Raw genomic sequence first — 72,089 nt, 5'->3', positions numbered from 1 at the left:
CCGGTGACTTTGCCTAATCAGGTTAGACAAATATATCTGTGATGCCTGGGCCTTGGAAGCAGCCTCTGGGTTGAAAATCCACAATATTTGGTATCATGAGGCTGGCGGTCGTCTGGAGGTGAATGGTCATTAGTGCAGCTGGATTAAAAGACACAGAAACTTCTTTGAGACATGGATATGGAAGAGTACACTTCCTGGGTACCCAAGGGGAAGGGAATTAGGGAAAGTTGTATTGGAAATTTAAGAGGAAATAATCCCTACACTCAGAAGGCTGAAAGAGTAGAGCCATGTCTTTGAGGCCAACGTGTACTACATAGCAAGTTCACATAGCCTGGGCTACATAGGAAGACAATCGCGAGGAAAAGTGCATTCAATAATGGGCAGACGAGATGAATTTCTGAATGAAAAGAGGGGGGTTGCTAAGTTCCTGTCAACTTGATTCACACTATTGTGTCCTCGGCATGCCAATTTCAGAGCAGCTGTATTCCACATACTCCCCCCATGAAGTTTGTCTTCCTGAAGAGTGAATATACAATACAACAATAACAGACACCAGCAGTTCCTGGGAGCTTCCATAGCACATGGAATCTCAGTTTAAAGACCACAAACCTTTGAAGCTGAAGTGGATCATAGGTGTCCTATTGTCCTATTGGAATAACTATTACTATCTCATTCCCATCACCAATACTGCCTGCATCCGTGGAAGTCCCTTTCCACCACCAGCACTGACTCCATCCATAGAAGTTAATCTCCAACCCTGACATACAGGGAAGAAACTCTCCATCTTTTCCTGTGTGTATCTCTTTCATTTTATTGTCTTACTGTTTTAGCTAAGACTTCAAGCACCACAATGAACAGAAGTGGAGAGAGTCGATAAACCTTTGTCTTATTCCTGGTCTTAGGAAAAACGTCTTGAGGTTCTCTCCATTTAAAGTTGGCTATCTGAGATGAAAAGAACTGTGTATAGAATCAATATAACTAAAAGTTGTCTCTTTGAAATAAAAGCAAATAAGAGGTTTGGCAAACCTCTACTAAAAAATAAAAAAAAAAAAAGGAGAGAGAAAAATACCCAACTGATGCACATGAACAGAAGTATCCAGAAAAAAATGCAGGGGCTGGAGAGATGGCTCAGAGGTTAAGAGCACTGACTGCTCTTCCAGAGGTCCTGAGTTCAATTCCCAGCAACCACATGGTGGCTCACAGCCATCTATAATGAGATCTGGTGCCCTCTTCTGGCATGCAAGCATACACGAAAGGAATGTTGTATACATAATAAATAAATAAATCTTAAAAAAAAGAGACAGAAAAAAATGCAGATGGTAGTATTTACAAATTATCCCATATGAGATCTTTTTGAAGATTTATTTTTTTTTACTTGTGTGTGTGTGTGTGTGTGGGAGTGTGTGTGTGTGTGTGTGTATGTGTGTGTGTGTGAGTGTGTGTGTGTGTGTGTGTGTGTGTGTGTGTCTAAAGAATCTAGAACAGGACACTGGATCCTTTGGAGCAGAAGTACAAGCAGGTGTGAGTTGCTCAACATGGACGCTGGGAACCAAACTTCTGCCCTTGGAAAGAGCAGCAAACGCTCTCAACCACTGAGCCATCTCTCCAGCTACTCCTTATGAAAACACCAGGTTTATCATACAGTAAATCTGAATATTTTATGAAGTTGTTTATGTTCTGCCACTGATCTGTTTGCTTATTTATTTGCTGGTAAAATATTCATTTTTGAGAAAATATTTTCTAGAGGATTCCAACCTACTGGCTGGTGAATCTTCCTATGAAACACAAAGGATAAATTATAGAATATCGATATCATGAAACACCCTTCAGTTTTTGGAAACCAGATGGTCTTCTCCACCAGAGAAATCCCGTGTAGATGCCTATGAGAAAGCAGATTCCTTCACTGCTTAGCATGCCCACCACCTGCCTGGTTTTTGAAACTGTTATTAAATGCAAGGAGCAGTTGATCTTAACAGAAAGCTCCATTCTTCCGTGTTCACTGACCTAGTTTGGAGCCCAGAGAGTTGTTGCTCAGCTTAAAAAAAAAAAAAAAAAAAAAAAAAACAACCTGGCGACTCTGGAGGGTTTTAAATACTGGTGCCAGGTGCTGCATCCCAGCAAAGGCACAGCTCAGCATTTCCGAGGCTATTCCAGCCCTTCTCCAGGCTGAAGCCAGCAGTTCTGTCAGTCTGTCCCTAAGGTAGCTAGAAATCCCACCAGGAAAAGAAAGAGTCTTGCTAATTTAATTTCAATTTGCTTTAGAGTGCATATACACACATTTCAGTAAGCGCCTGTGAGAACTCGGCTGTTAACCTAGTAACTCTTTTACTGTGCAAATATATCTGGACATCATCTTTTCCTGTTTCCAAGGAGGTAGCGGTGTACCCCATAGATAAAATGCATGTATACAAGAAAGTCTCCCATTTATAAACACAATTAGAACTATTTCTGTTTTAATCAGGGATTCCACGTTTCTTCCAAAGGGGGACAGGTGCAATTTGGTGTTCAGAAAATTTAAAAAGTTTAAAACTGGACCAAGTTCGAGATTTGTCTTTTGTTTGTTTGTGCAGGAAATCAAACCCGGTCCTTGAGCACAGTAGGCAAGCTCTCTACTCCTGAGCCACACACCCACCCCAGAGCAATCTAAAAGCAGAGAACAGTGCACCTCTTTCACGGTTGACACTGGGAAATATATCACTAGTTCATTCTACCTTTCTTCTCCTTTCATGTCCCCTTCACACACCCTTGGGGATATATTCTGAAGGAATGGTTGGATTATCCACCAGCAATTTTTAGTGTGTGGCGGGGAAGGTAAGGGATCGCCAATGTACTTTTGGCCAAATTCCAGTTATACAAAGTATGATTGGATAGGATTGTGTTTTTCTGTCTCAGGAGATCAGGGAGCTTAGGCTTTTGAGAAGGGCTAGAAACCAATGCTTGCTTTAAATCACTGTTACACACAGTGGTCTTGGCACCAGTTCTTCAGAATCTCAGCTGATTTCTGAGAAAAATAATTTGACAAAGTAAAATGACTGAATGCATTCAGCCTGGATTTTTATATCTGATTAGGGGAGGGAAAATTCCATTACACGTTACAGGCAGATAAAGACTTCATCCACCAAGATATTGGTGCGAACGTGACAGTGAAGATTTCAGTTTGTATGTTTTCAGGACTGACCATTTGATACTGGGTGAGCAACTGGCATGGTCCTCCCTGGGGGAGACATTCCTCCCACTTTCAGCATTCCTTGCTTGTCTATGACTCTCTGTCTAGAGTTGAGGCCTCCTGAGCTATCCTCTGTCCATATTGACATGTCTGTTGGCACTGTCCTTGTTCACACACAACAACAACAATAACAATGAAAGAAAAAGAGATCATGAATTTGAAAGAGCAAAAGAATAAAGAAGGGAGAGATAATGTAGTTATTATACGTATTGGGTGAAAACCAGAAGAGGTTTGCAGTCTCATGGGACATATAGATGGACTTCTATAAAGATAACTCTTTGAGTGCAGATATGTTAAGTCAAAATGAAATCACAAAATTAAAATAATGGAAACCTTGCAATGTGGTAGCCCAAATATAAAAACCGGACTCTGGAGCCTGAGTTTTCTATGTGTAACCATGAGCAAGATATTTAAGTCCTCCAGTCCTCCAACAATATGGAACCTGCCTTGAAAAACTGCCGTGACAATTCACAGGAGGTACATTAATGGGATGCTTGGTTTTTAATTGTCATTAAAGAAGCAGAAGTCATTGGTAGCACGTATTGCTAATAGAATACACTAATGCACTTTTAAACAAAAAGAAAGATTAACATTAGGCATAGAGAGACCATTGACTCAAGAGTAGGCGCTAAAAAAATTTACTTACATGAATAAAAAACAGAATGAGATGAATTTCTTGATCACCAACTTTATGATTTATTCATAGTAAATAATTAATTAACCATAGAAAGTCGGTGGAGGAGTGAGCCATCTTAGACGACATGTAGTCTTTCTGGAAAAAAAAAGTCAAAATTTATCAAAAGCTTTCAAAATGTTGATGGGGACTTTGTCCCGGTAATTATATTTCAAGTTTTAAGAAGCTCATTAAGTTAGAGTTCTCAGTAAAGAATAAAAAAATTATAAATAATGAAGATGTTGAAAAAATAGTCTTGTGCTGTATCAGTAGTTTGACTTATCATAAAGTTATAAAGAATGTTCATTAATAATTCTTTAAATGCTTTGACTTTGATCAAACCATTAAGGAAGAAACAGGAAACGAACATATGTATGATTGACAGAATCTCTACTACATGAAAATACATATGCATCCGGAAATTAGTTTTGTATAACAAAGAGTTGCTCAAAACTTATTAACTTAAAGTAACCATTTATTAATCTCATAATTTTACAGGCAAAACTAGGCTGGGCTTAATCGGGCTTGCAAGGGACTTTGGTTAGCTGGGGTGGTTGGGTATGACTTTGGCTGTTGTAACTTATCTGTTCTCCAGTTGTTCTTTTATTCTTGGGGTTGCCCTTTTTAATGATTTATTAGAAGAGAGAGACAGGTGGCTAAAAGGCTCGAAACCCCATCCTGTCACTTACACTATTCGGTTTTCCAAATTGATTCATGAGACCAACTTACACTACGTAGAAGGAAAATAAAAACTCATTTCTTATGACAGAGAACCCACAATACTATTATAAATGAAAATTAGAGTAATGTTTGTGATCAATCGACCATAGTGTACATGAAAAATAAAATTCGGAAAGCACCAAAATGTTTATATTGTATTGGTAGAATTATTGGTGATTTCTAGCATGTTATAATTTTCCATTTTCTAGCTCACCTTCAAAAGGCAAGCTTCCCGTTTATTAGCAGGTAAAAGTAAATATTTTAGAATGTTTATCTCCTGTGCATACATATAATGATATAGACACACCAAAGTAAACTGGGACTGCAGAGGAAGGGACTGTGGTTTTGCCTGGGTGAGAAGACAAGAGACTAAACAGGGTGATATTTGATGTGGGTGATGAAAGAGACACAGGGAGAACATGACTGATCTAGGGAAGATAAGGGCATCCCAGGAAGAACAAGGATGTACGAGACAATATGCTTTTTAGTAAAATCAGAGGACGGAAATAATAGTCAAGAACACAACCCAGAGCAGGACTGCCTGAGACTGCAGAATGGGTTGAGCAGAGACACCCCATGCAATTTTAGGAAGAATTCCAAAAGTAGGCAGAGAATGGTGTCCCAGATGGAACCTTTGTTTGACTGACTGAAAGTGAGCACAAAAATTTGAACCCAAAGCTAGGGAACTGCTCAGCCCCTAAAGTACTTTCTATGCAAGCCTGCCTACCCGAGGTCAAACCCCAGACTCACTTCACAAGTCTTGTGCCGTGGTCTGTGCTTGTCATTCCATCCCTGGGGAGGCAGAGATAGGTCGACCCCTGGGGCTCACTGGCCAACCAGCCTAGTATAATCCACTGTCCCTGAGTTCCATTGACAGACCTTGTCTCGGATGGCTTCTGAGAAATAATGTCTAAGGTTGATTTCTGACTTGCACAGATACCACACACTCAAGTGCGCTCCCTCACATCTCAAATGTCAACACACACACACACACACACACACACACACTACACACACAATCTGTTACTAACCCAGAGCTGGATAATCTCGAAGGTTCTAACAGTACTGTTAGGATCATGTGGACACTGGTGCCAGAGGGGAGCTCGCTTTTAGCTGAGGCAAAAACTCCCAGAAAACTAAGGCACAATAATAAAAGGCTGGCAGTCTGGCATCTCTGCTACCCCAGTGTTCTCCTCCCTGTGTCAAAGCCTAGAGAAGCTGGGCAAGTGTTGTGCTATAGGAATCTCTCAGAGTGGGATTGCTCAGCTCTTGATGATTAAATTTGGGGTTATAAAATAGCAATATAGCTGTCACAGTTGCAGTGACTCTTGCCCGCGTTATGTGTTTTCCAATGAGGTGCTTAATTAAAATGAATGTCTCGATGTGTAATTCCCTGGATTCAATCAATCAGCTGGTTGTTTCTGACTTATCAAAGGTCCTCTTTGCCCCAAGACTATTCTGGTGTAGAATATAGTTTGTGGATCCTAACAAAAGGAAGAATACCAATCCAGCTTTATCTGTAAAGACTGTGTCAAAAAGATAAAGAAACACAAAGTCACAGCCGTCTGCCCTGCAGATGGAGAAGAGAAGGAAAAAGATCAAGGGTGGGAATCCAGCCACCAGCTTAGGGGTGGGGTTGCCCTGTATCCTACCAGCTTCCCGGTGTTCTTCCTTAAGAAGCTCTTGCCCCTTCATACTTATGTACAGGGGAAAGCGGTTGGCACTCGGGAAGAGCTGTGTGAGCCTGCACGTCTTCCTTCCCCAACTGTCTGTGGCTTTATATAATTATGAGCAGAGAAAACTGAAACAGTATGAAAGATGTGTGTGTCATCCGCAAATCAAATTCCACTGGATGTCTGTGTTTTGTCTGGTAAGCATCATTTTAAGCCTTATCAAGGATTATAGAGTCTTTTTCTTTTTCTTTCGTTTTATTTTTATTTTGTTGCTGTTTGAGACAAAGCCTCATGAAGCTGGCCTCAAACTTGTATGTAGCCTAGGTTGGTTGGCTTTGAACTTCTGATCTTCCTGCCTCCACTTCTGGGGTGTAGGGGTGGCAGGTGCGTGCCACATGGCCAGCGTATGAAGCCCATCTTTAGAGACAACATGGGATGCTTAGTTACTAGGCAGAGGAGAAGCTGAAGGGATTTGCCTGCAGCCGACAGTTATGTCAGAAAAAAAGACAGAAGCCGAGCTCCCCCGAGCCCCAGCTGGAGTCTCTTTCCTCACAAGCCCCAGCATGCTTCGGGTTGGAAAGTCACTAGATGAATGTCATTATCTTCTCAGTGGTTCCATGGAGTTGTATGTGGTATACCCAGAGAGGGATAAGATGACTTAATTTGCTAATTAACACACTTGGGCTGTCAGCAGCTACCCAGTCCAAATGTGTCAGAGTTTCTTTAAAAAAAAATAGAAAGTATAAAAAATGATTTACAAAAATTAAGGTTTACTGTCAAGGACATGACTAAGAAAGGACTTCCAATATATCTACTAAAGAGACTTAAAATACGATTTGGAAACTTACGCTCAATACCTTCTCATTGAGGAGTTGTTAAACTTGGAGTGGTCAAGACAGCAAAGTCTGTCTTGTAGGGGCAGACAGCTCTCTCCTCTTCTGTCTAGGTGTCTAATCTGAGGCACCTGCTCACACGTCACTTGTCACACAGACTCTTGCTCATCTAGTGCCCTCTCAGAATGATGATTCTCTGGACTGGCCCAGGGTGTCCCTGTTACTACATGAAGCTCTTCCTTAGTACCCATCAGAAATGGTTCACCGTGTGTTAGCTTTCCTCCCTGAGTGTGTTCCAAGAGTACCCCTCAGGACATCGCTTTCTTCCAGTTCATTCCGCCAAATGTGTGCTAATTACTTCCCACCCTAGGAAGAGCCTCTCTGTTTGTCTGTGTGATGCCACAACTCTGCCTGGCTGGATTGCTTCCATGCTCAGGCGATAGCAGGGCGTTTAGCCATTCTCTCAGGGGGATGTGCTTATTGGAATTGGATTGGAAAATAAATTCCTCACGCAGCATGGAAACACTGACTCCCTCTCTCCATTTTTCTTTCCTCCACAAATCATTTCCAAGCTCCTATTATGTGCCAGACACCAGATCGGGCTCCAGGAATAAAAGGCTGAACCAAAGATTTGGCTCCTGTGGAAATTACGTATTCATGCAGCAGTTGTGATAGTGTAGGATATGGGAGGTGGAGAAAATGGCTTGTGATGATGTCAGAGGTGATCAGCATAGATTAGCATAGAGACAGCTTCTGGAGCAATTATCTTTAAGCGGCAGAGTGGTGAGCAAGATGAAAAGGAAAGTGGGTGTGGGAGTATGTGTATATACATGTTTGTGTATTGTGTGGTGTGTTTATGTATGTGCGAATATATGTGTGTATGTTTGTATATATGTTTGTGATGTATAAATGTGCGAATAGTTTATTATGTAAACATATGTGTATATACATTTGGTATGTGTGTATATGTATAATATATGAATGTGTGCACATATTTGTGTGTATTTGTATGTGATGTGTATATGTGTGTATGTATGTGCTTATGTATAGTGTGTGTGTTTATGTATGTAAATGTGCATATATACCTGTATATGTATGTAGTGTTCTGAATAGGAATGGCTCCCATAGACTCGTGTGTTTGAATGTTTGGTACAAAGGGAGCAGCGCCATTAGGAGGTGTGGCCTTGTTGGAGTAGTTGTGACTTGTTGTAGGAAGTGTGTCACTGTGGAGGTGGGTTTTGAGGTCTTATATGCTCAAACTATGCCCAGTGTGATACACGGTCTTGTTCTGTTGCCTGTGGATCACTGTGAGCTCTGTCTCCAGCACCATGTCTGCCTGTATACTACCATGTTCCACCATAACAATAATGGACTAAGCCTCTGAAGCTGTAAGTCAGCCCCAATAAAATGTTTTCCTTTATAAGAGTTGCTGTGGTCATGGTGTCTCTTCATAGCAAAAACAAAACAAAAACAAAAACAAACAAAAAACCCTTAAGACAATGTTTGTGTTTTTATGTACATGTATATATATGTATATGCATATGAACACATATGTGTGTGGTGTATGTGTAGTGTGTATGCATTTGTGCAAATATGTGCTTATGTGTGTGGCGTGTGTATGTTATGTTTATATATATGTGGGGGTAATATGTGTATGTGGTATATATGTTTATGTGCAGGTGTGTATATGTGTTTATATGTCCACATGTGCTCATGTATATGTATATATATATATGTGCGTGTAGTATGTATGTGTATATATGTATATGTGTATCTGTGTACAGCTGAAACAACATATACAAAATTTGTGGAAATCTCCATAGAATAAAGGAGCCTTTGGTTGATTCGCAAATACACTAGGGTGCCTGCTTTATGCCAGGACTTCTCTAGAGTCTGGGGACAAAGCTTGGAATATGACAAACACGGGGGGAGCTTAATTCTAGTGGAGAAAGATGACAGGAAACAGAAGCACTGAAATAAGGTGGGTCAAAAAGTGTGTTGAAACAATGCAGGAATGGGACAGAGACTGAGTGTGGAGTCTGAGCAGGGTTCCCCAGCCCATCTGGTCATGGAGCTTGTTTCCGAGGTAACATTTGTGCTGAGGTCTACAGGCTGAGGAGCAACAGTCATGTGAAGGTTTGGGGGAGCAAGGATATAATACAAAGATGTGACCAAGAGCTTTGAAAGGAGTTCCGGCCGCAGCTGCAGTGGAGACTTGAGATAGGCGTGTCACGGCTTGTTTGGTTGTACAAGTTGGTTGTCTCTGTCTTGCTACAAGACAGAGTGTGCTGGGTGGGCCTAAGCGACAGGAAAGAGACTGGTCCAGAAGCACTTGGAAAGCAGAGCTGACAAGCTTGTTGGTTGAAATATTCAAGGATGTGGAAGAGAGGAGACAGACTAAATGGCGAGTGGTATCATTGTCAAACCAGAGAGCGTTTCCTTGGATATGTCAGGTTAGAGGTATCAACAGTTCCATAAACAAATGGTGCTTCTAGAAAAAAAGCCACAGACAGAAGTCTGAATCTTAGGAGAGAGGTCTGATTTGGGCATTAGGGCTGGGGAGCTCTCCACATCGGTAACTAACACCCAGGGCAAGTGTGAACCATATAAACAGGGCCTTGGATTCAGCCTGAGGAATGGCGGGCAGTGGTTACTTGGGTGATGATGGTTTCTCATGTCCAATTGTGCCCCTTTGAAACTCTCTAAGCTGTCCTGACACAGTGCATGATGGCTTTCATCCTGCAAAAGTGATTGACTACCTCATGAGCATGCTTTCTGCTAGCAGAGTAAAATGCATACACATAATCTTTGATGTGTTCTGTGTAAGGTGTGAAGAATGTCAGAGAAGCCAGAGATAGGGGGTGTTTTCCTCACACAGCAGTTCAGAAAGAGTGTCGTTGTAGGAGGTGTTGGTCAGTCATTGCAGGGCAAACTGGGAATGCGTTTTCTTTCCTGAGTCTGAGAAGCTCATATTACCATTGCCAAGTGTCCCCCAGTGCACCCACAAAATCAATTCTATTTTCCCTTCCCAGGGAGATCCATGTGTCCTCGCCTCTTTGAAACCCCCTTGCTCCTCAGCCTCTCTGGGTCAGTGAGTTGTCATGTGATTTTCCTTTACTAAACAGCTAGTATCCACTGATGAGTGATACCATGTTGGTCTTTCTGGGTCTGGGTTACCTCACTAGGGATGATGATATTTTCTAATTCCAGCCATTCGTCTGCAGATTTCATGATGTCTTTACCTTTTACCACTGCGTGACACTCAATTGTGTAAATGTACCACATTTTCTTTACTCAGTTTTCGGTTGGTGGACATCTAGGTTGTTTCCAGTTTCTGGTTATTATGACTAGAGCAGCAATGAACATGGTAGAGCAAGTATCCTTGTGTAGGATGGAGCATCCGTTGAGTGTACGTCCAAGAGTGGAATAACTGGGTCTTGAGATGGATTGAGTCCTAATTTTCTGAAGAGCCACCATATTAATTTGCTTTCAGTTATGATTATGCATTTGTACTATTCTGTTAACTTTTAAATTTGAAAATAAAATGTCACTTTTTTCTGGTACTTTCCCTTATTATTTCTACAAGGTATACTCATAATTCTTTGTTCCATCTTGTGCTTTGTGACTTTGGTTCTGCTGCTCTTTTTTCTTATGACAAGATATAATACTATGAATTTAAAAGTCATGTCATTGTATAGAATAATACAACTTTCCAGTTCTTAAGAAACCATCATTGAGAACTAATTAAATTCCTTATTAAAGATGAATTTTACTCTCAAAGTAGTACAATTTACCTGCAAATCTATTATTTATGCCTGTCAATGTTTGGGCCACAAACCTGCCCTCCTCAGATATTCCACTGCAGGGAGCGTAATTGACCAAAGGACCTTCTCACTCTCTTGAATTTGCTACCACATTTTTACTGAAGCTGCTCTTCTTACACATTGCTTTCTTGCTGTGTCTGAACCGGATGAGAATGCTCATATAGGCAATATAGTGTACACGGTGTACAGGACCCCTTTCATTGTGACCATTAGTCATGGGATTCTTCACTGTCTTGGATAAACTCTCCCAGACTTTGTTTTGGTCTAAGTCTTCCTGCTTTCTCCTTGTGATTTGCCTCTCCTTTGGGAGTATTAAATCTGTATTATTCTAAATCTTTCTCTTCCACTGTTTTGCTTTTTGTTTGTTTGTTTTTTCAGAAACCCTTTTCTTTGTGTGGTCCTGGCTGTCCTGGAACTTGCTCTGTAGAACAGGCTGGCCTCGAACTCACAGATCTACCTGCCTCAGCCTCCCAAGTGCTGAGATCAAAGGTGTGCATCACCACCACTCGGCACACTGTTATGTCTTTAGAAAATGTCTCCTACACCTTTGATATTGTCATGTCACTCTTTCCTCGGAGTGCTGTACAACCCCATATCTTTCTCTTAAAACACACACACACACACACACACACACACACACACACATATATATATATGTTTGTCGTGCACATATATGTGCATATATATATATATATATATGCTTTGTAACATGTGTGGTTCTGCACTTAACTAAAGACAAGACCTACTGAAAAATTCCACTCTTTCCATAATGAGTACTAATCTATCTCATCCGCCCCCAAGAAAGAGAAGTTCTTGGATGATGATGGTGTCAGTAAAACACTGATACATGGACAGATATTTAAGGAGATTAGGGAACCTTAAGACGGCATTAGACTTTTTGTCCCTTAACAGATTCTTGGGCAAAATAATTTAAGAGGAAGAAAGATCTATTCTGGCTCCAGTTTCAGTCCATCGATCAGTGGCCGGCTTGCTGTTTCTATGGGGAGGCATTAGGTACACATTCTGCAGGACACTCGGGTTGAAAGGACTAACCCCTGCCATGACAGCACCCACTGAATGGCTCTGTAGCTATTGCCCAGCAAAGCCTAGAGCCACTGCTTTCTTCTACAAAGCCCGGAGCACTCTGTCCTTTCTAGGGAGGATGTTTGGAGGAGGGAAGTATCTGTCCTCAGTGCCCAGGTCATTTGGTAAGAGATCCAAACTGAGCGATGGAAATCACTTCAGTTCCCTACGAATACTATATTAATTCTTTCAGGACCCTGGGCTGAAGCACAAGAACATGCCCAACTGGTGGCATACACTTCTTGTTTTACGTAATCATCTGGTGGCGTATACTTTCTGTTTACATAATCGTCTGTTGGCATATACTTCCTGTTTACATAACTGGCTGGTGGCATACACTTCCTGTTTACATAATTGTTAAGCTACAGCTCAACTGCACATTTCATGGACTACAAAAATGATTCTGTACGAAATGGGGGAGGGAGTGGGTTCTTCCGGCTCCTCTACGGCTAAACACATTGTATAAATGCTGCAGCCATATTCACTAGGGGCAGGATTTTCTCCTAGACCAGGCCCTTTGAAAGCTGGCAGGATCCCTCCCTGTACAAATCCCTGTTACAAAATAAATGCCAGAAACGAACTTCAAAAATCTGGAGCAAGCTGGTGCAGTCTAGTACATATTTTAAAAAAATTCAAGTTTATTACCATAAAAATGAGCCTCTCCTCTTTCACGGCCTGCAATTCTCCCTGACACTCAGCTGATGGATCAGCGGACCTGTGCTGTGTAGCAGAAGAACGTTTGCATTCCTCTTTGATCTGATTTCCCCTATTTAATAGACAATTATAGGCTCTTTAAATCCCAAGGGCTCAAAGACAGCAAATAATTACTAGTAGCAATTTTAGGATAAAAGCCAATTTAAATGAGTTCAGTTAAATTATGCAACACCAAATAGTAGCACTTTTTTATATTATTTTAAATAAGGACAACTAACCAAAACCCCAAACAACGGTTAAGCTGCCTCCAATCCCTCCTGACAGCCGCCTGTTAAACTTCTGACCTGTTTGTGAAAATCCCCACAACCATCTACCAAAGGGGATGCTCGCATGATTGAAAACTTCTGTTCTAAGAACACTAAATAAATAATTTCTTTAAGATCATATGGCAGATCTATAATTAATTAAACTCAACATGATATTATCACAAAATAATTTAGCTTTTTCTAAAAAAGGTAAATGTAATTTGCCGATCTGGTATTTGGAAGAATGCGTTGCCCAAAATCAATTCCTTTAGCTTCCAGAGAATAGAAACTAGAGGCAATCTCATTTTAATTATATCTCTTTATTGCTAACAAAGGAATGATTTATGCAATTAAATTAACTGGCTAGAAAATTATTCTCAGCTGGGCTGTCCTAATTCTTTGCTTTCTGAATTGCAGGCTCTTACACTTTCCTGTGTAGATTAATTTTTCTGATATGCAAACAATGCCTCTTGTGTTCATCTTTTCCATTTTTCTATTCAAGTCTCCTTTTCTTTTCGCCAGCGACATGAGTAATATTTGTTGAACCGCTGGGCTTTCTGACTAGCTGGTGCTTTTTTTCTCTCTCTCTCTCTCCTCTTAACATTAAAAAGATGGAAAAGATCTTTTCTTCCCCAATTTCATTATTCCAGAACAGAGCAAGATTTGAGGGTTTTTTTATCTATGGTTCTGGGACAGCAGCAGGAACATGGAAAAACTGCAAAAATGTCAGAGAGCAAAACTGAAAAGCCATTTCAGCAGCCGCAGAAGTTATAAATTAGCCAGGGCTTGCAGGGCCGTTTTATTACTTCCCCCTCTCCCTTTGCCCACGCCACTCCTAGTCTCTCTCTGTCTACCCCAATTATTTCCTACAAAGTACAACCAGGTAAATAACACACTGTGTTATCTGAAACCCTAAGTAAAACTTACTGAGTGACATCACTGAGTAAGAAAGGAGGGGGGAGGGGCCGCAAAAGAACTCAGAGACAGTTCAAGCACTTGGAGATCCAGGAGGAGCTATTTTGGGTAGAAGGTCTTACAAAAATAGATTCGTTTCTGTGGATTAAAGACAGAATGACGATAGTGTTTAGGATCTGATGGCAGTATGTGTACCCTAAATTAATCCAAGTTGTTTTTAATTGTCCTGTATATTTTGTAATTTATTCTCTTAAGATAGAATTAGGCAAAGGGTTACAAAATGAATGGTCGATCTTAAGAAAATGGCAGAAGAGAAATTGGATGAATTTTTTCTAAGTAATGTATATGTGCACACAAAGTGCTTCCCACTAGCGTTTCTTATCTCCTAGGCATGAATCCTAGGCTCCCTTGGTAAAGGGCGGAGCAGTAAATACTTCTCATTTTGTGGGCCAGAAAGTTCTGGCACAGGCGCTCAGCTATGCTGCTGTGGCACATTGACTGCCACGGATGAAAACAGAGGCAAATGAGCGTGGCGGTGTTCAAGTAAAACTCTACCTGTAACGTCAATACCAGACTGTGTGGCCATGGGATGTAGTTTGTCATCTTCTGTACTCGCTTCTACCAGATTTGATGTTGCCTGAAGAAGAGAGACTCACAAGTGGAAGGTCAAAGTAAAGAGAGGAGTTCAAGGGCCCAGGAAGTGCAATGCATCACAGGAGGCCCTCGGTCCCTAACAGCAAATAGTTTGCCTGATGGAGCTCATAATCCAGTGGATTATGCTTTCAGCGATGCATGGCCCTGTGTGTTTGTCTGTGTCTCTGTGTGTGTTCGTGTATGTGTGTGTGTGTGTGTGTGTGTGTGCATGCACACGAGCACACACACATACGTTTGGGAACATATGGGTCATGTTGTGTGTGTGTAGGACAGCTTTCAAGGGTTGGTTCTCCCTTCCACCATCGACTGAGCTCAAGTCGTTAGGCTTTATTGCCTAACTGGCCTCACCTGTATCCTCTGAGCTGTCTTGTTGCCCACACGGTTTCTTTCTTGAGTAATAAGATGTGAATAAGTCACTATTATCCACAATGTAGTAGTCTTGAATATTTCTGAAATATAATTCTATCTGTGAAGGAAAATAGAAAAATCTTTTAATTCAATCAATATGTGAAGATTTTGATCACTACGCCAACCTGATTTAATAAACATCAAACTAAAGAGTCTGTTTGGCATTCTATTTTCTTGCAGGAGCACGACTCAACTAGCCAATCCCAAGCTACATATATTACAGTTTTTATTGCACTCAAACTAGTGCTGGTGGCAGTGGGGTGCTAGAACAGCAATTCAAATGCCGCTTTTAGTTAGACTACAGGCGTTTCTAGACAAGGCTGCTGTGCACCATGTTCAGTTCTCTAAAGCTCACCTTTAACCAGAAAAAAAAAACATATATATAATAAAATGGTATTCTCTGGAAAAATAGAAAGCAAGGAATTATAGCTAAGGGAGTTTGGAAAAAGCTCACAGTAAATACATAGACACCTGGGCTGTGATATCCAGTCCTCTTCCATTACAGCCACAATTCCACAAGGTTCAACCTCTTGGGACAATTACCTGTTACAAAGGCTCCTCCGAGTGTGGATGGAAGCAGGACTCTCTTGGCGGGCCAACTTCTTTATGACTGCAGTCACCCTTGGGAGAAAAGTCAACTGTTGTGAATATGGTCCACAGATATTAAATCATTGGCACTACCGTGTATTAGTCTCAAATCCTTGAAGAAAAATTGCAGACAGCCCAGATATATTTGGCAAGGAGATTGGTAGTAGTTCCCAGAAAGCCACAACAGAAGCGAAGGTGGGGAAGACCCACATTTGTTCTCACGCAGGAGCCAAAGCTCAGCAGTCAAACTGGACTTTCCGAAATTTTCAGATTGGTATCTCTGTGGCTGTGATGGGCTCACTGTTCAAGCAAGGAGCTCCTAAATTCTGAAAATGCGGTTAGCAAATGTCTGTTCGCTTCGTACTAAAAAATCAAGAGAGAGATCTTGTTTGGAAGCAACCCACAGGATCCTAAGAAATACTTGAACCAATGCTAAAACCATCTCATCCAAGATCAGGTCCGGGTTTCCGAGAACTTGAGCGCCAGCTAAGAAGTTGAGAGCGGAACTAACAAGGGCACTGGCAGTTGTCTTAGCTTTTCAGGCAAGTAAATCAACCGGTTACCACTAAGAGCTTCTTGGAGCCAAGGTTTCCCATCTGTTCCACGTGAGATAATGAGCCTTCTTCTGTGTTCTGCTGTGGCTGCGGCTCACAGGTAGAACATTCCGATGGAGGCGGAGGCAGTTTGCACCGGACACCTGGTGTCTTGAGATGAGCAGGCTACACAGGGCCTTGAGGTGTTCGTCAGTTTAAGAGCCAGTCAAACCCCCTGAATCACCGTGGCCAAATTGTGCTGATCTGAGCCTCGAATACAGGGATTGGGATGACGGTAGCCAACCCCACAGGCAGCTCCTGAAGGATCTAACCTCTCAATAATTGCTATGGTTGAGAAATGGCTTGATTGTGTCCCTAAGGAGTCATACTGGAAGTGTGGTCCTCAGCATAGCAATGTTGACAGGTGAAAGGTGATTAGGTTATTTGGGGTACCGTCTTTTGGAAGGGACCAGTGAGCTGGGGGATCCTAGGGGTTGTAGTTAGTTTCTGTGTTGTTATAAAACAACAAACTGTTCAGCTGGTCTCGCTCCACTCTCAGGTTTCCTAACTGACCATGAAGTCTCTTATGCATGGGCTTCTGCCACTGTGATAGCATCTAGTATAAGGCCCTCACTGAAAGCCAAGCAAATGCCAGTGCTACCCTGTTAGAACTCCCAGGACTGTATGCAAAATTAAACCTGTTTTCTTTATAATTGACCTACCCTCAAATATTTTGTTACAGCAACAACAAAAGTAGACCAGTAAAGAAACCCATGTCTTTGCATGGCTCCCTTCTGCATAGAACTAGGGATGAGTATGTGATCAGCAAGAACCTCTGGAAGCAATGGCGGATCACTTCTGAGATCAGGTGACAGAAGAGGCAGCTGCAGTTTGCCTTGCCCACCACTCTCTCTCCTGCTCTCTCGCTCACTGTTTTGTATCTCTCTATTTTATATATAGCCAGTCATTGCCCTAGGAGCAGACAGCCGCCACATCTAGCTCCGCTAGGAAGCCTGGGTCGTAAGTAACCAAGGCTTTCCAGCAGCGCCCACAGGAACGGAGACCTTTGCCAAAGCCACTTGATTGAGTCATCTCAGAAGCAGAGCCCCCAGCTCTCATCAAGCTGTCGGGGACCTGAAGTCCTGGCAGGCAGACTGGCTACCACCTCATGAAAGCTCCTACCCCAGCACGTACCTCACTAAACTGCTCCTGGCTTCTTTTTTCCTCAAGAATTCTGCGTAATAAAAAATATATTTTTATTTTAAGCAGCTAAAAGTTAGAATGGTTTGTTATACAAGAGTGGATCACTAATACAGGGATTTGGGCAGAAATGAAGACCAGAGGTATTTGGATTCATGGAGTCTTTGAAGTGTTGACAGGGCAGTGAAGAAAAAAAAAAGAACCCATTTAAGAAAAACAGAGAAAAGTAGCTGGGCGGTGGTGGCGCATGCCTTTAATCCCAGTACTCGAGAGGCAGAATCAGGTGGGTCTCTGAGTTCAAGGCCAGCCTGGTTTACAGAGGGAGTTCCAGGACAACCAAGGCTACACAGAAAAACCCTGCTTTGTGGTGGGGGATCACCAAGAAAAACAGAGAAAAGAATAGGAGAACCCAGGAAGGGACACCTAATATATCTTTGAATATGGAAGTTTCCTTCCTTTATTATTTCACTTGAGTTTTGTTTCTATTACACACTAAGTCCCACCACCTTGAGAGCAGTGATAGAAAGTCACCTTGATCTTGATGACAGAAGGAGGAATTTGACCACCTGAGAAAATTCAACTGTTCTCTGAGAGCTTTGGTGAAGACAATGCCTCTGTAGCTTTTCCTAGAGCAGTAGCCTTGTCTCGGGTCTTTCATCCTTCACCTGGTGACACCCCAGACAGCAGCAAATGAGTATTAGAGGTCCTACAGGTAGCTCACGGTCGTGTATGCTCTATGATTCTCTTTCTGACACAGAAGCTCCCGTAATTGCTGCCACAGCTGTTTCTGTCATCTCTGTTTCTTGGGTTTCACCAGCAATGGCAGCCATTTACGGAGTAAGAGGTAGTTTATTTTATCATCTGATTTAACCCCTGCCATAGCCTTTCGATGGAAAGACTCCCAAGCTCTATGCCTGGAAAGAGGACCTGAGTGATGTTCTGTCTGGATCTTGGTGCTTGAAGCTCATCAGTTGCAATGGTAACGCAGGCGTGCAGGCGCGCAGTCCACTCCCCACTGATTGTCCTGAACCCCTCATCATAATTGTTCCTGTGCCATTTTACTGGCATCCTTGGTCTTACAGGGCAAAGAGCTTGGAGATACAAAGGTAGGACCCATGGTAGGAAGTAATGAGGACCACACCATGCGACTGCAAACCCCAGCTCTCTTCTAGCAACATCGGGAATGTTTTAGAAATGGGGAATTCCAGATTTCAGGTGGCTTGGAAGCACATCAGAGTTTGAGGATACTTCCACCCCAGCCAGGAAGCTTCTCTAGCATGGTGCTGCTCTCATGGGGATCCCCCAGCCGGCCGATTTACCTGGGAACAACCTGAATACAATACAAACTCTGGAGCCCACGCAGAGCAGACCTACTGATTCAGACCCTCTGGGGGTCTCAGGGGATGCTAATGAATGGGAAGGTTTGAAGATTCGGATTGGAAGATCTTACAGTCCTCACACTTAGGCTCACCTGAGAAAGAGGAGTCAAAAGCAACACCCTGTGGGGCAAAATGAAGTTTGCCGTCCGCGGCATCACCTCCTTTGTGAGGCTACCTGCCTTGGTGGAATAAAACATCTGTTTTCTTAGTTCTTTGTATTAAAAATACAAAACTACTCCCTCATCCGGGCCCAACGAATTAGCTGCTTTGAGGTCTGTGTCAATGTGGGCCATGAAGACTAGATTCTTTAAGCCAGCACACCCTTATGCATTTATCTAGGTCCAGGTGTTAAAGGTTTGTGATGGAGGAGGAACCATAGACACAAAGGTGAAACTGGCTCCCAGAGATACCCAGTAAGTTTGATTGTAACAGAATTGGCTGTTGTCGGACGTGAGCTGTCTGACAGTTACTGCCCTAAAGCCCCTCAATCCTTTAGTGCTTAGGACATATTTGCTGTTACAGTCTTATTAAGGAGTGTGAAGACTGTCGTCTAGGCTCCTAACTATAACCATATAGGAACTTCTTAAAGTAATTCCCAAGGATAATTATTAAACCACTCTGGGGCTGGGGACATGGCTCAGGTGGTAAAGTGCCCTCAGTGAGGACCTGGATTTGGCTCTCCAGAGCCTATGTTTAAAGAAGGAAGGAAGGAAGGAAGGGAGGGAGGGAGGGAGGGAGGGACGGAGGGAGGGAGGGAGGGAGGGAGGGAGAGAGGGAGGGAGGACTAGGTGAATGTGCTGGTCAGCTCCTGAGGAATAACACTGGAGAATGACCTCTGACTTTCACAAGCACATATGTAAACACCCACCTGCACAAGCATGTGCATGCACACGAACATGTTCCCACATACACACGAAAACTTCAATCACTTTAACTATAGGATAAAGATGTTTCAGTGGGGGAGCTAGACACTATAGAATCCCAGAGACCCGCACCTGAGGGAGTGGCATGTTTAACAAAAGCAGATTCTGCACACACTCAGTTTGGGAACTGTGGCACTACCAGGTACTCTGCCGCCACAGCTACTGCTCCTTAACTGGCTACAGCACCTGTCCTGAAACGGCTAGGCACTAGAGATTGGTGTAGAGAGCTGTGTGGACAGGATCAAGTAGTCTTTTAAAGGCACGTTTGTGTTGGCAGAAAGAAAGGATTTGAAGAAGCTCTTGGTGGTAAAGATTGATGCTATTACTGGAAATAAAATAAAAACCAACGAAGATGCCATGCTGGTCCATATTCAGTCCCTAAGCTCATGGCAGAGAGTCTCAAGTTCTTCTTTCAGGAGAATTCAGTTTTTACAGTCCCACAGAATCTGAGCTAGAAATCTTGAGCTGGTTATAATGGCCTAGTAAATTTTAGAGATAAACATAGGGTCAGAATGAACACCTTCAAAGACTTTAGGTATTATTTAGACCCTGTTTCCGCTAGGCAGATTCTAAGTTCTCTCTGCCACTTTCAGTTTGTGAGCTGTCACTTTAAAACTTGCAGCTTTTGCCTTTCCAACCTAAAAACCCACAGCTATTTTTGCCGTGGTTATGCAAGCCGTGTTGTGCCCCCTGGTGGCAATCTGGGTTGGAAGATGAGAAGTATATTTCAATCAGAGCGGGAGTGCCGACTTAATTGAAAAAGGTGGCAGGCCTGAATTTGAAATGGAATTTCATATCAAACTTTTCTGCTCTTACTAAAAATAGGAAACATCCCGTTAAAACTAAAATCCAATGTATTAACTTCAGCCTGCGAGGTGCATATTTCAACTCCCCTGGCTTTGTCACAAAATGGATTAGCTTCTTGAAATATGTCAGTTCAATGTGAAATTAGACATTTGCTCTCCGTCCAGCTAAGGAGCTGAGCACAGAAGACTGCACAACCTTTCCTTTGCCATCAGGGCAGCACGTGCCACAGACACGTGACATCACCTGCTTCGTCAGGGTATGCAACTTCCGGGCTACAAACCAGTTTTCAAGATGGCTCGAGGAAAATCTCTAAATTTTAGAATTTATTCTTCAATCAGTAAAGCCAAATGGATTTGAGTAGATTGTGATGAGGGCCTTTGATTAAATTGTAACTGTTTGGGGGCCAAAGGGGATGATTAAAGACAGTGACTAGAAAATGTATTTGGTAGGAAGAAACGTCAGAGTGCTTCAGCGGCTGTATTATTTGGTCACACACACACACACACACACACACAAACACACAGTGGTTTCTTCCTTAAGTAAACACTCAAGTGATAAGCAAGTACATAAATGGTATAAGCTAAATTTTAAATGCTAAACAGAAGCCACAAGCCTCCAGAAAGGGCTTGTAAAAAATGTGTCTAAGACACTACATAAAACAACACAAATGTTAGAGAAAGTAGAAAAAAATGAAAGCTACAAAACCCAAAGTGGGCCAGTGAGGCAGCTTAGCACAGAGGGGCTTGGCACCAAGCCTGATGACCAGGGTTCGCTTCCTTGGTCTCACAACAGTGGGAGGAAAGATCAATCCAGCAAGTTGACCTTCACATGTGCACTGTGGTACATACATGACCACACTCCACATACACAAATAAATGTAATTAAAATTTTAAGGACAGGGGAATGGCTCAGTGGACTAGACCCTTACTGCTCTTACGGAGTCTAGTTCCCAGCACCCACACTGGCAGCTCCAGTTCCCAAGTATCGGAAACCTCTGACCTCAAATGCACATATCGACATAATTAAAATAAAAATAAATTATCTAATTTTTAAAAAGTATTATGTCTGAGTTTGGACTAAGGCTGGAAGATGAATGCTTTCCAACAGAACCAAGTCAAGCTGTAATGAACCGTGGGGAGAAGGATGCAAGCCCATGGAAGTGTATTGGACTCAGTGGGCTGGAGGGGGTCCAGCATTGCCCGAGGACAGCTTAACAGTTCTGCTTATGACACAGCTTGATCCTAAAGCCTTAGTAGTCATTTTAGAATGTGTGTTTAAGAAAAATAACATCAACCAAAAGAATCCCTTCATTTTGCTTTTGAATATCAATTATTAGGCATCTTGTCTAGTGGATACTATAGAATTTCTCAAAATTGTATTCGATTAAGTATTTCTACCTTTGTTTTATGTCCTATTATTTTTAGTACATATTTTCTAAGGCAGTATCTTGCTGCACAGCATAGTTCAGGCCCATATTTGTGATTTTCCTATCTTGGCTCCCTAAGTGATGGGATGCTAGGTGTGTGCCACCATGATGAGATGATAGGTGGTTTTAAAACAGCAAGCACCTTACCCAGCTTGGTAAGGACAAAGCACTGGAACGAAGGCAGCAGCGGAACACTGAAAGTCTGAACTACTCTGAGCTAGCAGTTCGCACTTGTGGGTGCCTGCTAGCAAGGGTCACTGTTTTTCTTTCAGAACTTCACGGTGTTCCTTGGTTCCTGAGAGTTCTCTATGGCACTGTGCCAGGACAACTGGAGGAGCCAAGGCATCATACTGCATGCGGTCACAGTATGGCTAAGCATCCTTGTATCACTGAACAAGGTCCTCAGGATAACAAATTGATAAAGAAGGAGGACAACAAATTATTTTGGTCCAGTTTGAATTTTCTATCCACAACTGTCTTATTTCTACCATAAAATGAAATGAAGCCATATAATCAAACTTACTCTTTCACATTAAAAAGTGTGCTATATCAAGAACTATTCCAATTTTGGTGCCAGAGAGCACAGTTCAAATTTTTGCTTGGCGGAAAAAATCTTCAGACATCTCCACAATTCTTTACCTACATAGTAGAAAGAAAATATCTAGCTAGATCTGGATGAGTGAGAATCCAAGGAGCATGAACTCTAGATGTGGAGGGCACAATGAGGCTCAATGATGTGGCAATTCAATGTCAACAAAGTAACAACAGGCAATGCAGACTTCAGTATCTATTCCTCTTTATTCCAATTAGTACAAAAGAGACAGATTAAAAGGGGGGACACAAAAGCTGTACAAGTTACTTTAATTGTAATAAAAGCCTATAATACATGGTACGTTGGAGCCTGGAGAAGCAGTTCCCTGTAGCTGGCAAAGTCCAGAGTTCTCTCCCCAGCACCAAGAAAAAGACACAAGAAGCACAGCATCACACACAAAAAAAACACCAGTGACAAACGGGAAGCAGTGGTACCCATGTTAGTTAGCTGACACAGCTGGCACTTCTATTAGCATCACAATAACTATGTAAACAGAGACGAAAAGGCAGCCAGCCATTTATGGAGGGACTGCCTGTGCTGAAGAGGGCTGCACTCTGAACATCCTCTTCTTCAGCTCGGCCGTCTTCTCTTCTATTCTAGAGCAATACTCCTCTGTGGTCGCCTCAATGCCCTCGTGGTACTTCTCCAGAGCACTTTTCAAGTTTACAAAGATTTCCTGAGGACAAATGTGATAGCCAGCCAAACATTGAATTGCAAAAACATTTCAATGGTCATTCATATTAATTCTAAGATTACAACTATGATAGACTATGAACCATCAAGAAAAGTTTCCGAAAGCTTTATTTCTTAAATCTTATAAGAAAGACCAGGTGAATTAGCGACTAACTTGAGTGAATGCTAAACAATCAGCACATTGAATGGCTACAGATCAACTCATATTCCTAGCTCCACTGGGCTATGTGTTCATTCCCGTGGACAAGAACACTGAGTACATCATGAAGAACGGTATCACCTTCGAGAAACCATCAAAACCAAGTGTGGCTAAAATAAATAAACACAACCTGCAAATCCACAGGCAAGCACTTCAATACACCAAAGCAATGCTTTCTTCCTGACAATAAACATGCTCCCAAGGAAGAATTAGTCACATAGACAGAGCTAACATAAATAGAACAGGAAGCCCAAATCCAGTAGCACACCCACCTGAAGGAAAAACACGGGTAGGTATTAATGCGGGGGGTTATAGCCTTCTCAAATGCTACGTAGTTTAGAATAGCCAGTGAAAGCCTATACACAAGTGGAAATTTACACCAGTTCACGATAGCTCACATATAAAAAAAAGTTTTATCGTGAAGTCAAATACTTCTAAAGTCAAAGCATAGGGCTGGGAATACAAAGAAAAATCTAAGGCTAGCCCAGTGCTGTTCAACATAGAAGCAACAGCCATATGGCCACTCTTCAAATGCACAAAAATTTAGACTAAATTCAAAATTCCATTAGCCTTTCAAGTACACTAGACATATGTCAAAAGTTCAAGGTCACGGTGCCTACCTACCCAGTAGCTACAGGGCAGAGCATGACTCTAGCAATGCTTTATGTGACAGTGTTGGCCTGATTATCTCATTTTTGAAATTTGAGGAATTTAAAAATTATAAAATATTCATAGAATTTTATACCCAGCATCACCATTGATCCCACAAGAATTTTTGTCCATCGATCAAGAATATATTATTGGATTGTTTTCTCCAAGTACCCTGTGAACAAGATAATGCGGACTAAATCACTCTCCACCCCACACCAACACACAGACTATACTAAGTACTGAGCACTGGAAACAGGCTCATGCAAGTGCGTGGCCACACATCTGACCTCCAGCGCAATGAACACACAACACACATGTACCATGCGGGAAGCGCAGAACTAGGCTGCCTATTAAAAGTCCACAGCGAACGAACGAACGAGAAGCCAGAAACCAGACACATAGATGGCTCAGAGGAAGTTACATGGAAGATAAAACTTAATATTTTTAATGAACTCACACAAACACATTTTTGTTGACCTTGCTTCTGTCCCCTCCCCATCCCCTAGACAGCTCCCCTCACCCCTACTGAAAGCCACCACTGTTGGTGTCTCCCCTCCACTCTCATATCACATGTGTTCCATTACTCTACCTAACAATGTTCTTCCTTAAAGCCTTTTGCCTTCTCATGGACCCTTTTCTGGTTCTTGGTATCTACACTCAACCGCTCCATATGAACATACATATATAAAACTTAGAACATGTGGTTTTTGTTTCTCTGGGACTGGGTCATCTCAATATTGCATTTTCCACTAACATGTATCTTCTTACAAACTTCATTTTATTTATGGATGAATAAGAATCCATAGTGCACCTGTACCACATTTTCAATATCCATTATTATGCAGGTTGATCCTTGGTGACTTAAACAGAGCAGTCATAAACATTGGACAAGCAAGTATCAACCACAGTAATAGGCTGTTGGAACAAGAGTGTCCATCTGGGACAGAGAGTAGTTCTATTTTTAGCCGAGACACCCTCACCCTGGTTTCATAGTAATTACACCAGGTTACAGGCCCAAGAACAGCGAATAGAGAACCTTCCGGCCAGTAAAACAGCAAAGTGCTTTTCATGCAAGCCTGGTGACCTTGATCTCCAAAACACATCACAGTGCAAGAGGAACCCAACTCCACCAAGCTGTCCTTTGATCTATCTCTAAGCATAAGCCGTGACATGTGCACACACATATAATAATAAAACAAATAACTAATTTAAGAAAGAGGTTCTTTCTCCTGCACTCTTCCAAGTATTTGGTGTCAATTACTTTCTTAAAGATGGTCATTTTGACTGGGATAAGATGGAATCTCAAAATTTTAATTTGCATTTTCCTGATGGTGAACGATATTGAACATTTTTGAAAATATTTACTAGCTATTTGTATTTCGGTTTCTTGGCCTATGGGTGTTTGTTTTCTTGTTTAGTATTTTCAATTCCTCATACGCTCTAGGTCTTCTGTACGGTATATGGGTAACAGAGGTTTATCTTTTTCTGTAGGCTGGGTTTCATTTGGTGGTCAATTCCCTCTGTTCTGTGGAAGACTTCTGACTCCACAAGGTGGGATTTGTGGACAGTCAATCTTATTCCTGAGCAAGAAGAATCCTAAGCAAAAAGGCCTAAGCCTGTATCATGAGGAATTTTTCCTAGTGCTTCCTTCAGCAGTTTCAGGATTTCCTGTCTTTTATTATGGTCTTTGGAGTTTGTTTTTGGTGCAGGGTGAGAAGAACGGATCTAGTTTCCCTCTTCTAATGTGAATATCCAGTTTCCCATGCACCATCTATAACTGTAGCTGACTTCTCATTAATAATAATCTGTGGCACCTTCGTAAAGAACAAAAACAAAAGCCAGGTGGCTCTTGCTACATGGTTTTGTGTCTCGATCATCTATTCTGTCTGCCCATCTATATGTCTTTGACAGTTCCACACTGGTTTTGTTCCTGACGCTGTAGTATAACATGAAGTCAGGCATCATTTCTATTGGACCTTAAATGATGGGAATGATCTGCTTACCTAAAGTCTTAGAGGCACGGATCAGAACTTCACTGTCCTCAACCTGACTCCTGAGCCAAGTGGGACCCGACACCTAGTAGGTACATACGCTATTTGTTAAAATACTGACTAGAAATTTTAAGCAGTCCATTCATTATAAATGAACCCATAAACTATAGGAAAATAGGGAGGCCCTGATTTAACAAGGAAGTACACTATTAAAAAGTTACTTTACAAAGATAAAATTGGCACTACTTAGTATTCAGTACAGATTTAAAATAGCAAAATTAGAGTCAAGGAAGGAAGTTAGCATTTTGCGACAATTTGCAAGACATAAAATTATGTTATAAATGTGTGAATAAAATGAATAGTATTACTGAGGAAAAGAAATCATGAAATTAACTTTGTGAGTCTGAAGGCCAGGGTTATCTCCACAGAATTTCAACATGAGTTAATCCCTTGTGATATAAAATGATGATGAGAAATATAAGAAATTATAGCATCTTAGAAATATATCAAATATTCTAAAAGAAATTTATGAAGACATTGAACAGAAGAGATTAAGTGGGGGAAGGGGAAGAAGAGGACAGATGGGAAAGATTTTGAACTCTACGTCATTTTTGCTACGACTGGCTGGAAGAGGAAACAGATGTTTGAGCTGCTCAAATGGAAGAGGGACAAGACGTTAGAAGCTGGGGAACTACTGATGTGAGGGGACATTTAAAGCAGGGTCAGTGACAACTGGGGTCCAGCAGCCCTGAGTGAAGACCACTTTGACAATCTGTGCATGCTTCTTCTTTGTGAAGGGCGGCTATGAGGAACAAATGGACGTCAGTGGACTGGGTAAAGGAAGGACAACATAGCAAGCTGAATGGCCATTCCTGGAGCTCAGACAACGCTGCACGCTCTGGAGGAGCGTTACAATGCAGCCAGAGTCTCTTCCATCCTGGAGAAGAGGCATGCTGCTCGAATCTGCCGCCAACACCACACAGTGAGACATAATTGGTATGGACGGCATTTAAACAGAGAAATCTAGGTTGAGAGAAAGACAGGTAAGCCTACAAAATCTAACAATAAACTCATGAATTGAGAGCAACCATTTCATCGCTGTATGCTATGGTGAAAGGAACAACCCGGCAGAGCCGCACCTGAAGAAGGAGGAGTCTCTAACTGACCACAGTCTGAAGTCAGAAGGCAAGACACGGCTGCTGACAACCCATCCCCCGAAGCCTTGTAAATAGAAGCTTCTGGGGCCACAGCACTGCTTGGTTCTACACTTTGAATAACGACAGGGAAGAAATACTAACAGTAAACAGAATACGAAAGGTCTGAAAATGAAGCATGTGAACAGTGGCTGGACAGCTGCTACACCCAACAAAGGAGAGAAGAAGGAAGGAGACAGAGCTCCCATCTTATGAGCTAGTCAACAGAACACAGTATAGATCATTCCAGAAGGAAGGTCTGAGTGTGCCAGAGTACAGACACTGAATATTTTAAATTCAGAATGGGAAATAACATTTTAACAACTACAGCTGTACTAGAACAGCTTGCGTGGTTACGAGCTCTATCCACAGAAAACAATCACAATTACACAGAGCCCGTCAGTGGCTCTCAAGTGCCATCCTATGCTAGAGATAAACAGACAATTCAATTAAGGGATGGGACCTATTGTTGAGATTCTAATTCAATGTATTTGGGAGGGGACTTGGTCATTTCAAAATCCCTCACTGAATTCTAACACAGCTAGTTTTAAGACACAGTGCTCAGTGCCCTTTCAACTGTATAAATATTTATGGAAAGCAGACTATACCCCAGGCTATTCTAGAAATAGTTTCACATGCCATGCTAAGGTTTAAAGAACAACTGGTATTGCCAGGGAACATGCACAGAGCCAACAGTAACATAAGGTAGGTTGGCCATCTTTTGTGACTATCAAATTCAAGCCAGGTATTACTTCTAAGCTGCTAATAACCAGCTGATTATCTACACCTTGAGCATGTGACAGCAGTCTCTGGTTTCCTTAAGAATGTCGGATGAAGTTTCTCCTCAAGTCTCTTTTGCATTAGAATCTTTGCAGACTGTATGGACAGTGGGTGACAGCCGCAGCGAGAGTTCAGCTATCACAAAGCAGGCGCTTCAGAAGCGGGAAGATGGAGAAGAATGAGGAAGGAGGCCTAGGATTATGAATGAAGAGCTGCGCTACTTGGGGTGGCTTTGGTAAAATGTCTCTAGAGACGTAATTTAAAAGGCATGGGGAAAGTCCATCTACTTAGGACTTGAGAACTGTATATTCTGTGACGTGCTGAAGGCAGGTAAGAGAAAGGCACAGGAGATGCGCGGCTGCAGAACTGGTATCCAGAGTGCTGCTATAAACGGAGGAAAGCAAAAGACCTGCGGGGTCAAGTTCAGCTCCAGAGAACTCAAAACCCTGTCATGAGTGACATCATTTACGTTTTAACCCGCGGACTCTCTGTCCTAGGAACACGCACCTGAGACTTCAGTTTCTCCCTTTTCGCACTATCTTTTAGCTGCTGAACGCCAGATTTAATCTTCTGGATTTCCAGAGTAATGGTGGTTACTTGCTCACAGACAGCACCTCTTTTATCTTGAACTTTATTGCAGTCTCTAAAGAGGAACAGAAACACCAACATAACTTTTCTCAAGCACTTAAAAAAAAAAAAAACCGAAGACGCTAATAATGAACCCAGAGCATCGTGTGTCAGTACTTGCTCAACAAGCCTAGAACCCTTCCAGATATAAAAGCAGGCAGACAAAACCCAAAAACCCCCCACACAGTGTGGTGCACTATAGTTACACAATGGTGCACGGAACTACTTCATTCGAGAGCTGTTCTTTCTGTTTCCTTATTTTGTAGAGCTAGAGATTAAAGTCAGAGCCTGGCACATTCCCAGCAAGTGCTCCACCACAGCCCTCACAACCTACTCTGTAAGATGAAGGTTTGGCCACAGTGCCTCGGTGTGCACATCCATGCACTGTTAGCGCAAATGTCGGTTAGTAGAACTTTCTGCACATTTGGCAATGAATACACAATCCCCAGGTTCTGTCTTTTCCTTTCATCTGCATGAAAATACTCAGTCCCAATGCCACGTTTAAGGACCAGCAGAAGGACACTGCAAACATCCCTGTGGCATGTATGCTAAATGCACTCCTGGGACTCATGAGAAGACTCTAGTGCAGAAATATCTCAATATACAAGCAGAAGAAATTAACAAAGTATTAATTTTTACCTGAATAATATTAAGATTTCCTTTCCTAATGTAACTCTAGGTTACTATGTCTCAAACACCCTGAAATGAACACTAGTACCACAACTCCTTCAAAGATTAACACAAAGGAACTGGAACTGTGTGCCTCAAAAAGCCACAAACAAGCAGAAGAACACCAAACAAACAAACAAGCGAAAGAGCCCGGACAGAATTATAACATCATAGTCCCTGGAAGCAGAATTCTTTACTTTGAAAGCCTCTCGGCTTTCCTTGTGCGTCCTAAGCCCCTGTCCTGCATCAGGCCCATACTCAATCACTGTCTGCTTGTACTGCTTCATGTCCTCCTGCTTCTTGTTGATTCGGAAGCGCGTGGTGGCCAGCTTCTCCTTCTTTACAATTATCAGCCTTTTGAGGGAATTTTCTTCGGTCTTCAGCTTCTTTAGTTCTGATGAATCACTTTCAATCTGGTCCTCCAAGTTTAGGCTCTGTTTTATGAAGCATATTTAAAGTTAACACAAGCAAACAGGAGTTACAAAGAAAACAAAAGGGTTTCCAAGGGTGAGCTAGAATAACAGTTTTGAACTGGAGTAAGTCTTCAGGCTCTGAAAGCTCAGCAGAAAACCACAACTGTACAAGGAAAAGGAGCCCAGGGAGCAGACAAGAGTTGCCTCTGCTGGTCTGCCAGAACTGATGAGGGACAGGCACACAACAGGCAGACCCTACAGCTGAGTACTAGCATAGGAACCAAGATGGTAGAAGAAAGAAGGGCAGAGGCAGACCTCAGGACCAAAAGCAGATCTGTCCTATGGCCCCAGATGGTAGATCAGGCAATGTGCTAGGTAAAAGTAAACCTCCTAGCTCCCGCACTTCTGTCAAAAACAACCAACTTTTACTGCAATGTTAGTGGTCCAGGGAGTGGCCTGGACTAAGATGTGAAAATGATCTCAAGCATTGGAGAAACTGGAATGGCAGAGCTGCCTCTCAGTATCCAGGACGGAGAATGCTGCTGTAAGCTGGACATCTCAACTGACACAGGTGCAGTGATGGGAACTAAGGTAGACTCTATGCCACTGACGACAAGTGATTGCATCCGTTAGGACAAGCTAAAACATTCATTACTCTATTCCAAACACATACCAACCCATGCTATATTAATTTATTATTCATCTCATCTGAAGGTTAAGATGAGTCCTGACATCCTGATGTTTAGGGGAAGATGGCTTACTCCTCAGCACGCACCATACTACAGAACAAGCTAGTTTGTCTTTAGGAAGACAGTAACAAAAGGTGAAAGTGTATCCAAAGCTGTTTGCTCATCACATAATAACGACAGAAACACCACCCAGTACAAACCTCCTTTAAGGTACTGCTTAGCTTTTCCTTATTATCTGCAAGGTCCTGTATTTTCTTTTGATATAACTGCACCTCCAGCTGACAGGAAGGCAAGCAATCCACAGAATCTCTATAGACTTCAGTCTTCTCCATCACTTCTTGCTTTGGGTGGGGGAAGACAAGATTGATATTCTCGTTTATGAAACTGCAAGTTCAATTTGTTTGCTCTTCAATGATTTCTACATTCGGCTCTGAGAGCTAGCTCAAGAACACACAACAATCAAGTTCCCAGCTCAGCAGCAAGGCACTACTACTGAGGTGTCAAACAATATTCTAATTATTTATTTATTTTATGCATATGACTGTTTTGCCTGAATGCTTCTCTGTGCACCATGGGCATGCCTGGTGCCAAGGAGACCAAACAAAGGCATTGGATCCTTTAGGACTGCAGTTACAGACAGTTGTGAGCTGCCATACAATTGTCGGGAATCGAACCTATCTCCCCTGGAAGAGTAGTCAGGGCTCTTAACTACTGAGCCATCTCTCCACATCCCTAAAGATGCCTTTAAAACTCCAAATACCCATAACAAAGAAAACTGGCACTACTTTAATACTTGGCCACTCACTACTAATTTTCCAAAGATTCTTTGTGTGTGTGTGGGAAAGAGCTCACTCTGGTTGGGCACAGCTTAGCCTGCAAATGCTTGCCTGTGCCTACAAAGCCCCGTGGTTGTCTGTAAGCACCACCAAAACAATCCAAAGGCGTGCTCTGATAATTCTTGAACTCTTCTCATACTTCAGGGAAGTCACATTATCTATTAATATCTTTCTATTTGTTTGTTTTTCTATTGAGCTGTCAGCACCAGGTCCGGCTCCAGAGTCAACGTAGCAATATGTTTACAGGTGACACCATGAGCTCATTCTTGCTGCTAGTGCAGCAGGCCAGCAGGCTCCAGAGTGATGCTTTCTCCTGGTGTCAAGTGCTCCAGGAACTTCTCTAAGTCCTGCCTGCATTTTATTAATTAATATACAGTATACAGCCTCATCTTTTTTTTCTGAGACAGGGTTTCTCTGTGTAGCCCTGGCTGCCCTAGAACTCTCTTGTTAGGCCAGGGCGGCCTTGAACTCAGAGATCCAGTTCCACGTGTCTCTGCCTCTTGAATGCAGAATAAAGGTGTATGCCACCAAGCCCAGCTAATACATAGCGTAGCCTTCTTTTTTTCCTATCTCCTACATATTTTGCCTTTTAAAAATAAACCTGCATCTATTCTTTTGCCCTGTTGTTCTTGGTGGGTCTAGAACAGTCTGATTTTATGCTGTTTGAAGGCTCCTGAGGCCAGTGAGTGCAAGCACAAGAGAGAAAGAAGGTGGCCAAGACTTGGCGGTCTCCTGTGACCTTGGTCAAGTGGCTTGCAGGAAGTGTCTTTCCTGTGGAATCTCATTGTGCCCCTTGCTCCCATCTGTTTTGGCGTGGTGGTATTTGTTTATATAGCTATTATTAGCATCTGATGATTCTTTAAAAAGATAATCTCATTTAAAATACAAAAGGAATGTATATTTACTCAAACCACATACCATTGCAGACATCTTTCCTTATCCCCATTAAGCAACTCCCTGCCTTACCTTTTTAACCAGTTAAATTTCTCCTCAGAAAAGGACCTAATTATACTGCTTACCTTTCATTTCTATTTATTTTATGAATTTCTAAACACTCTTTGTATATAATGGATCTAATATTCCTTCAAGTCTTAGTTTGCTTCCTGTTGCTGTGGTAAAGACCACAATTAAAAGCACCCTTGGGTTGTCTAGCGACATGGCTTACTGGGTAAGAGCGCTAGTTTTTTCAGCGGAACTGCATTCAATTCCCAACTGCCACATGGTGACTCACAACTGTCTGCAATGTTAATCCCAGGAGGTCTGATGCCCTCTTTTGGCTTCCAAAGGCACCAGGCCCACAGTCCACAGAGATACATGCAGGCAAAACACAAAATACAAACAAACAAATAAATAAATTTTAAAGGCAGCCTAGGGAGGAAAGAGTTAGTTTAGCCTACATCTTACAGTCAACCATGAAGGGAAGTCAGGGCAGGAACTGAAGGAGAGGCCATGAACCACTGCTTACTGACTTATTCAGTCTGCTTTCTTATAAAACCCAGGAACTATCTGCCTGGGCTGGCACCGCCCACAGTGAATCTGGACCCACCCACATCCATCACTCATGAAGAAAATGTTCTACAAGCTAATCTGATGGAGACAATTCCTCAGTTGAGATCCTTTCTTCCCAAATATGTCCAGGTTTGTGTCCAGTTGATAAAACCTAAACAAAACTCCTCACAGGCACAGAAACTGTTTATAGGTCTTGTCTCTCTGTAGGCTTTAGGTTTTCATGTTAATCTAAAAACATTTAGCCTACAATCTAAGCCATCAGGAGGCTGAGGCTGGAGGATCAGGAGTTCTAGCTTAGTCTCAGCTAAAAAGTCAGACTGTGGAGGTAGGGTGTGTGTGTTCATTTGGTCAAAGATTATATAAATGTTCTAAATCTGTTAAATTTTAAATTTTTAATCCACATAAAGATTGATTTTCATAAATAACCAGCTGTTTTCTCCTAGAGGAACAGACAACCCTTCTCATTGGAGGGTGGGGTCAGGCCCAGGGCTTGAGTAAGCACCCCCACCAGGTAGATAGATAAACTCCACAATCCATCAGCTTTACATACGGCAGCCATTCTCCAAAAACTGTCAAATCTACCCCTTGGCCCCCTTTTCTGTTCTGATGAGTTTTTTCCTCTATTATTAGTGACAATTTTCACTATTGGGAATTACTTGGATACGATAAACTTTAAAATCTTGATTCAAAACAGAAGTCAAGTTGTCTGCGCACCTCTAGCTTTGTCCCTTCTCACTTCACTCCCCTCACAGGAGCCCTGAGTGATCAGACGCTAAAACAAATCCCCACGCGCGCTCCTACCAGACTCCCCCAGACACAGACCGAGCTCTCTCGTTTCCTTATATCAAGCATCTGCTATTTTAATGCTACTTTGAAAACTGACTTAACTTTTTATAGCGGTTTTATATTTGAAGCAAAAATGATCAGGAGAAACAAAGATTTCTCATGTCCTTCTCATGTCCCTGTGCTCACTGACACTCTATGATTTCATAGTTCACACTGTAATTTTTGGTTACTAATTATTGCAAAATTGTTTACTACCTTTCTTCTCTAAAATGGAGTGATTCGTTCTCATGGGAACACAACAGCACTTCCGCGAGGCCCAGCCGCGCGGAGCCGTAGCTGCAGCAGTGAGTCAGCAGTTACCTTGGCGCTGTCTCCTTTCCTCTCCACTCCACCAGAGAGAACAACCTGTATAGACACCAGGTAATTCAGAAAGTACCACACGACACAGGGCGCTCACCCGGGAGGTCCGGAGCTTCTGGACAGTGTCTTTCATCTTCTCTTTACAGTTCTCCACCTTCTTGGGGGAGTCCGCAATTTTACTCTTCAAGCTGTCTTGGGCTTCTTTCAAAGAAACCATTGACAACTTTAGTTCATTCTGTTGAGAGACATTTTCACCAGTCAGGTCAACAACAAAACTGGTTACTACTGTTGAATAATCCAACAGCGTAGCTCATGCCTGCTGTAACTGAGTAAAACTGAATTCTGACCACCCTGGCCTGCTTAATGGCTGTGGCTACAGATCAAGTTCCTTTGTGTGACACTAAACACCCTCAGGGGCATCTCTGAGATCAGCATCCGGTGCCTAAGAATATCCATGGATCCTTGAAAATCTCCTCTCATCCTCTACATCCGTTCCATAAGCAGCACGAGTATACACAATGGTAAAATCATAATTTTTAATTACATATTTATTATATGTATATATATATAATATTACGTGTATTTAAACATAATGTATTTGATGTGTTTTCATATTAACTGCATGACCTGGCTGGAGTTTGAAAAAGTTACTTTTGTTCTTCTGGTACCCAAAGTAATAGCATCTAAAGGGTGTGTGTGTGTGTGTGTGTGTGTGTGTGTGTGTGTGTGTGTGTGTGTGTGAAGTGCATTCCTATATGGTTAACTTTGGGTACTTTTTATTCTCTTCATACATTTCCATGTGTTGATGTTATTCTTTCTTCTTTTATAACAGTTTCTGGATTTAAGTTGAAAAAAGTTGCCAGGTGGTGGGACACCTCTGAAGGGAAAAGGTGACAGAGAACTGCTGACAGCTCAAACACTGCAGGATATTCAAACTTCAAACGCGAAGTAACAGAGGGGATGCTTACCAAACGCTTGGTTTTCTCTGAAATATCTGATTTCTTTTGGGCATGCCCCTCCTGCAGCACTGTCTAAGAGAAAAAACAACTGTGTTATAATGATTTTTGAAACCCAAAAATTAACCCACTAGCTACTTCCTCATCCAATAAAGGTAAGAAGAAGTGAGAAGATCAGATGGTGTCCCAACTTTTTTTATCCTCAGGCCTGATGGGGAGTCTTGGACTGGTGAGACCCGCTTGTCGCTGTGCATGTGAGGGTGATTCTGGAGACAACTAACTCATGAGGCCTCTGACCTAAAGGATGGATCAAACCTGACAGGCTGTCAGGAGGCTGCAGAGCTACCTGCCCGAGAAAGCAGGCCCCAGGAGGATGCGCACTGCCCTGGCATCTGGGAGCACTCCTTTCGGCTTCCTGTTCCCATTCAATAAGCTACTTTGCCATGCTTTCCTGTCATGATGAACTGAACCCCCTGAGACTGTGAGCCCAAATCAACCTTCCCCTTGTCCAACGCTAATACTTTAGCAATTAAAAATAAAGAACGGCATAATCTGTCCTAGCAACACCGTAACACTTCAAAAATTAATATGCAAATTGAAAAGAAAGGTCCTTTTTAAACAGTAACTCATTAGGTGTGTGTGAGATCTACTGAACAGCACAAAAACTCAGACAACTTAGAGTCAGCTGAGACCTGAAAATTATCATTTTTTCTCATTGATTTGCACCTTTTGGCTTTTTTTTTTTAAAAAAAAAACATGATAAACCTCCCAAGCCCCAGCTTCACAGAAATACAGGGAAAGTACCACAAGCTGACCTGAAGCTGGGAACTAAGTATTTTGAGCTAGTGCAGGCTGGATGTAGAACACTACCGTATTTCCCATAAGTACATCAACTGACCCAATGCCCCTTGAGCGTTTGCTGCAGTGCCCAGGGCACCACAGCCGCACAGCAGAACCAAACACAAGAGAATATTCAAGAGTTCTATGCATCCAGAATGCACATAGCACTGGCAACACAGACCACATGTTAAAGGGCCCGCACATACCGTTTTCTGCCTAAACTCCTGGTTCAGCAAGTACTGCAGCTCCTGAATGTCATCCATATACTGCTTGAACTCTTCTTGCTCTTCAACTGGAACCGAACTAAACACACACACACACACACACACACACACACACACAAAAAAAAAAAAAAAAAACATCAAAAAAGTGTGTGCATTCTTAAATTTGAAAGGTACAAATAAAACTATGCCTTTGATAATTAAGTAAAGGGTCTGATTCCTTGTTTCTGAATTATATACCTTCAAGATAACCATTTAATAGATGACTTTTATCTTCTACTGGAAGAAAAATAATCAGACAAAAGCCTTCAATTTTATGCCATCTCATCGGCCCCACATGCACACACCCATTCACCATCCCTCCTACTAGGATGTCCACAGTATTCCTTTGTTGTCAATGCTAGTTTCCCTAACTGGGCCTTGGCTCTCAGCACCACACACTTCCCAGTGGAGGATCAGCCACTCTCCTATGTTACCATCCTTTCCATCAGCACCTTTGTATCTGTACTTTTCTGTGTTAACTTGACACAAGCTATAAAGTCATCAGATGAAGGAGCCTCAGCTGAGGAAATTCCTCCTTGACACCCAGTTGTAAGGCATTTTCTCATTTAGTGATCAGTGGGGGAGGACCCATCCAATGGTGTGTGGTGCCATCCCTGGGCTGCTGGTCCTGAATTCTGTAAGAAGGTGGGGCTGAGCAAGTAATGAGAAGCAGGTCATTAAGTACACTTCGTCCATGGCCTCTGCATCAGCTCCTGCCTCCAAGTTCATGCCCTGTTTGAGTTCCTGTCCTGAATTCCTTCAGTGATGAACAGCAATGCTGAAATGTAAGCCAAATAAACCCTTTCCTCCCTCAACTTGCTCTTTGGTCATAGTGTTTCCTTGCGGCAATAGAAACCCTAACTACTACAATATCCAAAGGTCTAAGTTTTACTTTAGACTATCTAAGGTATTATGGTGTGGGAAGTCCTGCTGTATATGTTTTGCTTTTATTGGTTAATGAATAAAGAAGCTGCTTTGGCCTGTGATGTGGCAGAATAGAGCTAGGCGGAAATGATACCTGTTTTGTTAGATATAATTTTACGTTGTTAAAGTTAAAACCTTCCTTTTTATTTAAACAAAAAAAGGGGAAGTGGTGTGGGAAGTCCTTCTGTCTATGTGTTGCTTTTATTGATTAATGAATAAAGCTTTTTTGGCCAGTAGCTTAGCAAAATAGGGCAAGGCGGGAGTTCCAAGCAGACAGAGGAGAAAGAAGGCGGAGTCAGTGAGAAGCCAAGTAGCCCCACCAGAGACAGGACTTTACCTGGTAAGCCACAGCCAACTGGCAATATACAGATTAATAAAAATAGGTTAATTTAAGATATAAGAGTTAGCTAAAACTATGCTTAAGCTATTGGCCAAACAATATTACAAATAATATAGTTTCTGTGTGGTTATTTCGGCTCTGAGCAGCTGGGAACAAACAAGCAGGCTCCCCCAACAGTTTTAGCCATTTATTTTGAGTTAGCCATTTATTTGAGCCTTTGCTTGTGCTTCTATAAAGTTAACATTTATTCTCTTGGTCTGTAAGAACTGTTCACATACTAGAAACACAGGATGAGCCCTGCCACCAGCTCAGCAATGCTTTGCATCATACGCTGCAGACTCTCTCCCAGCTCTCACTGTCCTGAGATTTAGTGTGGGATTTACTTCTATCATGCTAAATTGTAATATGTGTCTCTCACTCCCAGTCTTAGTTTACCGCTGCCTATAAAGGCAATTTTACCAGAGACTTTAAACAGACAACCTCAAAGACATCAGTAGACTAGAATCAAGCAAAGCAAATCTGACTGCTCACAATCAGTGCAGACAGCCCTCAATCTATGATGGCTCCACAGAACAATTTAATTCTACAATAGCGAAAAACAGCACACACTCAGTAGGCTGTATTTCCGATCTTGATCCTTTTCCACAGCGAGCAGTAGGGGTGATGCTGGGGCCCCTGCTGGAGCTCCTGGCTGGAGAGTGAACAACTCTCCACACAGGGCAAAGCTTTGCTGCACTATTGTATGCAGTGGGGCAGGTGGACAACTCACTAACGAGAAAGAACCAATGACAACTCAGAGCCAGTGAAGGAAAACACAGATTTATGTTTAGAAACGGGGACTGGAACAGCCTCCCATTTATTCAGGCAGACAGTGAGACTGGCTGTGGATGGAGGCACTGAAATCAACTACTCACTGCTTGGTTCGCACCCAGAAGCTAGATTCGTCTTATTTGTAAAGCTCCTACTTACTTGAGTTTCTCCAGCTTCATCATGGCTTCCTGGTTCACACTGTTCAACTGCTGCATTTTGTCCATAGAGGATTTCTATGAATGCAATTTAATCTTGTATTAGCATGTTTTAACAGATAAGAATGCATTAAAAAACTACAAACAGACTGTAAAATATTTATACACTATCAAAAAAAAAAAACTGAAAAAAAGAAAGAAAGAAAAAAAAAAAGAAAGAAAGAGTTAGAGCCAGGCCCCATTTGATCTGCAACCATAAGAATTTCAGTGTGAATTCCCAGAACCTAGAGGTTGAACATGCCTGTAACCCCAGGACCAGTGGGCAAACACATACACAGGCGTATCCAGAGAGCCCTCTAGTCAGTTAGATTAGTCCAAATCACAAACTTCTAGTCCACAGAGAGACCTTGTGTCAAAACAATAAGGTAGAGAGGAAAGCTGGGCGGTGGCGCAAGTGTTTAATCCCAGCACTCAGGAGGCAGAAGCAAGCAGACCTCTGTGTGTTCAAGGTCAGCCTGATCTACAGAGTGAGTTTCAGGGCAGGCTCCAAAGCTACACAGAGAAACCCTGTCTTGAAAGACCAAAATAAATGAATAAATACATAAACAAACAAATAAATAAGATAGAGAGCCTAGCAGTATGATTGAGAAAGACACCTGATGAGCTCTCTGGCCTCACCCTCTTAGGCATGTACCCACACACTCAGAACCAAGTACCACACACATACACCTGTCACCCAACACACAAGATAACAATAAATTTAGGCATTTATGACAAACAAGTTAGGAACAGTTTTTTTTTCTCTTCTTTTAAAAATGCTGGGCAGTAAACTCAGGATCATGTGCATGTTAGGAACAACCTCTGAGTGTATTATTCCCAAGAATTTCTTTACATAACACAACTGTTGCTAGATACATCTTACTATGGCTAGGCACTGTGTTAGATGCTGGTAATTTTCAAGAATCTTTTTGATCCTAACATGGTTCTATTTCTTCAAGCCATCAGTCATGAATGGAAAGCTATGAAACCAACTAACTAAAGCACTGAATGTAATGGGAACAGAGACCATGACACCTGTCCCAACACAGGCAGTGGCAGGAAGGACAGTCCCTTGGGTTTCTTAGAAATGAAATGCCTGTGTTGTGTGTCTGTAAAAAATGAGAGTAAATAGCCAAACAAAAGTGTGAGTGTGTGTATACATGGGTATGAGTGTATATGTACCCGTGTGTGTGTGTGTATGCTTGGAGAATCTTCAGGTTCAGGAAAGTAAGCTTATCCTACTTGAACTAAGAGTCTATCCAACTCCAAGTAGCTGAATCTCAGATCTGGTTCATGTTACCAGGTACTTTCTAAGAGATCAGCACTTGCACATAAAGAGCAATGAGAATGAGGCCCCCAACAATCGTCCATAATCTCCACAGAGTATACCAGTTGTACAATGGAAAAAAATCCATCTGTTAAAGTGATGATGTTGAACTGCATCTGTGAGGCCAGGCAGAAGAATAACAGACAGTCTAACCTGACCTTGCTTAAAAAGCAAGCAAATTTCAAATATCTCAGTTATTTGAAGAAGACTATGCACCTCTGCAAACTTAAAAAAAAACAACTATTTCTTAATGTCTCAACTACAACATTAAAAAAATTCTATCTTCTGTATTATCAAGAATATATCATTTCAAAATATCATCCCCAAACTAAAATCTACTTTGTATAAACATAAAACAAAATCCAATTTTAACAATTACCTAATAATTGACCTGTGACAAAATTTCAAGGCAGACTCATAATCTGTACATGAGATTGCTGATCTGGTGTGTATGTATCTAGAAAATATACTTAAATCTTACATTTTGCAAAAGAAATTCTGAATACGTCTCCCGGCATGCTTCTCTGAAGTGGATAAAGTTGATAATGCCACTTAAAAACCGAACTGTCCGTTTTGCTTCTAAAAAAGAAAAAAACACTGTAAACCGTTGAAACAACAGAATGTAAATATATCAGTTTTACCATATGACTTGGCTCACAGAATAGAAAAAAATGTACGCCTTAACGAGGTGCAGAATTATCTGTTCTAACTTAGACTGGCATTATCTTTGTGTTTAGAAAGGAGGTGAGAGAAGGAGGAAAGCAAGCTAGTTTGAGCTATATAGGAGAACAGAGACCATGACAGACCCTAATGTTAAAACAGAAAGTGAATGAATGAATGAATGAATGAATGAATGAATGAAGCAAAACCTTTAGACAGCAGAGCACATGCAATATAGGACAGAAACCACCTTCAAAGCGGAAAGAGGAAAGCCCTGTGAATGCACTTGCTCTTAACAGAGAATGCCAACAGCAGGCATGGGTCTTACGGAGGCAAGACGGTAAGATTTTAGAGTTGAAGGGGCCAGAGCAACTAGAATTGCTGAGACTAAGACAGAGGCTGTGGAGAGTTAGAAAATTCTGGCGGTCTCAGAGAAGCTGGTTCTAATCAGCATGCAGACATGAAGAAATTACAAAGGCTGAGAGAAGAAACAGAAATATCTAAAGTAGTAAACAAAAGCATCAGTATCACATGGCATAAAATTTGTAATCTAAGAAAAATAAAAAGCAAAACCAGAATATGATTTATAAAAAGAAAAATATCTAAATACCTTGAAATAGCACCAACGACAATACAGTAAAACAGGCCATGAAAATGTCTCATTTGTTCAAAAACAAAGTCTTATGAAGATAAAGACAGTTCCTAAAAATATCCAACTCCAACTCAAAGAAATGAAAACAAAAGACATCTGAAATAAGAATTGTGCTGGGAGCTGGAGAGATGGCTCAGTAGTAAAGAGCACTGGCTGCTCTTCCAGAGGTCCTGAGTTCAATTCCCAGCAACCACATGGTGGCTCACAACCATCTGTAATGAGATCTGGAGCCTTCTTCTGGCCTGCAGGCTACATGCAGGCAGACGTTGTATACATTGAAAAAAAATTGTACCAGAATGATTAGAAAAAGAAGTTTAGAGCCAGAGAAACTCGTGGGATGCAGGCCAGCAGGTGCAGTCACCACACCTATGAGCAGAGGCAGGATTGACAGCATCCAAAGGCTGTGATGAAATCCCACAAAAAGGAAGAACAAAAACTACTTTTTGCCTAACAGGAGAGTAAGGTCTAAATCTCATGAAAACCATAAACAGTGAATAACTCTAAGTTGAAAAACAAAACAAAAATTCAAAAATTCCCCATAACCCCAAAATATATTTAAGTAGCTAGGAAGTAGTAATAAAATTTAAAAGCAAGGACAAGAAAATAAAACGGACATATTAGATGGAATAAAGATAAGAGTAGGTTTTCTTATCAGGAACAAAGGAAGCCATTATATAAGGCAGCAATAATGTTTTCCTTTTCTGTATCTTCAAGGGATTTATTATCGGTCTTTATTGGTCTTCCTTGTAGATACTGTTTTCAACAGTGCCAGCATGCCTTTAAAGCCCTGGAAAAGTCATCAACTTAGAACTCGGTAATTAAGAAAATTAACTTTCAAAACTAAGGGGAAACAGGCATGTCAGGACACACCAGGAACCAACACTCATGGTACTGAGGCCAGAGGCTTTTAATTTCTAGGCCAGTGTGGGCTATATAGTAAGATACTGTTTATAAAAACAACAAACAAGGAGCCAGACAGATGGGTCAGAGGCCAAGAGCACTTGCTGCTCTTGCAGAGGACCTTAGTTTGGCTCCCAGCACCCATATGGCACTCACAACCACATGTAACCCTAGTTCCAGGGATCCAACAACAGGATCCAAGGAGACTAGGCATGTACATGGTATATATCATACATGAAGGAAAAACACACTCACAAAAATAAATAAATCTTTCAAAAGCTATTTTTAAAAATTCAGTAGCCAAAATAAGGCAAGAATTGGAGAACACGGAAATACATAAATATTATAAGGAAGAAAAAAAGATTAAAGGTAGATTTAGAACTCTTTGGGCAATGTACACACACAGTACACAGGTATACAGGCAGGCAAATACCCATACACATAAAATAATTCATTCTTAATTTAAAAACATTTAAAAATAGACAAATGATTTGAAAAGAACTCTGCAAAAGAAGACATACCACGGTAAACAAGCATATACAAATATGCTGTCTTATTGGTCATCAAGGAAAAGTAAACTAAAACCACTACACACCCAGCAAATGGCGAAAATTAAAATGACAACACTCAAACCACAGTGGATACGGCTCAGCGGAAACAGCAGAATATTGCTGATGGGGACACAGCCACTTTGGAGAGAGTTTGTCCACTTCTTAAAAAGTGAGGCATGCACTTACCACACAAACCAGACTCTCTACTCCTCAGCATTTAAAGAGAGAAATGAAATCATATTCACACACTTATAAACATGAATATTTCACAGCTGCTTGCCAATAATGACCAAACGTAGAAGCAATTCAAATGCCTACTAATTGGCTAATAGGTGAACAAATTGGGCCATACACGTACATGAGAATACTGCAAAAGCAAAAGAAACAAAGGACTAATAAACTCAGCTAATATGAATAAATTTCAAAAGCACTGTTTAAAGAAGCCAGACAGAAAAGACTGTACTCTTCTGTGACTCCATTCTATGAAATCTGATGAAAAGCCAAAGTGATAGCAGACACATCAGTGCTGCCGGAGAAGGGCGGCCACAGGGACTGACTGCAAACGAACGTAAGACACTTATGTAGTCACGGAATTGTTATGCACATCTACAGCAGTGGACTATCTGTGCTGCAATACAAGCTTCTCATGATAAAAACGTAATTGGTAATTTGATATCTTTGGCCAGATTAACTCACTATGCAACATAAGGCCCATGCATCATTTGTATATGGACTCCCAATTTTTAAATGTAACCTCATGTTACATTGTCTTCATAACAAAATAAGCTCAGAACTCGATCACCTGGCCCTTTTCCTTCTTATCTCTGCTCACGTCTTCACAGCCAGCATCCTCTTAGACCTGCAGCTAGGCTCAGCACACTCCAGCTTCAGCTCAACCATCATTGTAGTTTTAGCCTTCTGTGGGAACTGGGTCTGGTCTGTTTCTCACCATAACCCACCTTCTCAAAGCAGGCAGAAAAATCTCTGTCTTTCTTGTACTATGTCACTTAGTGGGGTTGGTGCTTGCCACATTTCTGACAGGAAGTCTATGAGTTTTAGGAGCATCCACCAGGGTTGGCAGAGTGATACCAACACAGAAATAAAGTTATCTTCCAAAATTTTAGGAACATTTAAAAAAGAAATTTTAAGAAAAATCAATTTTAAAAACAGTTTTATAAAGATATAAAGGACAAAAAAGAAATAACTTTCTAAAAATTTTTTTCTTATAATTTTCTTTTACATTTATTGGCAGAAAGGGAAAATGGCGAATTAAATGACTGGAAATGTACTTACTTGGACACAGAATATCAGTGATCTCAAAGTCGTTCACTCGGCAGATGGGCATAAAGGAGTCCCTTGGGGATGCAGAACAGTGAAGAGCAGGGCATTAGATGCAAACCCATGAACACAAAGATTTTAGTTCCAAACATATTTCTGGATCCATTGCTCAGTGTGCCAGGGCCAAGTCAGGTCAGCAGTCTACTGCAGTGCACAGTCCTGCAGCAGGAAATCTACTTCTACATTGCATTAGTATTGGTTTTTATACATGTTACAACATCCATTTATATAAAGGTAGTTACAGAATAATAAACTGATGTAGGTGTGTCTTCTATCTGATGATTTCATTGGTTAATTAATAAAGAAACTGCTTGGTCTGATAGGTCAAAACATAGGTGGGTAGAGTAGACAGAACAGGATGCTGGGAGTGAGGCAGATGCCTCGGGCAATTGCCCTGCCTCTCCTCTCTGGGACAGTGGCCATGAAGCCAGCCACCAGGTCAGACATGCTGAATCTTTCCCGGTAAGATATCACTTTGTGGTGTTACACAGATTATTCGATATGGGTTAGTAAAGATGTGAGTAAGAGGCTGAAACTAATGGGCCAAGCAGTGTTTAAATGAATACAGTTTGTGTGTTATTATTTTGGGGCATAAGCTAGCCAGGCGGCCGGGAGCCGGGCGGGACGAAAAGCAGGCCTGCCCGCAGCTCATCACTACAATAAACAGCATATATTCTTGGTGATTCTAAGACTCTTCAAAAATGCAAAGCTACCAAACAATTCCAGACTCAGAGGACCTCAGAATGTCACCTGAGAGCATCCTGAAAAGTGCCAGAGGGGAAGACTGAATACATGTGAGAACTCTGAAACCATACGAGATAAAGTAGAGGGAGCCGTTCTTTTACAAAGACCATACCATTAGAAGAGTTTAATGTAATGTAGATTAAAAAAAAAATCACCCTTTACTCACAGATGAAATAATAAATTGATGACTGGTAAAAAGTTCTCCATTAAATGTGGATACATGACTTCTATGTTCACCGGGATCTGCATGAAATAAGTCATGAAATCTATATCACAAGTCAATTAGACGAAATGAGAAGAATCTTCTACTATAAGAAACCTTAAACACAGGAAATGGTCTAACGATATAAGTTCATTACCACCAAATCTGAAAACAACACAACTCTTAGTGCACAGCCAGAGCTGACAGGAATATATGATGCTCAGTCCCCAGGGGGCAAAGCTCCATAGTAAACAGAGGGCAAAAATCTTTGCTCTTTAAAAACCTCCAATCATAGGCAGAGAGTGGTAGCATGTGTCTATTATACAAGTACACGGGAAAATGATGAGTTTGAGGACAGTCTGGGTTGTCAAAACAGTAAAAAAAAAGAACCGATGAGACCCCACAGACATGACATCGTCACGGATCTTCAGATAATATTCATCACAAAACATGGTCAAGAAAAGCAGTCCTTCTGACTAGAACTACGTGGTTTGTTTCATTTCAATTGCTTCAATCTTACTACCACCTAGTTTAATCTTAGAGTCCTTCCTACAAAAAAAATTTTTTTTCTAAAGACTTGGCAGTTGTTTATTAAAGTCTCTGAAGCCAAACACCTGTAAACAAACTGTACAGAATCAGCAATTTCCAAGTGTCATTTGGTCTTTCATTATCGTTTTCATCTTACTAAGGAGTCTCATGGAAGCTATTATGGTGCCTAAAATTCCTTTGTAAGTGAGATCATTTTTCTGTAATCCTTTAGATTTGTTGGAAGTAAAGTCAAACACTTCTTAACCTTTTGAGCAGAATGCATTGTGAGCAGATCTGCTTACAAACAGGAACCAAACACTGTCTTAGCTCTTAACTCACCATATAGAAGGCCTCCAACCGCATCCCATACACTATTTGCAAGGCTCTCATGTAGATCGTGTACAAGACTTCGGGCTACAACAGAAAAACAACTGTCAATGTCTCACACAGAGAGCTGTGCCACTGCCATCCTCACCATCAAATGCTGCAGTCGGTTAACGCAACAAAAGAAAAGGAGAGAAAAATCACCCCCTTTCCTCAAAATACCTCATAATTCCTCTGAATTCTAAGACACCTTATGTTACATAATAATTTGTTCATGTGTAGTGAATAAACAAGGAAATTGGTTACTTATGAACGAGAGTAATTTTATCCACATCCAACCCAATCAGTTCACCCAGCCCAGACAGGAAAGACGGGTGGGTCTTCCAGGACTCTGCCAGGGATGTGGAAATGATGGAAACCTCAAGATTTTATTTTCACTTTTTGAATACAGATCATTCAGACTAGCCCACTGTTACAGCCAGAAGGTCACCTCAGATTTCAGTTTAGCTGCAATACTTGGAATAATGGATAAATAGCAAGATTTAGAAACCTTTTCTTCTATGTCAGTCGATCCCAAATGTGGGTCCAAGAACCTGTTTGCTCTTCTGTATTCAGGTTTATTAGGGGAACAGAGAGCCTGAAACATGGTGAGAAAGTGGCAATGCTGACCTAAAGCTACATGACTCACCTCAAAGACCAATCATTTGCTCTGAGGCCATTCTCCCCATTTTAAAAAACCAAAGAACACTGAGATAAACAATTTTGCATTCGATATGATAAAATAAACCTTCCCATATTATAACTTCAAGGCCAACACAGAGAATGGAGCGAGGTTTGGGATTTTGCTGTGACACATAAACAGCTCATTTTTGCATTTAATAAGCAAACATATAAAGAATTACACCTGTCAGAATAAGTCAATTCCCGCCTGGGGCATAATGTAAGAAAATTAATCTGTGTGCTTCCAAAGAAGACTGTTTTTAAGCATGCGTGTGTAGGAAGCCACTTGGAATAAATCCTGTCAAGGTCTCCAATAAATGATACCCTCATACCACCACTCCAGTAATATAAAAATTTAATATACTTTAATATATCTATGGTTTAAAGCTTTTTTTTTTTTAAGGAAAACAACTGTATTAAAGTACTGCATTCCCACTGGGCCTGTAGAAGTTGCCCCACATATAAACTTAATGTTATTTTAAAATTACACCAGGTGAGAAATTTTTCTCTAGATTAAAAATGACTGGCCTACAACAAATATGAGGGCACCCGCCTCCCTTCCCACACTACAGACCTAGCAGCTAGTTTATTCTTAAATATCAGTATCTCTGTGTAAAGAGAGCCACATTTTACCTTAGGGATCGGATGAAGATCATTCTTGGAGAAGTTCTTGCCATCAGTTCCTGTTAGTAATTTATTGCGAATATGAACCACAATCTCAGCTGCACTGTATCTGGGGAAGGACAAAGTTTCCATGATGAGAGTCTCCTCCTAGTTAGAAAGAAGAAAAAAACAAAGATCAGAAATACGCATAATGAATAGTCCGTATTATCTAGAAATTGATACATAGGAAAAAAATGAACAAGCTGTGGTTGAACTGTCCATAGTAGTATAATCATCAAATATGGGAATAAGGCAAAGAATTTTAAGCCAGGCATGGTAATGCATACTGGAGACCCCCAACACTAGGAGGTGGAGGCAGGAGGATCAGAAATTCAATGTAACAACTACATGTAAAATTCAAGGTCAACCTGACTTTGTCCTGTCTCAAAAGAGAACAAGATGAATTTTATTCACACATACATACAAACACACACTGGAAGGTGATGTTTTATCCTAAAATAATTTTTATCACAAAGTAATAAGTCATTTTTTGCCAATATTCCTAATGTCCTATTCCATAAGGAATAGAGGCTTTGAGTTGACACACAGGAGGAAAATCATGTTGTTTTTACACAAGGGCCAGAGCATTTAGCAAGACGCTGAGAACTATTTCTCAAAGCACAAGACAGACAGACAGCAGCAGCTAGATATAAGCAATACTAACACAAGGCAGGAAATAATGCTGCATTCTGATTTGATATCCTACTCACACACAGTAAGAAGACTAATAAGATTTAAGATGCAAGCAGGGGTGAGAGGCAGAGGGAAGAGAAGACATAGAGGTAGAGAGGGAAAGAGAGGTTTTAATTTAAGGCAAGAATCCCTTTCACCAAAGCAAGAACTCAAAGCACATAAAACAGCAAAAACCTATTTGTCCTAATGTGTGCAGATAATAGATTATTCCTACTGGTGTCCTCTTAAAATAGCACTTGTCATGATTCTGTCTCCCTTACACATCCCAGAGCACAGCTGGCAATGTTTGGAGATATTTTCAGTTGTCAGGACAAGAATGCAATGGCTAGGGGCCAGGCATTCTGCCAAATACCCTACAATGCTTCGGGTGGTCTCTCACTGCAGAGCTGTCTGTCCAAAGGATACTACTTCCCAGTGTGAGCAGAGACCCAGTGTAAACATATTCAATTTTGCAAACAAACTGAAATGGTTTACAAGTTTTGAAATCTACTTTAGGCTCTCACTGTTTCTTCAAACAATTATGGCTTAAAAAGAGGCCCCAACAATTTGCCTCTCCTCCTAGTGAATGGAAGAAGCTCCAACAATTACCTATCCTCCAAGTAAATGGAAAATGCCACCCCTAAACACAGCTGTTAAATAACGCCCTGGCTCTTAACCCTTCAAAACAGTACAGAGTTCAGGAACTCTAAAGGCTACTCCCGTTCACTCTAGTGTGTCCCTAATAACTAGAAGACACTTGCTCATGCCACTGAGAAAGCTGCTGCAACCTCAATACTGCATAGAATGCATTAATCCCTATTTACAGGACATTTCTTCCAAAGCCAGGAGGAAAGCTGTGATGTCCCTTCTAAACCTTCTCTGCTACACAATTAAAGACTACTTCCTTACATGTGACCACTACTTTATGAGACTATTTTTTGAAAACCTTATCATTTTTGAGAGAGAAGAATACATCTTTTCCCACTCCTTCAACAAAAATCAGTACAGATTTGTTCCTAAAATGGGAATGGTTTCTGGCAAGTATCAAGCAGGCAGATAATTAATTATGTAGTGGACACCACTAAGCATCTGATCAGAAAGTTCTGACACTACTTCCAGGTCAATAAGATCACAACCCACAGATTGAGGGTTTGACCCTCACACTGCTCCCCACTGACACGATGGTCACAAGAGCAGGCTGTTTTACTCATGCTTCTGACAGTGTGCCACACACGGGGTTCCTACCATGCCCCCCTTGGGCAACCAGTGCCAAGTATAAGGGAGGAACTTGGAAACAAAATTAGAGACTGCCTCTAGTCCACATGGACCCCACACATACAAACACAGACTAACACAAGGGAAGAATTGACAAAGTATTATTTCAGGGGTAATTTACATAGGACAGTATGATAGTATGAAGAGGCCCAGGAACCACCAAGTGTCTGGCTATCCCAGAGTTTCTCAAAATCAGCTCTTGGGGGTTTTTATAAAAGTTTTATCCCTTAGGCATGATTGATTTTATCAATGCCAGCAACTTGCAGTCTCTCCCTTCCCCAGGGTCAGGGGACAGGGGCTGAATGTCCTAATCCTATAGAATTGCCTTAGTTTTCTGGTAAACCACCCCTCACCCCCATCCTGCCACCCTACTCCCACCCATACCCCCTTGCCCAAGGGCCAGAGTCTACCAGGCAACAGCTAACTATTAACTTACAGAAGTTCACTTATCACTGTGATGATTCCAAGCATTTTGGTATCTGTGCACCAAGAACTCTGGACAAAGACAAAATGTATATTTCACACTATCATACTGTCCTATTTAAATTACCCCTGAAATATTATTTTGTCAGTATCTTCCCTTGTGTTAGTCTATGTTTGTATGTGTGTTGGTCCATGTGGACCAGAGGCAGTCTCTAATTTTGTTTCTCAGGTGCCACCCACCTTTACTTATTTATTTATATATAATATTTATTTATTTAAAGATATGGTCTCACAGGCCTAGAAGTTCCCAAGTAGGCTAGGCTGACAAACCACCAGACATTTCCCTGTCTCTCTCCACAATGCTGAGAACCAATGAACCACATCCAGAACTTCAAAAAGAAAAAGAAATATGTAGGTTCTAGGGGCTGACTCGGGTCCTGCCTTTCCTAATCGAGCTATTTCCCCAGGCAGACAATATCTTCTGAAAAGTTAATACCAAAAGAATTCAACACTCCAGATACAGTCAGTCTAGGGCAGAATATTAATAAATACAGCAAGGAACCACCTCGACTGATTGTGGGTAACTGTAGCGCTCATGTAGAAATGCATTACGATCCAGTGAAAGAGACTCGAAGAGCCTCCGCATGGCCCACTTACACGAGTCTGGATCTCCCCTGCACTCTTCTTACATCAGTATTGGACTGTAAGCTATTTTCATTTCTACTACTGAATTTCATAATTGCAAACCTTTTGTTTTCAGAGATAGGATCATCTCAAATCTGGATTTGGGCCTTTCACACATTAGTCATCTATTTCAGTATAAATTATAAATGTATGGGGCAGTAAATTATCCTACCCCAAGTATAGTTGTTTGGTGTGTTTCAAAAAACTACAGACCGCTGCAGATTCAGGAAAGGCTCGGCAAGGTCCTTTTGTAGAAAGAAGTTTCTAGATGTTTCCATTAGAAACGTGTAGATGCCCGCAGAGGCTTCTCCACAGTACAGTTCCTTCTCTGCAGAGGAAAGTACTTTGCATAAGAAAACGGCTGTATTTCTGATCCCTGCCCAGGTACAGATCATTACAGGTGGCAATGACATTGGAGACTTCATCGGTAGAACAAGGCAGCCTTAATTCACTGTGTACCTCCTCTGGACGCATTCCAAATCCCCAGTCACTCCCTTTCCCTACAGAAGCCCAAGCCCCTATCCCCTGACTAATCTCTTTATAATCATCTAGTCCAGGCCTACTTTGTGTTTAGGCACAAAGTTTAGATTCTGGGGGTTTTCTCTCAATATCCTAAGGTCAGTTTATTTCATGGCTTAAAATGATGCTTTCAGAGGGGGAAAAAAGTAAATGAACATTCAATATTTTTCATCTAAGTCTCAGTTTTTTAAAGTGCTCATAAAAACATTACAAAGAGGGTACTTGCTAAAGCAAGCCACACCTAGATTAGTAATTTTAGCACTGGAGTGGGTATAAAATGTCTTCATGATTATTAGCACACCCCTCTGCTGATGCTATTTATATACACTGCCATGGGGTTAACCCTTATAAGACATCAAAACCTCACAAATGTGCAATCAGCTTACCCACCACACAGATTTCAATCTTTTCCGCTGAAGTTTCTAAAGCTTTTAATAATCTAATGCTCTTTCTAGTACAAATCAATCCCTTCAAGACTTCCCCTAAACTTCAATGTCTCATTATACCTGCCTGGGAATTTCTGAATTCCCTACCAAGAGACTTACACCTGCAATTAGTGGGTATAATAACCTCTTCTCATATCCAAATTCTCAGCCTTTCATAGTACAATTTCAGTTCCAACTCATTTGTGTGTGTGTGTGTGTGTGTGTGTGCACGCGCGCGCGCGTGTTCAGAGAGGAAGAGGCCTTTAGTTTGATCTCTTAGCTCAGACTAAAGTACTTTATATATTATTAAAATGACTCTCTGACATGTTAACTCAAATAGGACAGATTATCTCTAATGACTGTGTCTCCTTTATAACACTACAATGCTAAGCACAGCGTGTACTGGAATAACTTAAAATTTATACATCTAGTTTTGCAACGCAAAACTAAGCAAGCAATTCCCAATTTTAATGAAGTAAATAAAAAACTTCCTCAAAACCACGGGGAGGGCATTGTTATACACGAGTAGAGCCATATACACACGCAGCTCCCTGATTTTTGGATTAAGAATGACGTTTTGCCTTTTGATTCGTGGTTCTGGGTGTAATCAAGAGATGGTGGAGCAAAGAAGATACAAAGCAAACTGGCAAGCATTCACAACGAAACAAGTCCCACTGATACCACTCTTGTGGCTCACGCCTGTAATTTTAGCATTTGGAGGTGGAAGCAATAGGATCAGGAGTTCAAGCCCAGCCTCAAGTACATAGTGGGTTCTAAGCAAACCGGAGATACATTACAGCCTGTCTCAAATCAACACACGTAAGCTTAAGTCAGCGAACCCAGGCGCCCGGACCCTAGACTTCCTGGCCGCCCTCCGGCGCCCGCACGCACTTACCTGCCTTCCCAGCAGGTCCCGGAACAGCAGCTACAAAACAAGCAACCAACCCCAAAACACCAACCGTTGTCACTTTTCAAATCAGCCGCCTTTGCATACGAGGCCCGCCCCTTTCCGCAGAGTACGCTTCCGTGGCGACGGGTACCCGGAGGGCCCAGAAGACCCGCGGTGGGTGGGGCTTGATGTGCGGCGCGGCAAGCTTGGCCCCAGGCCGGCGGAAGCATTATTCAGGGAGCTGGCTTCTAGTCGGAACTGCGACTCCAACGGACGGGGTGGAGTGCAGCAACTAAGGGGCGTAGTTCCGGGCGGTGTTTAAGCGGTTGTTAGTTACTTCTTCCTTTATTTTATCGCCAGCGTCCCGGTTAGCGAGCAGACGGTTTCCGGCCCCTCTAGTAGGATCAGTTTCTGCCTTGGGTATTTGTACACATCATTTCACTTATAATTCATGAAAGCTTGGCATGGGAACGCGAGTGGATGGATTGCTATTTTGCCTTGGAAAGAACGCTCTACGTTAAAGAGATTGCGTTGGTGACCCAAAGCCACCGTACTTCAGAAGTAGTCTAGCCGGAATTTGGGTACAGTTCTCTGTAAGCAAGACTTGGAGAGATGGGAGGTACCTAATCAATAGTTCATCTGATCAGCTCCTCCCTCACATTTAAGAACACTGCTCTGAAAGAAGTAGTTTGGAATGATCTGGAGTAAAAGTCTCCGAATCTTAGCTTCTTCCGTCTCCGATAATCTCTCCCCTGGGACCACAAGTGCTTTCTACAGACCAACGTTATAGTCCTGTCTGCTTCATAGAGTAGCATTAAGATTCCGGGAGTTATTTCATAGAGTATGTTAAATAAAGTGTCTGGCAAAGTTGGGAGTGCCCAATAAGTACTAGCTGTATTTTGATCTATTTGTAGGGAAAAAAAAAAAACAGAAAACAACAACAACAAAACTCACCACAAATGGCAAGTGCTCAAAATATTTAAAACATCTATGTGTCCAAACAGGGAACAAATGAACTACACGAAGACCAAGAGTAGAGAGACTATATGGTCTTTCTCAGAAGAAAACGGAAATGAATGTGTGGTCAAAGCTATTTGAGGGAGAATTTTTACTATATATTTAGCAGTTGGCAGTATGTTAGAATTTAAATTGTTAATAAAATAAACTAATGGTTTGTTCAAATTTCTTAATTACAAGGATAAAACTTACTTTTAAAAAGTGTGTGCGAGCTCGCTCGCGTGTGCCAATGACTGTGTGCAGGCACATGTACATGAGCATATGTAGGGCAGAAGAAAACCTTGAGTGACATCCTTGGAGACGCCATCTGCTTTCTTCGAGGCAGGTTCTCTAATTGGCCTGCAGCTCACCAATCAGACCAAACTGCACCACCAGTGAGCTCTAGGGGTGCCTACCTCCCCCTCCCCAGTGCTGGCATTTCAAGTGTGCACCCCCATGGCTGAGCTGCTGAACTAGCGCAGGCCTCACGTTTGTGAAGCCCTTTTTACCTAACTGACCGAACTCTCTGCAGACCAATGCTTGTCTTTCCTGACTCAGCTTTAACTGCAAAACCTTGCAGCTCTTTTAAGAGGTCCTGCCACGAAACACTTAAACAGTGTTGATGAAAAGCTGAACGCATGCTTTTTGGTTTTCAGCTGTAGCAGGAAAAAAAAACTGCACCGCTTTAAAATGCTTGCTTCCTGGGCTGTCCTGCCAGTGCAAACTCTGACTCTTTGAGGCAAGGAGGTCAGCTACGGAGAGAGCATTTGAGTGTTGCAGCTTGCTTGCTTGCTTGCAAGGACCTTGAAATGACATAGAGTTGTGGCAATAAACGTGGCTACAGCCAGTATCTCAGCCATGAGGCTGAAATCTTGAAAAGCTAAGGAATGGGTTGGATCTAGCCATCAAAGCCACGGCTTTAATCCTCTCCTTAAAGACTCAGAAAAAGAGAGATATACAGTAAAGAGAGATTCAAAGACAAAACCTCTAAATGGTTTACTGTGTGTTAAAAATATATGCAGGCTAAAGGTTAAAGTCCTTAAAAAAGAAAAAGAGAGTAATTGGGTGTGGTGGTACACAACTTTAATCCCAATGCCTGGGAGGCAGAGGCAGACAGATCTCTGTGAGTTCAAGGTGTGGTAGCACACGCCTTTAATCCCAGCACTTGGGAGGCAGAGGCAAGTGGATCTCTGTGAATTCAAGGACAGCCTGGTCTACAGAGTTATTCCAAGACAAAGATATACAGAGAACCTGTCTCAAAAAGTAAAAATAAAAGAAATAATGGTTAAAGTAAAGCCACATAAAGATGGAAAATATACAGAGAATCTTGATACTGTATGCTATTATGCACTCTTTGAATTGTTTGAATGCTGAGGAAGGAGCAACAGCTGCTAAAAGATATTTGCTTATAAATGCTGCTGGATTAATCCAAGATAGGTATTTTGAAAAACCTTGACTTCAAAATTGAAGTCAAGAGGTATGTTGCTTTGGAGAAGAGGATTTGCTTTTGTTTCCACAGGAAATGAGAGATTATGGATTCATTCTGAATTAAGAAAAATCAGGTTCAATCAAGGAAGACCACCTGAGAAATCTCTGGTAGGAACAGATGGCCCAGATGACAGAGTTCTACATCCAGAACAGGTTCAAGACTGCTGCCTGAGATGATCAAGCCTCACAGGATACTCCAATCAGGAATTGATCATAACTCTAAATTTTCTTTATAGGTCCCCATAAGATTATCAGTGCCCCCAACCAGCCAGAAGTAGCCTGGAATACTACGCCCACATCCCCCCCCAACAAAAGGACTATGGATATTTTCCTTTGTTTAAAAAAATAAAAGGGGGAAGTGGTGCAGGAGAATTGTCTGTATTCTGTCAATCATATTTTAAATAAACGCTGATTGGCCAGGTAGGAAGTATAGGCGAGTCAACCAGACAGAAGTAGAGGCAGAACGATGAGAACAGGAGAAGTCTAGGAAGGAGTGAAAGCCTTTCTTTTTTGTTTAAACAGACAAAGGGGAAATGGTGTAGGAGGGTCTTCTTTCTATGTGTTGCTTTCATTGGTTAAACAAAGACTGTCTTGGCCTTTTGATAGTACATCAGCTTAGATAGGTGGAGTAGACAGAATAGAATGCTGGGAGAAAGGAGGCAGAGGCAGAGAGCTGCAGCCATGAAGCTGCCATGTCAGACATGCTGAATCTTTACCAGTAAGCCACAATCTCATGGTGATACACAGATTATTAGAAATGAGTTGAATCAAAATGTGAGAGTTAGCCAATAAGAGGCTAGAGCTAATGGGCCAGGCACCAATTTAATTAATACAATTTCCATGTGGTTGTTTCGGGTATAAACTAGCTGGGTGGCGGGGATGGAACCTGCCGCACCAGAGTGGCTGCCCAATGTGGTCTACTAACTCCACCTAAAACCTGAGAGGGCTTAAAAAGAAGAGAGAGAAAGTTTAACACAGCTTTTTGCTGTTTGTGGGTAGCGTGCCGCAGAGAGAATTTCCTGACTCAGCAGCCTTATAAAAAGCTGCGCATTTTAAAACGCGGCTTCCTGGGCCCTGCAAACTCCAGGCTATGGAGCATTTCTGGGCCCACTCAGGGCCAGGAATAAAGTAGCTGAGACCATGCCCATGGCTCAGCTCTTCCTGCCCAGGTAGACAGCAGGATCAGGTCTACTAGAAAGTGACAATTTTGAAATACCAGTTTCTGTGCTGTGCCGTCATCGCCATCTCTGTCTGGCTCCTGCGGGAGACAGAGTTTGAATGGAGCATTTGGAGTAAAGTGCTACAATTTGTTTGATGGCAACTAGACTTGCTATGTGCCTAAAAGGGGGACATTGTGTGCTACAGCTCAGAGGCACAAGCAGCTCCACCATGCTAGTGGTGCAATGTGCAAGGCTCAGAGGCACGAGGGGCTCCGCCATGTTGGACTGGGCATGGAAAGCCCACAGTACCTGTTTTTGACCTAGGAATGCCACAGCTTAGATTCTTAAGCGCTTATCGATTTAAAACTGCAAAGCAAAAATGTTCCTGGACAGTAAAGAATTACAGATTCACAATAGGGCAGATTCAGACATAAAAGACCTCTAAATGGGTCATAGTGTTAGACATATGTAGGCTTGGGAGAGAGAAGAAAAAGAAGATAGAGAATAAAGCTAATGCCTTTAAAAAAGGATAAAGTCTTTAAAGAGACAGAGTACAGATAGTTATAGATTAAAAAAATAAAGAAAAATAAGCCACATAAAAATGGAAAATTCACAGAGTCTGGATTATGTATTTTATTGTGTTTTCTTTATTTTTTGACTGTAAAGAAGCTAAATGCAGAGAGACATTTCATTGTATGGGCTGCCAAACTAAACCAACATATATGTTCTAAAGGTATCATGATTTCCAAATTTGGATCTAAGAATTGATGCTTTGGAAAAGAGGTTCGTATTTTGTTTTCACAGAAACTGAGAACCTGTGGATTGCTTCCAGACCAATAATATGGTTTCATGAACCTCACCCTCCTGAAAGGTTGCTGTGAACACCCTCAAAAAATTACTTCATTCAATTGGTGACTGAGATGAACCTATCACACAGGTTATACCATGAAAGACCTGATTAACAACGCCCCTATACAGCAGGAAAAAGTTTGGAGAGAAATAACTATGTCCAGATTCCCAAATATTGTTTATAAATGTTCTTTTACATTTAAAGGGGGATATGATATAGATATAAATAATTTGCATTGGTATAAATCTTGATATATTGATACAAGTTTAAGGTCAATTTTGTTATATGAATATGTATTTCTGATCTTGATTAAGGAATTGTGATCGTGTAGTTCATTTTAAAATGTAATGTATAATTAGGAAATATAGGTTGTTAATGGATAATCATTTATAATAGTCAAGTTTGTAGTCATGTTAGTTAGATTTTCTAGATGTACACAGATATATTTCCAGTAGGAATTCTTCATATCTTTCAAAGACTACAGAATATGCCATTTAATGTTTTAATAATTTAGGGATTTTCATGACAATGAGACATGTCTGCTCCTGGCAGCACCAATCTACTTCAAGAGGAAGATGGGCATCAAAGAGGCTCCTTATGGAGTTAGTTAGCCATTTGGGCAAGAAATTGCTCTTGCCTGGACTGCTTAACTGGACACAAAGAACTCGCAGAGAGAAGACTGCTGAACTTGCCTAAAGTTGAGATGATCTTTCGGGGTTCCTGGTTCAGGAAAGAGTCTGCGAGACATTCTGGAGGATACAAAAGAAAGTGACTGAACTGTCTTTGACATTTCCTGCTTCATGGAAAACTCTGCTGGATACTATGGGCCTGTAGGCTGAAGATGGATGTCCCAACAGTACAAAAGAACTTTGGGTGACTGTCCAGGCAGCAAGATGTCTCTGTCATTTCAGGAGTTTTGGAAGTTGCTTACATCTTGTTTACTTAGGTAATATATCCTTCTGGAGTCTTTGATGGAGTTGAAGAATGGTTAGTTAGGTTTCCCTTGTTATAATAATATATATATATATATATATATATACTGTAATTCTTACTTGATAACTGTTTTGTTATATGTAATTTTACTATGTTAAAGTTAAAGCCTTCCTTTTGTTTAAACAGAAAAAGGGGAATTGGTGTAGGAGTGTATTGCTTTCATTGGTCAAATAAAGAAACTGCCTAGGCCTTTTGATAGAGCAGAACTTAGGCGGGAAAAAGAGAACTGGATTCTGGGAGGAAGAAGGCAGTGTGGCAGACGCCATGGCTCTCCTCTCCAAGCTGGTTAGACTCATGCCAGTAAGCCACAGTCAAGTGGCAATACACATTAATAGACATGGGTTAATTAAGATGTGAGAGTTAGCCAATATGAGGCTAGAAATAATAAGCCAGGCAGCAATTTAATTAATACAGATTTTCGTGTGATTATTTTAGGCATAAGCTAGTCGGATGGGACAAAAAGCAGGCCCGCATCCTTCTACAACAAGTGATGGTTTCATTTTTAAATAGATCTACCTCTGGATGCCTGTGAAACACACCTGGTAATATCCAGATAATGACAATCAGTTACATGATGTGAAACTCGGAGGACATCAGAGGTGAAGTTTTTCCATACCAAAAAAACAAACAAACAAACAAACAACAAACCCACTTCATGTCATCTTGATCTATTTGTGTCTCTCTCCAACTCCTCCAGGCTCAATCCTAACATTGTAGGCTCCCCAGCATCTAACACCATACCTTCTGCACACTGATACCCAGTGTTTGTTATTGAATGGAAATTCTCTTAAGAACAATAAAAAAACCCTTTCCCCCCTTTTTATTTATTTATTATGTGTGTGTAGGTCAGAGAACAGCTTTCAAAAGTTGCTTCTCTCTTTCCGCTGTGTGAGTTCCAGGGAAGAAAAAGAATAATAGGGTTTAGTTAAGTGCCTTTACCCAGTAAGCCATCTTCTCAGCCCAAGAGCCTATTTTTTTTTAAAACATGGTGCCTCTAACAGAAGAAAGAAATAGCCTCAAAACATGTTTAAAAAATAAGTGTACTTTGATTCTTTTTGCTCTCCCCATGTGTTCACATTTTCTATAAAAAAATATCCCATTCACTTTTTACAATCTGAAAGCAATAGCCCCAAATTTGATATACAGTAGGATGTTGCAATACTGTCTGGTCATATCAGTATTTTGACTATGTCACACTGTGACTGATTTATAAATTCTGTGGTGGTATCTTTGATAACCTCATTCAGTTTACTCATGAATCATGAATAATATTTACTATTGCCTTAAAAATGATGACCATCTATGAATAGCAGTCTGAAGTGAAATTTTAAAAATATATTTTAGAGCCGGGTGGTGGTGGCACATGCCTTTAATACCAGCACTTGGGAGGCTGAGGCAGGTGGATCTCTGTGAGTTCGAGACCAGCCTGGTTTACAAGAGTTAGTTCCAGGACAGGCTCCAAAGCTACAGAGAAACCCTGTCTCAAAAAACAAAACAAAAAAATTCATTTTATATTAAGGATATCTGACAAAAACCTTTAAATTACTCATTATGAAGAAACAATGAATATAGGAATATATACAAAAGCATGAACATGCAGGAATATGATTCCACACTTGTCAAACATCTCATATGAGAGAAATCACTGGTGCATCTCACCAATGAGCTATTTGTGGCTTGCTGCCATTACAGGTAACACAGAAAATACAGAAATCTTTATTCTTGGATGTCCTAATATACTTTGAGTATATTTACTAGTTGATTTTGAATAAATAGGTAAGATGTGTAACTGTTTGCTATATTCTTGAATTAGCATTATAGAACATAAATTCATGTAAATAGCTGAAACATAGCTACACTACAAATACAGCACAATTTAATATGAAAAATTCCAGTAGCATATTTGTGTGGTCAGTATACTCACTGGGTGGCGCTGCTGTATCAATTTTAACCTTACTGAGCCTTCCATTCCAGTTTATTTTAAATAAGCAATCAGAACTACAGTGATAAACATCGGACACAATGTTCTGCCTTAAAAAAAAAATAGATTCTAAATTTATGGGCTTTAAAGTACATGTTTAGCGTCCCAACTCAAGAAGTTAACTTGCATTGAATTCAAAGTGGTATCTGCTTTTTATTTTCTTTAATCATTCCAAGCTTAGTAACCTGTTTTCCTCCCCAGCTGTGTTCATTTTTATTGGCGGGTTTGGAAATATTGTTATACATCTGAATCGCTTTAGGCAGCGTTTGTTTACAGGAAGGTGTAGTCCAGAGCTGTAGAACACCCAGCCTTTGCTGCTGCTGCTGAACTCTGAATAAATGTAAGGAAGCACAGATCTGACATTGTGCTCTAACCTCGTAGAATACTTGCCTCAACTTTCACAGGAAGTTATATTACTTTAATGTAGTTAATAAAGGACCCTTTTGAATCAACAGTCAAACAGATTTGATATCGTGAAAAAAATGCTTGCTCAATATGATTATTAATTCAAACTTTCTATTCTGGTAAATTTCCAATTTTGAATATGTGATAGTCTTTGGTGTTTACAGTATCTCAAGGGAGCTGACAAGATTTCTGAGGAAAATTTAAAAAATGAATGTATTCTGCCAGCTGTGGTGGTTCTTGCCTTTAATTTCAGTACTCTGCAGGGAGAGATAGTCAGATCTCTATGAGTTTGAGGTCAGCCTCGTCTACGTAGTACCAGCCTGGTCTACATAGTGAGTTCCAAATCAACCAGAGCTATACAGTGAGACTCCCTCTTAAAACAAAAAAGAATAAAAATATATTCTAATTTTAAAGTTACTTATTTATGTCAGAAGTAGTTCTTATGTCCACAGTTCTAGCACCCAGAAGGCAGGAGCAGGGGGAATCATTACAAGTTTGAGCTTAATCTGCTCAACAGCAAGTGCCAGGAGACCCGGTCTCAAAGTAACAACAATAGAGTAATCAATTATTACATAAATTTCACAAGTGTGCCATGTGCCTTATCTTGCCTCTTATAGCTAGCGTATATTGTATACCTATAATTGTATACTTGTGAACAACAGTAATCTGTTTCTTACTGCTTATATAGCCTCTTGGCCCTGGAAGCTGGACAGTCTAAGATCAACAGGCCAGGAAATGCAGTGTCTGGTGTGGGCTGCTTCCTGACTCATAGTTGGCCCTTGGCAGAGGTGTGAATACATGATGGAAGGGTCTTCCCATTCATCTCAGTAATGAAGGCTTTGCTCTCAGGAGGTGGTTATATTTCAAAAGATCCATCTCCAGCTCTGCAAAATCACCAAGTTCTAGGCTGGGTGTGGAGCTCATACCTGTTATGATAGCACTTGGGAGGCAAAGGCAGGAGGATTGGGACATTAAGGTCAACCTCTGGTACCCAGCAGTTTGAGGTCATTCTGAGCTGCATGAGACTATGTCTTTCAAAATAAATTAAAAGATAAACAAGTTTCCAATCAGTTAATCAGCCCTGTAGAATCTTTAGCTTAGGGGTGCTTTATTCTGGGAGCTTTACAGGCTGGGGGTGGGGTTTAGCTGGATCCTTTGATCTAATTATCTTCCTCCCCTGTGTTGTTCAGGGGATCCATCTTCTACTGGCTCTTGGGTGGATTCACAAGGATATCCTGTGACTTCTGAAGTGTTTTGTGTATGACTTTCTGTATTAGTTATTACTAACTTTCATTTTCTATCTTCTCCAGGGGTGCCTCAAACTTGCCGTGCACCAGAGGATGACCTTTAGTTGCTGGCAGCTGTGACCTCCACCAGTCTTAGAATTTCTTGATTGTGTAAGGCTGGAATATTTTAGATTCTGAGCCAAATTTTCTTGGTTTATCTTAAATACCCTTAATAGCTATCCATTGTCCACCTCAATGCATGACCTAAAATCCCTGTGACTGTCATATAAAACATCCCCTACTCTAGGGCAGAGCATTGCTGGAGAGAGAATGAAGTTATGGGCTCCCTCACTCCTTTTTTTTTTTTTTGTCTTAAACGCATTCTAGCTTTAGCCATTTGTTCATTGTGTCTGATTCTGGTTCTATTCATTGACAAAAGTCCCTCTACAGCTTTTCTCTGAAAGTATGTGAAACAAAGACATATAGTAATACACTTGTTCCACCTGGAAGGTTAATTCTCTTATGAAAACTAGTTTCTTCGATTAATTCTTGGTGTTTTTAATTTTAGGAAATTGTCTTTACTTTTGCTATTTTATTCCATTTTTCTCATATTTTTTATATGCCTGTCTCTCTGTGTGTATGTGTGTCCATGGAAACCAGAAGATGCCGGATGCTCACGGATGTAGTTAAAAGCAGTGGTGAGCTGCCTGACTGCTGGGCACTGAGCTCTGACCCTTCAAGAGCAGCTATGCTCTGCCTGACAAGCGTCTCTCCGGTCCCTGGCTGAGGGATCTTAATCACACTAATTCTGATCGAGCTTCACAGGAGTAAGCCCGCTGTGCTACAGATGTCCCTACCCTGACAACAGGTTACTTAGATCACTTTTCTTACCTGGCCATAGCAGGCATATGTACAGTCATATGGGGCATGAGTATAGTTCACCCCTCCTATGCTGTTATTTTAGATTCTGCAGAAATCATGGTAACAAACCACACAGATGGAAGAAGGCCAAGCTGAGACCTTCAAACTAACACTCTAACCAACCAGAAATGGCAGACATCACAAGGAGTTTGCATGGTAAATCTAGTGGCTGATTAGGCAAGGCTGGCTGGCCAAGAAGCCTCCGAGATCTCGTGTCTTCACCCCCTCAGCACTGGAACTACAGGCATGTGTCACCACACCTGGCTTTTTACGTAGGTGCTGGGGGTGAAGCTTATGCCTTTATGCTTATGTGGTGACTGTTTTACCAATGGAGCTATTTCCCTAGTCCCATAAACAGAACTTCGGAACCTGTGATGAACACAACTCATGGCTGGGTCTCAATATTGAATCCAGTAATACTACCCACCCTTACTTCTGAAGCAAAGGTCATCTCACCTTCCATTAAATTCTAGCCGTTTCCTAAGGTGTTTGTGTCTCTCATTATTTCCTGCAAGGGAGCAAACAAAAAAAAAAAATCATTGAACTGGAAAACATGCAGGACCAAGCATCGTGATGCATCCCTGCAATCCCAACTCTTGAGAAATGGAGAGAGGAATGTGGAAAGTTCGAGGCTCACCTAGAATTTTCTGTGTGGCTGAAGTTGGCCTTGAACTTTTTAGATTAGAAAAAGGCCATGGTCATAGATATCCTAACATCTACTGCATTCTAAGTGGCTTAAATAACATTAATTTATTGTCCCACAGCAAGAAGTACCAACTCACAGTATCAGGAAATCAGCTACTCCTGAGAACACTATGGATGAATCTTTTCCCTATTTTTCATTTTGAGTGTTTCTGCCAACCGCTGACACGCCTCTGTTGATAACCACCTCTGTGTCCGCCTTCATCTTCACGTGGCGTTCTTCCACCGTGTGTCTGTGTCCAAACTTCCCCATTTAAAAAGACATCAATTATATTAGATATAAGCTACCCTAACGACCTATTTTTACTTTATGTAAAAAGACATATTATCAAACGCTGAAGTCTGGAGGTTAGAACTCCAACATGCCTCTTGGAGGAGGGCGCAGTCGAATCCATAAGCATGATTCATAACATCATAAGCTGAAGGTCTTCTTGGGTTGATTCTCTAAATAGTCTGAAGGTTCAAGCCAGGACACATGTACCAGCCTCCCACAGATCAAAATTTTGCTCTCTCTCTTTAATTGAGTACTAATTACTCATTGACATGCTGAGTAGATGTGATTCATTTTCTGTTTCTTAGAAATGGCTCTTTAAAAACACTGTCTGGATATGTTCAAAGAGAACAAATGGGAATTAATTGAATTAGTGGCGCTTCAGCCTGTGGACATTAAAGGCTTCAGCAGAAATGGAGGCTCTTCCCAACTTACTTAACCAGCAGGGCCTGTGAATTGGAAAGCTGCACAGAGAACAAACAAATATAAAGTGGGAGACCAGCGTAACAGTTAAAAAAAATATGTGCCCAAGTTTCAAACTTCTGATAACATAAGAGTTATCATATTTAAGACGTATAGCCAGCTCTTCATCACTTTGGTTACAGAGGTGCTTACATGGCAGGGCTAGGAGGGCCCGTATACTTCAGTTTTGTAGCACCGTGCATTGAAGGAAGACCAGTATCTACAGGTATGAACAGGTGATTGACAGTAAAATCAAGGAGTGCACTCAAGAGAATCTTAGTAGGTAGGGATGCCAACAAGAGGTGTCTCTGTCATATTCCTCCTTGTTCATCTCTTCCAGATCTCTAGGCTCACTGCAGAGCTCCCGATGGAGCACAGTAAGAGGTTCTGAGGAGGGCTTCACAAAGAATGTGGAAGAGACCAGGCAGTGGTAACGCAAGCCTTTAATCCCAACATTTGGGAGGCAGAGGTTTGAAGCCAGCCTGGTCTACAACAGCTAGTTCCAGGACAGGTTCCAAAGTTACACAGAGAAATCCTGTCTCGAAAAATACACACATGTATATAAAAGAATGTGGGAGAAGGGCAAGTTTGTAAGCATGGGAGGAATGTCTCACTCTGGTTTAGATATTCCGATGGCTGGAACTTAACAGTATAGCTTAATTTTAGGGTTTCAAATCATCAAAATAAAGCAAAGTTGCACATTGGCCTTTAAAATACACAATGAAAGCTGGGCGGTGGTGGCGCACGCCTTTAATCCCAGCACTCGGGAGGCAGAGGCAGGCGGATCTCTGTGAGTTCGAGACCAGCCTGGTCTACAAGAGCTAGTTCCAGGATAGGCTCCAAAGCTACAGAGAAACCCTGTCTCGAAAAACCAAAAAAAAAAAAAAAAAAAAAAAAAAAACCAAAAAAAAATAATAAAATAAAATACACAATGAAGCTTACTGGAAAAAAATACTTTAAAGGAAACTAATCATTCCTAAAGCTCCCTGGGAATGTATGTAATGTTTAGAGTAGGATGCAAAATCTCTAGAGCAGTTCATGATGCCACAGGACAAGAGAGGGATTTCCCCACCCAGAAAAGCACTGCAACAGGACTGTGGGGAAGGTAGGGATGGCGTGAGACCTCCTTAAGAAGTAAACATCTCCCCAAGAAACCAACTGTTTTTATAGAGACCAACTTCAAAGGAACCATTGAAAATTAAGGAAGGCACTGAAAGCTGAAAATGTGATTAACACCTTGGACCAGTGTGTGGATATTGTCAAGGGACAAGGTCTGAGTTGAATGCATCTCTTCCCTGCCCCCGACTTAACAGAAAAAAAGAAGGCTGAAAAAAAAAAAGCAATGGATGCTGTGCTGTACTTCCTCCATCTCTTTCAAAATAGACATGTCTGTGTTCCACAACTAAAAGTGACCAGAATGTCACAGTCCCTAACATGTCACGGCAGAAATGAGAGTCGGAGCTGTAAGGTAGCACAGTTGGAGACTAATTAGAAGAAACAAGGTTGGTAACATTCTGGGCATTGTGAACATTCCCGAAACTGATCATCCTGGTCCCAGGAGAGAGAGCAGAGTAAAATGCCAGACATAGTGTGTTAAGAAACAGAGTCGGATCTGCTCTCTGTCAGGCCTGGAACTCTCTATGTAGCCCAGGCTGGCTCCACTCAGAGACTCTCTCCCGCTTCCGCATCCCAATGGCTGGGATGAACTGCTCTAGAGTCCCCACACCCAGTGTTATCAGAGTTGAAAGCTTCTTGTTACCTAAAATATTCTTATTGACTCTCCCCAGTGTTTGACTCTCTAATTCTTCAACAATTGTTGCACTACATGTTAAATGCCCAGGAATCCTCCTATCTAAAAGCTAACGGAAATATTTATTTGACTAATTTATACTTATTTTTTGTTAGACATTACAGTGACATTGACGATGTAAATGTAAGAGATATTAATATAAGGTATTTTGTGTACGTGTGCATTTATAATCAGCTGCACCACTGTACTGTACTATGAAGGTCTACGCAGTGTGGTTAGCCACAGGAGGAAGTGACTGACCTCAAGAAGCCAGTAGAATCTTTATAGAAAGCCCAAGGGGCATTCAAACTAGTCTTTAAAGGAGCGCCATGGAAAGCGTGCCAGCCTTTAAGCTTTTGTTCAGTCCAGTTCGTACAGTCGCTTATCCACATACTGAGAAGAGGATGAACGGAGGAAGCTGGAGAAAAGATCTTGTCTGAACATCCTGGGAAAGCAGCAGGGATCCTGGGGGAGAAGCGCTGCTGGAAGGTGGAGAATTGAGACAGTGGTAAAGGTCCCTTTGCCCAATCTTCCCTCCCTGCTCATCAGTTTATTTCAGGCTTTTTTTTTTTTCCTAGGGTGGTGGTGGGGGTCAAGACAGGATTTCCACTGCCCCAGCCACCCAGCGTCCCAGGCCTTTTAATACTGATGTTGCATTTAGTGAGAAAAATTTAGCAGTGACCGAACAGATCAGTCGCTGACTTCACAATTTGAAACAACATATACAGTCCTGTAGAGAGAGGTACACGCAGGTAGGCTAAGACTTGATGGGGCTGGTGATGCTGGCCTCAAGACAAGCACATGAGCACACAGAGGTACGGTACATCTGCGTTCTCTCATAGCTCCAAGAGCTCTGCTGAAATGCGTAGTTTTAAGCAGCTTTAGTGGTGATGAGGTGTGGAGTTGAACAGCAGCTAGTTATGTTGTTTGGAGAAAGTCTCTGGAGATCTTAAAAAGTCAGCACTAAAACTAGAAGTTGGAATGAATTAGCATTTGCATAGTATCATCTTTAAATAACAATACTCTCAGGTCACTTCATTCGTCAGTGATGATGCTGCTGTCCTATATTGGAAGTACACATTTGAAATGCATTCTTCAAAATATTACAGGTGAGTTGCCAGATAAAGTACTGGACTAGTGAAATTCAATTGCAGATAAGGTATGAAGATTTTTCAATGCAAGTATGTTCCATGTGGTATTTGAATTTTAAAAATATCCAACTATTATACTTCAGTGAAATACATTTTAAATAAAATTTGACTATATATTCCAAAAAAAATTTTTAAGTCCTGTATCCTTACTTCCATGTCAGCTTTCCTTTGGAAGGTAGATGCTGGAAGACCAAACAGTGAGTCAGCCATAGCCCTCCAGAGCCAAAGGAAACTCACAAATAATGACTTGACCAAGGGAAAGGGATTCCCTGGTAAGAAATAACCTGGGAGGTGCTGTGTAACTTCCCAGGAAGCCATTAACAGCCACAAAAGCAAGAGGGACCTCTCACTGGGCTGAGAAAGCTGGGGAGGTTAAGACACACTGTGGAAGGGGAGCAGGAAGGTTACCCCAGAGAGGGCAGGCCTTGGGGGAGAGTGGAGGCCGGAAGTGGAAAGTCAGAGGGCAGGTAGTGTGCAGCTTGACTATGGCCTGGGGGAAAGGAACAGCACCAAAGACCAGAAGCTAAGGCGGGGCCTCAACCAAGGGAGCCAGGCCAGAGCTACCAAGGGTGAAGGATGGAAGTCTGGACGAGGTGAGGAGCTGGGCTTGGTGCTTTTTGATCTATGATGTAACTGCACACCAGTATAAGGGTGAGCATGGATCACCCCTAGCTCTTCACTTCTAAGGAGACCTTGGGCCGTCAGTGTGTCTTTAGTGTGTGTCTTAAGAAATGTATTAAATAGAAGCATGATGATGTAAAAAAATCACAAACTTAGATGTAAAAAGATCATGAGTTCAGATTACATACCACCTCCCCTTCCTGATGTCATTTCCTGTCTCTGCAACTCACTTAACCTCATATGTAAAAGTGACTAAGAATGTTCTTGTTATGCCTAGAAATCGTGAGTAACTTTTGGCACACAGTAAAGACTCACTACATTACCAAGTGAGTTGCCATTTTACCTATTACTCAGTTCCTTTCAGCCACTAAAGAATCTTACTTGATGTGACGAATATACTCTTAATCGGTAGATAACTTCGTTTCAAAAATAGTCACTTTCCTCTTTTTAAAGAAATGGTGTTCAGGAGAAGGTGGATGTAGCACAGTAGTAGGGATGTGTTCAGCATTCCTCAGACCCAGATTAAATCTCAGCACCATAATGACAAAAACAGATGGAAAGAAGAGGGTAGGATGGGGACAGAGGAGAAGAGAGGAGCTTTTGAATGAAGAATAACATACCTATTCGGACTAAAAGCAAAAACAAGACCAGAAAACAGAAGTCAATATTTAGAGTATTTGGTCTGGATAACTGCCTTAAACTGATTTCCTCAACACCAAATACATCTAGATTTCCTTCCCAACAGGAAACCAGCACATTCAGACTAGAGGTCCCAAGAGGACCTTGTGCCTTTACTTCTTTCTGAAGGGAAACTCAGAACTGAAACTTGATTATCTATGATCTGACTAAACCAGCTGAAAGCACTAGCCAGTGGGTGAGTCAGGGTCTCACACATGGAGAGAATTTGATGAACTTAGCAGAACATTTGGACTTGAGACCTGGGAGAGTCAGAATGATAACAAGCACACAGTCACAGGAGGGATTATTCTCTGTAAATACTCATTCTGAGATTCGTGGAGCTGGCTCGATGGCTAAGGACACCTGTTGCCTTTCCAGAGTAGCCAGGTTCAGTTCCCAGAGTCCATGTGGCTATTCACAGTCATCTCTGACGCCAGCCCCAGGAGCTCTGATGCCCTCTTTTGGCCTCTGCAGGCACTGGGCACAGACATGGTACGCATACATTGGCAAAGACAAACACTCATATGCATAAAATAAAATAAACCTAAAAAATATCAAAGATCTTTCTGGCTAACTGAAAATGTTCTTGGTTTTACTCCTGCCCCAAACCCCACCCCACTCACCTCTGTTTATATAAAATAGGCTACAGCAACTAAAAATGTTGTCCACTTATCCAGAATGTTTTGTCCTGTCAAAGGTGAAAATCACCATGACTTAAATTGCGTGTGTGTTGGCTTAAATTGTGTGTTTATAGACAATGTCCTCCTACTTTGGCATTTTTCATTCAAAAATAAATTCCCAGTACCTCCCTTTATTCATCTTTCTCCTCAGCAAGTCTTGATGGATGTGTAGAACAGGTTGGCAGCTGAGGAAGAAGTGCCCTTTGCCTTGCCTTTCCCACCAGCCTTGTGGTTTGATTATTCCTATGCTCAGCAACTTGAGCTGTGTTTTTGCTTTTCCCCCATGCTCTGGGCTCAGGCTCAGTAGCCATGATTGAAGCACAGCTGTAAGCCAGCAGGGTTCTGAGTCCTGTGAAGCAGGCATATGAATCTGTCTGTCCCAGAAGACTGGAACTTTGGCCATTTGCTTGGGTATTATTTTTGCATTGCTTCTTCCTTTATCTTACTAATTCTGGATTTGTGTCTGTAGGGAATCCAAATTGATTACCAGGGAAATAAAGGTAGCCTTTCCCTCTGCCAATATGAATCACCTTGAAACTGACGGATCCTGTTGAGGCCTATCACAGCTGTCTCTTGGTAATGGGGAGAGTGTCTTCAGTCTCACAACAGCTGCGTGAAAAGAGAGACTGTAACTCAGAGGACAGTCAGCACCCACCATTTTCATCCAGTGATTTGCTATAGGGCTCTAACCTCAAGACCTGCCTGAGGCTTGAGCATCCAAAGACATTTTGAATGGCAAGTGCGAGAGAAGAGCTGAAGGATTTAAACTCTCAGAGTCTGGAGTTCTGATCAGTTACATTCAAGACAGAAACATCTCAAGCTCCAGGTCTGGAATCAGTGAAAGGACGGCAGCATCAGAACTTGGCGCTCATTCATAAGTGATCTCTACCACAAAAGGACTTTGTCTTATCAGATGAGAATGAAAGGCCATGCCTTTCCAAGTCTTAGACTGTCATGGAACAGAAAACCCAAGTCCCACTGTTGGGGGAGTGGGCAGTCAGTGACCCTCTCCCTCCTGTGTACCTTTTTGCCCTGTAGAAAAGGGGAAATTCGCTGGTTGCCTTATGAAACAAGATAATGGAAGGGAAGACGAAGTCAGCATTGATAACTACAAACTTGGAAGTAGAACCTGATATTTTAAAGTAATCTATGATTATTTTTAAAAAAAATCATGAGCCATTTTTGGAAAAGTCAATTTCTACCATTTCGGAAAATAGTCATAGCAACACTGAATATACCAGCAATGGGAAGGATCTGTGTTTTCCTGTCTTTCTTGTAAGGAAGAGTTACTTCTACTTAATCAAAGTAATAACTTGGTGATTTTTATTCAGAATCCACAATACTGGCCAAGAGAAAACAAAGAACAAGAATGTTTTTCTTAGAATATTTCATCCCTTTAAACAGCCCTCTTCTGTGAGAAACCCCCCAGCTATTGTTTTCAGGTACCCACAAGCACAGGGAGATATCTTACATGCAGTGATGTGCCTCCAGCTTTACAATGCACTGCCACACACACCCTTCCATTCTTTATTGCAGTAATTATCCTGTGTGGATATTGTTGCTATTTTACCAATGGGACAACTGGGATACACAGAAACTCGGAACCTTGATAATACACTTAACTTGAAAGTGTAGAAACAAAGTAACACCAGGAGGTCCCACTAGAGACCTCACCCATCACTGTCAAAGGCGCCTCTCAGTTCACCGTCTCTCTTTTGGAGTATTGTAGGAGCCTTCATGTCTACAAAAGATGTGCAAAGATGGGGGCACTTAGGTGGCTGTTTCTCAGCTGGTTTCTCCATAGTCTTAGCAATTAAAGAAAGGAAACTGGCATTTTAGACACTAGGTTGATGCTCAATTAAAGTTCACCCTTCACGTACAGGTCTAACGGATGGTTCTGATGTTATTCAACTGAACTTTCTACTGAGATGTTTGGTTCAAAAGTCCATACCAGATAGTTCATTTTTGCAACCTTCCAGTGTTTATCACAAAGACAAATGAGAAAACACTATTAGTTCTCTAACTCTTGAGTTCCAGAGCAGAATTAAGGGAAACAACTGGCCATCTTCTCTGCTGTCTCTATCATGGATTAATTTAATTAGTCACCAAACCAAGCATAGTAGCAATTTGGAATCGAATCTTATAATTTATGATTAGTTACCTTTGCAGCTTTGTTCAAGCGTGTCCTGTCATTCTGCTACTCCAGAAAAGGGAGAGACACTAGAACTTGAGGGCAAAGGCCCTCTCAGTGGGCAAGGCTTGGCTACTACTGCGAAGGTCATTGATTAATGGTGAGAAGCAGAGAAAGGAGACTTAATATGGTCATATTGGCAAGAACGCACAAGTGGGTTGGCTTTAAGCAGAGGAAGACAGAGGTCAACAGGGTTGTGTAACTCAGCACTATTGGCCAAGGGCAGGTTGGCTTGAGCACCTGTCCCAGCTCTGCTTCTGCAAGGTTGTCTGAAGGTGTCCTTCCATGCTCAAGGGGGCAGTCTGGTGACAGACCAGAAAAGATTCCATTTCTGTGCTGGGTCCCAACTACACCCCATCCTCCAGGATAAGCGAGGTAAAGGCCATAGGACCCCTCTTTAGGGAAAGTATTAGCTAATGGAGAAACCGAAGTTACATTAACGTTGCTGACGGCAGCCCATTCTCCCACCCAACTTCCCCTATCAGCTGGGTGATATTTCAAGCACCCCCTGCAACAGGGTCAGCAGATATCTGGAGGACGCAACCAGGGGGCTGTTGCTATCCCCCTTAGATACTCACAGCCTACCAGGAACTAACAGCTGAGCTTTACCTAGCCAATTGTGATACAGGATAAGTAATTTTGTATTTTGAGACTGTAACCTTGTGTCTGCTTTTTGGTTTTTGTCTTTATAAACCCCTTACAAAAATAGACAGGGTCCTTCTCCCTCCATCTGCTGTGTCAGACTGGGAGGCAGAGGACCTGTGCTAGCCTGTACTTAATACACGAAACCTTGCTTTTACACTAGGAAGTGTGGCTCTGTGGTGGTCTTCTTGGGGGTTCCTAGGACTCAGGCACAACTCTGGCTCCCACAAGAGCAATTCTGCTCCAGCATGCAGGCTTGCCTTCAGGAGGAATGACCTTTGTTTGTTTTTCTGGAGATCCAAGGTGACTCAGAGGAAAGAAGAAGGACAATGACTTAATCTCTGTACCTTCAGGGAAAACAAAGCAGAGACTCCAAATTAAGGCACAGATGTCAAACTTTTGTGCTGCTTTCAGCTGCCTTGTGGGTGGGTCCAGGTGAGGAGTCAATGCCTTTTTTTTTTTTTGGTCTTTGTTATTAGTTCTTTATACAATGTATTTTGACCATATTTGCCCCTCTGCCTCCCTCCAGATCTACCCACATTTCCATAATTCACCCACCCCACTTCATGTCCTTTTTTTTTTTTTTTTTTTTTTTTTTTTGTTAAACCCATCCAGTACAATTTGTGCTGACTTCCACTGGAATGTCATTGACTTACCAGGGGCCACATTCTTAAAGAAAACTGACTCCCCACCGCCTGGTTTTTCAATAATGGGTTTTTCTGTGTAACAGCCCTCGAAGTCCTGGAACTAGATTTGGAGAGGCTGGCCTTGAACTCACAGAGATCTGCCTGCCTCTGCCTCCTGAGTACTGGCATTCAAGGCGTGTGCCAGCACCACCCAGCTGAAAACAAATTCTCTTGTGTGGGACTTTGTGTCCTGTTGTGTCTGGAAAACACTATTTCCTTGTAGTCACACACCACCTCTGGCTCTTAATATTTCCACCCCCTCATCAATACTATAAAAACTTTTTTCAATCAAAATAGCTTCTAGGTGTCTGTTTCAAAATAAGCAACATATTTTATACTCTATCCCGTTTCCTCACTGGTCTTTGTGCTGTGCTTAGCATGATAATGCTCATTAAAAAACAATTGTCAAACCAATTACAAAAGAAATTAGTGCTACAAGCCTGCCATAGTTAACAGTAGTGAAAGCACAGATGTATTTCTCTTCCAGATGAGCAAATCAAGTCTCTAAGCAAAGCTAGTATTGGTGACGTGGCTGGAAAAGGATACTCTCAGCATCCTACA

The 72,089-nt window shown here is 41.6% G+C and overlaps 1 protein-coding gene across 7 annotated transcripts; it reads right to left on the bottom strand.

Annotated features, from left to right (window-relative positions):
- Window positions 1-22,663: 22,663 nt before the first annotated feature.
- Nuf2 (NUF2 component of NDC80 kinetochore complex) lies at window positions 22,664-70,293 on the bottom strand. Of its 7 annotated transcripts, none has more exons than XM_038350115.1 (15): window positions 70,171-70,218; window positions 49,975-50,130; window positions 46,719-46,856; window positions 45,381-45,455; window positions 44,478-44,554; window positions 43,523-43,584; window positions 39,948-40,045; window positions 38,105-38,178; window positions 35,815-35,911; window positions 34,781-34,843; window positions 33,910-34,047; window positions 30,522-30,662; window positions 29,478-29,653; window positions 28,431-28,566; window positions 22,664-23,092 (listed from the first exon to the last, which is right to left on the bottom strand). In XM_038350115.1, exons 3-15 carry the CDS (start codon window positions 46,839-46,841, stop codon window positions 22,934-22,936), a joined length of 1,419 nt encoding a protein of 472 aa, XP_038206043.1. In that variant the 5' UTR covers window positions 46,842-46,856; window positions 49,975-50,130; window positions 70,171-70,218; the 3' UTR covers window positions 22,664-22,933. The 7 variants fall into 7 exon arrangements, with proteins under 7 accessions (XP_038206043.1, XP_038206042.1, XP_038206046.1 ...); XM_038350114.1 differs by lacking the exon at window positions 49,975-50,130 and adding an exon at window positions 68,540-68,618 and having other exon boundaries at window positions 70,171-70,208; XM_038350118.1 differs by lacking the exon at window positions 70,171-70,218 and adding an exon at window positions 51,642-51,662.
- Between the last annotated feature and the right edge of the window lie 1,796 nt (window positions 70,294-72,089).

This window comes from Arvicola amphibius, chromosome 12, assembly GCF_903992535.2.
Source record: "Arvicola amphibius chromosome 12, mArvAmp1.2, whole genome shotgun sequence".
Taxonomy (NCBI): Eukaryota; Metazoa; Chordata; class Mammalia; order Rodentia; family Cricetidae; genus Arvicola; species Arvicola amphibius.
The sequence above is the reverse complement of the archived record's forward strand: the minus strand, read 5'-3'. Positions and strand labels throughout refer to the sequence as shown.

Excerpts from the sequence above, each read along its gene's own strand:
- Nuf2 (XM_038350113.1), bottom strand. The coding sequence starts at position 46,841 with ATGGAAACTTTGTCCTTCCCCAGATACAGTGCAGCTGAGATTGTGGTT. Across the intron at positions 40,046-43,522 it reads CACTGATATTCTGTGTCCAA|AAGCAAAACGGACAGTTCGG; the intron begins GTAAGTACATTT and ends TTTCTTTTTTAG. Across the intron at positions 23,093-28,430 it reads GGGAGAAACTGAAGTCTCAG|GAAATCTTTGTAAACTTGAA; the intron begins GTGCGTGTTCCT and ends ATTTGTCCTCAG.